Source organism: Daphnia carinata, chromosome 5 (assembly GCF_022539665.2).
Source record: "Daphnia carinata strain CSIRO-1 chromosome 5, CSIRO_AGI_Dcar_HiC_V3, whole genome shotgun sequence".
NCBI lineage: Eukaryota > Metazoa > Arthropoda > Branchiopoda > Diplostraca > Daphniidae > Daphnia > Daphnia carinata.
The window spans coordinates 6,675,746-6,746,837 of NC_081335.1; the positions used below are offsets into that span (position 1 = coordinate 6,675,746).

Genomic DNA, 71,092 nt, shown 5'->3' on the forward strand with positions numbered 1-71,092 from the left:
CAGTGCTACTTTTGTTTTTTTCAAAAATTCTTATAATATTAATTGTTCAATAGCTAGATACATAGAGTATCTTAAAAATATTAAGGGCATCAATTTTTACGTAACGGTGACGTCTAGCGGCTGAAATATCGCAATTTCAATTTATTTAGGCTTCTTTATGGGAAAATCCATGTCGCAATTTCCCCGATATTTTATTTCAATTGCCATCTTGGCAATGGAAAAACTTGAAGAGACCTTAGCTCTTTACAGTTGAAGTTCACTTAAATTTAGACAATTTTACTTTTAAAAATATCATTCAGTATCTAAGCTAAAACCCTTTATAATTTTTAGAATACATTTGATAGTTATATTTTAAGAGGAACGAAAATTCCGAAAGTGTATTAAAGCACCCCTTCCTGTTCCACGTAATCAGTGAAACAGAAAATAGGTAATTTTTCCTATCCTTTTTTGTTGCACTAGTTTGCAGCTTATTTCATAAAGTTTAATCGTGCGTTATTCGGATTTTTGGTAGACAAATCCTAAACAAAATCAACACTTCTGAACATTGTAAGAGTGGTCTGGAGTAAGATGTTGGGAAAAATATCCATTTTAGGCACAATGTCCTGAATTGAGTAAATACTTTTCACAAGGTAGGGTGAATGTTCCTTTAAGAGTATCAGGCAATATTTCGTGGAATAAGCATATTTTTAAAGAAAAGTAACTTGAATCACTGATATATGTGGAAAGTTACCTATTTTAGGTATCGGTATGGAATAGTACTATGTCATTAAACATTGCATTTGTCTTATTGAAATTGCATTATGCCTAAAATTGACAGTAATTTTGTACGTGATTAAGCAAAGTTTAAGAAGCTTGTTGGATATCCACAAGAATGTGGGTAAATAGAGGAGTTAACTTTACATAGATTGTTTTATAACTAAGCGTTGTGAGCCCGTCGCTCATCAAACGATATCTCCATCCGTCAAGTAACAAATCCCGTTCTGGATTTGATTTTTCTTTACGATGGTCAATCATCCTGTAACGTACAATGTTTTTGAAAGAAGGTAGATCGTCGGTTATCCGCGTTACTGTTAGATTATGGTGGAGAGAACGTCTGTACAAATCATCGTCCTCGCTCCCCCATCCCCAAAAGGAATTCGAGAAGCCGTTAATGAGCTGAAAATCGGTGACGGTAAATGCACTTACGCCTCCTAAATGCTCCTTGGGTGTTGGCCTATCAACATTTAAAAACATTTGATAACTGTTGCAGTTGTTGGCATTTTCGTTTACATTTTTAAATTCTGCTTGGCGCGCATGTCATTAAAACAACACACAGAAGCGACTAAACACTTGATTATTCATGTTTAAAAAAAAAACCGCGTACTAGCTTAATTCAGCTTTAGTCTGTTTTTACCTCAAAAAGCCGCCATGTGTATTTGAGGGTTTGGAATACATATAGGCAAACACAAACCAATACCACAAACCCATCACATGAACTATTATACTTAAAAACCTAGGTAACTCAAAACAATTTTAGCATGGTTAAAATAACCGTTATATAATTTAAAATATGTTTTGTGTTGTTTTCCTTTGACGACATCCTTAGTTAAGTATGGAGCCACTGCTGAGCAATAATATTGGGACAACCAATTAGTAAGAAAATGTTTCCAAAAAAATATCATTCGAGAATTTGGGATTGATATCTGGCTTGCAATATGACCTAATTAGGCAACCAATGTTCGGAGTTTATAGCAACCCAAACTTCTTTTGATATTGCATAAAAAACAGGATACCTGAAAGAAAGCTAACTTTCATAAACATGAAAAACTACGCATTAAAAATTTTACGGAATTTTGGTTTGAAACCCTTATAAATTTAAAAAACATCCTAGCCTTAAAAAAAAGGAAAAAGTTATAGTATAGTTATAGTATAGTTATAGCCTAGTAATATATTTTGAATTTCTGGAAACCTTGTATTACAAAAGCGTAATTTATATTTGAAAACATATATACAACTTTCCCCATGCCGGGAGTATGGATTGGCATTATGTATTTCTTCTAAGAAAATCCATGAATTGACAGGGCTAGAACAAAACCTAATAAAAAAATTATTTGAAATTTTTTATTGCTTCTGAGCTCAATGGTAAATGTAATAAAACAATAAAACTACAAGAAATTATAGTCGAATGTAAGTTAACAGGAACAATCAATAGACGTGTGGTGGATACTGGCTTGCGCATTTTCGCAATCATGCCTATCCCACCTGTTTATTTTTAAACTAGGGCCATAGGGTAAACTTTAATTTTAATTATTTAATACAGAAAATTTCCATATTTTGGCTTCACTGTTTAATTTTGTTCACTTTAAAGATTGAAATATTTCTAATTTTTTAGAAAAATGTCAAAATCCCTCTTTATTTCAATTGTCTTAGAACATTAGGGAAATGTTTAGGGGAGGTAGGGCGTGGTTGGAACAAAAAATTCATTTTTGTTCCCTACGATTACAAAAATCGCCAAACTAGACTAAAAAATATATAGATTTGTAGCCAGTTATCTCAGCTAGATAACAGTATTTTTTGGGTGGATCCGGCAAAGATGAACATTTGCTATGTGTAAAAAACTGGAGGTACCTCAAGATGTTTTAATTGCCAATTCTGCTCGGCAATTGAAACAGAGCGTCTGGGCAATTGAAACGTGGTTTTCCCATAAGAGAGCTCCCGGTCTTATGAAAAAACTAAAATGACGATATCTCAGAATCTGGGATACGTATTTTGATGAATTTTTTACAGTAATACAAAGAATTTTAATCTTTATTTTTTAAGATATTTTATAACTTTCTGTAGTAACTAAATATTATTTAAAGAATTTTGGTAGTTTTCTGAATTAGGTTCAGAACACCCGTTAGTAATCCAAAGAACGGTTAATAGCCTGGAGATCAAATTTTTATAATCGAATATGGCATGTCCAGCCTTATATCATAATTGTTGTTAATGTCGGTAATTTAATTTTTAAAATTTAATTTCTTTAATTAACGTTGTAAATAAAAACACAAACATTGTGGCAGACGATAAGTTTCAGCCACCCAGCAGACGATATGTGTTGATGTGCATTGTTTACTTTTAAGTAACTGGAATAGGAAAACAAGGTATCTAAATTTTTTTCAAAACAACTGGAGGAACTTTAACAGTAAACTCTTTGACATTGTTTTCGTCACCACATAAAATACACAACAACATTCAAAAACAAACTGAAAAAAGAGCTCTGCTAATACGCTGCGTGAGGCCATAACACCGTTGCCAGACTACAGTAAGGAAGACGCGCATACGGAAGGGTCGCAATTGGAATAGGGCTCGGCCCCGCGACGATCGGGCACGATTTTGGCCGACCCGCGCGGTTTTTTTTTTTAAAAAGGACAAACCGGTGCGATTCGGTTTGCCAGTTTTTCCAAACCGATTGAACCGCGGTTTGACAGTTTGTACCGTGGATTTCCAGTTTGCATAGGACAATACATCAGTAACAGAGTTTGTCGCTAGATAGAGGAAAGATCGACCAATTTTCGACCGCGATGCCTACAAGTCTGATCGGAAATTTGATTTATAACAAGTTGCTGACCGCCATTACGCTCACAACAATTAGTGATAATTACTTGATTTAGAATTTTAGCAAAATTTCAAAAAAAATTTTAATGGCGGTTCAAACCGGTTTGGCCCAGTTGCAAACCGAAAACCAAACCGCAGTCAAAAATGGCTAAACCGAACCGACGGTTTGGCGATTTTTAAATGAAAAACCGCGGTTTGCCCCGATCAAAGACGATCGGGGCCGAGCCCTAATTGGAACAAGGTGTTCCAATTGTCCCTAGCATGGGTCTTCACGGAGTTTTAAAGTTTATAGGGGATAAAATTTAGCTAGGAAAAAATTAATGTTATCAGCTTATAGCTTAATGAACGATGAATGATTCAAGACCTTTTTTTTATGATTTCCTCCATCGTTTTAGCTGTGAAAACGAAAAAATTGTCTGGGCAAAACTACAAATGGACAGTCACAAAACAACTTTCTGGGATAACTCGAAAACTTTTAAAGTCTAAAGCCTTCAATTTTTTCTAAAAATGCACAACCAAAATTCCCGTTAGGTCAAATTTTTTAAACTAAATCTATTACATACTTCAAGTGGTAGAATTTTTGTTTCAATTGCCTAGCGTTCCAATTGTGCCCTACCTCCCCTATCTTAGAAAGTTTCAGCTGGCATCTGACAACTACCTATTTACACCGATAAATAGTGATGTATTTTATTTCAGAAATTATTAGTTTACTAAATTCGGCCCACTAACTATTTAAAAATGATTTTCTACACAAAAAATTGACTGAAAAAGGTAATATATGCGTTTATATTATGCATAAAGACACAAACTAAATTTTTAAAAAATCTTTCATTAATTTTCTGATACAATTGGGGTAATGAGGAGTTTGAAATTTTAAAATCGAATATGAAGCCAAACTGTAACCACTTTCTAAGTTTCAAGGTTAAAAACAAGGTTTTTATCTACGGCTCAAACGCAAAGACAAACTCCAAATAGGATAGGCATGATTACAAGAATAGGTAACTCAGCATCTGCCATAGGTCTACACGTAAAAATGCTCTAGTATTAGATCGGTAGCACTGGAGACATTTTAGGCATTCTATATAAAAAGCACTTTGGATACATAAGATGTCAAGGTTTTAGTTATATTATTAAACCATTTTTCGCAATTATAAATCTATATGACATTTAACGAAATTTATTATGATGACAGGTACAATTTATCGCCTACAGACAATTTGTCCCTGTTACAATTCAACTTGCTATAAAATTAAAGTGTTTTAGAAATGTATCTTTTCAATTAATTAAAATTATGCGTTAAAATAACTAATTATACTGCTAAAAAGTGGAAAAATACTGAATATAAATTATATTTTTTGAAACGTTCGTAGGTCCCTAGTTTCAAAATAAAATTAAAAAGTAGGCAATACGATTTTAAGCCGCAAAATTGATTTTACTTTTCATTTACACCACTTGGACTTTAGGACCAATTTTTCTTTTAAAAGATGCGTTAGTTTAATATTTATATTTTCTTATTTTTGCGGCACTCTAATTCTATCGAATGTCTAACTTTACTATCAAAAACGAGATTTGCCACCATGCCCTAACCAGCTAAGTCCACCACGATTTTAACAGAATTCTCATTAAAACTGAATTACTAGTTTTATTTTTAAATCGCAATACCTGTAATCATAAATGTCTATTGAGTATGCCATTTGCCGGGGTTTTCCGTTTTTTGGACACGTATAAGGGTTACGGTCATCTTCAGGTAGAAGATCGACATCGTGAAAAATGAAGCATTGAAAAGATCCTTGTTTCATAGCTTCTTTAAATCCAATATTCAAAAGCATTCCGCGATTAAATGGTGAACCATCTATTATTTTTGTAATCAAATGTTATCGTTATTGTAGCATTAAATCGAAATTGTTGATTTACTGGATTGTTCAACTAAGAAGACGACGTATTGAAGTTGCTGTCGCTGAAGAAATGGATGCATGTGTCGCAAAAATATTTTTAGATGGAATCCTCTGTATCGGTAGGGTACGATAACGGCTACGTTGTTTCGTGAATGACAATTTCTTGGTTTATATTTTCCGCCTGGTTTTAATCCAGCGATTGACATCCTCGATGTAAAAGTACTTTCCTTTTCCTTGCGACTATCCGATGCAACCAATGATACATCAGTCCAGCCAACTATTTAAAATATTGGTTATTTTTCCAGCAAAATAAGTAGTATGGCAAATCGAAAGCTGAATGGGGATGATCTTTTACTTTTTGTCTTTTATGTAACTTAATAATCCTAATGACTACAATGAGTCACTGATTTTCGCTCTAGATCACATTTTAATTTGCCTTTTCAGATAACCTATCTAATGTTCAACCATTAGGAGAAGGTGTAGTCAATTGAAACGCTGGAACAGAAAAATAAAAATCTTTCTTGACGCGAGGTGGAGGTGAGAGGAATGGTATTAAAGTATTTCGAAAAATAGGTATAAGTAGTTATAAGGATAAGGAGGTATAAGGAGTTTTTGAAACTCTTTAGTTTAAAGACAAAAAGTTGCTGAGGTACAGGAAACAAAAAGCCATGTCGCTAAGCTGTTTTGCCACAATTGACCGTTGCATTTCAATCCTGAAAAACATAAAGAAGCTATCAAAACAAGTACGACATGATTCAGCTTCATTTCTCAACAATGCCTGACGTAGTTTTTTTCTCGAATAAAAATAAATAAAATACAATTAACCTAACGTAGTAGATTAACGTCTAGAGCAGCCCTCAAAATGTGTAAAACGTCCAAACCAAAACACAACAAAAAAAAGTCGTTATTTACTAAACACGGCAAGGAAAAATCGGTTCGATAACCGAGCCGGTTCCATAGCTAAGGGTTTCTAGAAGTGGACCGGCACTGTATCTAATATAATGACCAATCGTTGATGGGGCATCCTCTTTGTGGTAGAACCCTATTGTTGGTAAAATAATGCAGGAATGGTTGAGGTATTAAATTCTAATATGAGAACCCCTTCCCCCTATTCTGGGTAGTTGCATAGAGATCAGCACTACCCCTGTGCTATTCGCTTTTACATTCCCATACTGTCAAAATCTGTGTGATGAAAGAATCGACGATAGGTGGCTCTGAGATCGACTGCTCGGTTATAGAACCATTCAGTTATAGAACCGCGCACAGGCCGGTTCTATAACTGGACCGGCATTGTACGGCACTTGCATTTGAATAGCCTAGCAAGTTCTGTTTTAACTATATTTTAGATCCTTCTATTTTTTTATCTATCATTTCCCAAAATTATTAAGCTAAAACCTGAAATAATAGGATGGCCTTTTGTAAGCAGGAAAAATGAGATGGTCTGTTAGGCAGGTGGCAGTACATGAACGAACTGCAACACAGTCATTAGTCATAAATATGGCTGCCATAGAAGCGAGATTTTTTTCTCTTTTTTCTGTGCCTCGTGACTACCTAAAACAAGAGTAATCTGAAGTTTTGTAAAATTGTTGTTCGTGAAAACCTCCTGATACATCCTTAATATTTGTTAAAATGGGAGTTCACAGATGGATATCCAATTGCCAAAGTAATTTGTACTTTATCTTTATCCGGACTTTGCTAGTGCCTCTGTATTCTAGCTCACTTTCTATGCAATTATGCTAAACGAGGTAAGGGTTTTGTAATAATTGTCATAGAAAGTTGAATATTTATGGAACGTATGGTATAAAAAGACGTCGAACTTGTGAAATTTAACATAAATGTTTGGAAAAACCTAGACAATTAAATGCTTTTTTATTAATAAACGGATGACACCCTTAAAATTTCATACTGTTCTCTTAAAGTTGGAAGGAAAATAAGCATGAATGAATTCCTCTTACCTAACAGAGGCGAAGAAAAAGGACACAGTTTTTCAGCTTTTTCGTTGGAAATAACAATGGTTCCATCGAAAGTGGGGATCGAGGCGATTATTTCGTTAATTATATCCTCTCCAATATGAGCTTTGGAAGATATCCTTCCATTAAAAGATTTCACTGGTCTTGAGTACAGGTGGTTACGTTGGTGATGTGCTGTTTGGTTTGCATTCTCCCACCTCGAATTAATTCTGTGTAGCGAGATGTAGGTCAAATCCAAGAAGTGGGTCATTATTACGCTTAAAAGTGAAACGCAGAACATTGTTGGGATAAGTACACGCATGAGGACCCTCCAAACCATCAAACTGGATCGTTTGGTTGCCATGTCTCTACTGGCTACGTTAAACTTGGGGTTGTAAGTTGCAACAGATATTTTCCTTTACAAGTAAGGAATCGACGAGGGTGGACCCATTGAAACACCAAAATGGTTTGTGTATCTCTTAAGTAAACAAATAAAAAACTATGTCACAAAACACAAGGCGCGTTTTGGTGCCAACTTTTAGTTCACTTTTCCGTGAATTTGTATCTCTGTGTCAGCTGTCCGATAGATGGTTGAACTAGTAACCGTTTTGGCGGCAACTTCAATGGGAAGTTCAACTGAAAAAGTTGAACTTTTTGAATGGTGGTCCAGACCACCGTTGACCTTCAGTTGAATTTAAACTTTTTTTTTCAACTTTTTGGTTCAAGTATTGCTGAACAACCATTTTATCGTCAACTCTTACTAAAAGTTGAACTAAAAACGTTCAACAAAAGCTTGACGCCAAACTTCGTCTACATTATGCACAAACAAAAATTGTTGAAGTAATTTTTTACTTGGATTCTTTTTGCGACAGTTTAATATGATTATTATCATATTGCAATAAGATAAGTTGGATTTGGCTATATTAGCTTTGGTAAGGCTAGGCTAGGTTAGGTTAGGTCAGGTAACCTTAGGTAACGTTAGCCTAGGTAGGATCAAATTGTTTTTATATATAGTGAAAGTTAGGTTATACGACGTCCAAAGCAAAAATGGTGATGTTTCATCCCACCTAACAATGTGACACAAATGTTGTAATTTAAAGTATTTTTATTTCATTACTACAAACCTCGATTAAAACTGTTGAATGTGTCGCAAACCATATGAAGAAACCATTCTTTAAGGAAGGCATAAAAGGTGTCATATTGATTTGAGGTGTTGGAAATATTTCTCTCAAAGAAGAGATGTCCAGTAAAGGTAAACAATTATCTACTTTTATGTTGACAATCCTGTAAACTGAAAAAAATGTAGACTCAATGTCTCATGATGCAGCGGTGTAATTTTTTATGCCAATTCCCACGGCACCTAGGAAACTAATTCGGGAGGTAGGGCGTGGTTGGAACAAAAAATTCATTTTTATTCCCCACGATTACAAAAACCGTCCACCTAAGCTACAAAATATATAGATTTGTAGCCAATTATCTCTTTTTTTGAGGGGGTTTGGCACAGGTAAACATCTCTTATGGCAAAAAACTGGAGGTACCTCAAGATGTTCCAATTGCCAATCCTCTGGGCAATTGAAACACGGCGTCTGGGCAATTGAAATGTGGGTTTTCCCATAAGGAAGCTCCCATTTTTATGAAGAAACCAATATGACGATATCTCAGTATCTGGGATACGTATTTTGATGAAATTTTTACAGTAATACAAACAATTTTAATCTTTATTTTTTGAGATATTTTATAACTTTATGTAGTAACTAAAGATTATTTAATGAATTTCGGTAGTTTAGGCTAATACGCTGCATAGGGCTATAACACCGTTGCCAGACTACAGTAAGGGGGACTCGCATACGGAAATCGCATTGGAAAACGGTGTTCCAATTGCACCTAGCATGGGTCTTTACAGAGTTTTAATGTTTATTGGATATAAAAACGAGCTAGGAAAACAATAATGTAATCAGTTGATAGAAAAATGAATTAGGAATGATTTATGACCTTTTTTTATAATTTCGTCTATCGTTTAAGGGGTTAAATTGAAAAAAAGTTGTCTAGGCAAAAACTACAAATGTGCCGCAAAAAAAAGTTTTGGGAGATAACTCGAAAACTTTTAGAGTCTAAAGCTTCTAATTTTTTCTAAAAATAAACAATCCTAATTCAAATTATCTAAAATTTTTTGAACAAAATCCCTATCATACTTCGAGTGGTATAATTTTTGTTTTAATTGCCTAGCTTTCCAATTGTGGTCTACCTCCCCTACGCCCCCCGATTTTCTAACCCCGTTTGAAGATAAAAAACTTTTTCTTCAATTTTGCCTTCAAGGCCGTAAATAAGAAACTAAAAATGTTCTGAATATAATTCTGAAATTAAATTTCGTAATGTTTAAAGGTTTTATTTAAATAGCTTGATCTTCCACACATCAAAATGCTCGCATTTTTTTGTACGTTAACAGGATTTAAACCTGAGCCTTTAAGATTCGTATGCCTGTATCATACTACTGTGCCATTTTAGATGTGAATTGTTATTACTCAAGCGTTGACATAGGCTAATCCACGTTACATGATGTCTGAATATTTTAAGGGTGAATTTTAAAGGGTTTGAAATATTTTTTGATTTTATGTGTGCCAATTTAATAATTACAATGTCGCAAGCGTTATTTTAAATGAAATTTTTAAAATTCCAACTAGCAAAACTAAAAATTGAGATTCCTGACACGATTGAATTATACTTAAACTTGGTAATATTTGTGAGCTATTTGTTAAATATTTTCTTAAGCAGAGAAAACTAAAAGGACCTTATTAGTTTTCGATGCAACATAATTTATTTAGACATTTCAGGCAAATGTTTTTAAACACTGTACCAAAAGCCCAAAGACTAGATTAATTATCATTAATTGTGTTAATTTTCAATCAATAATTTGCTAAACCTAAGACCTAATTGCAGTAGCCTTAAAGGTCAAAGAAGAAGTAGGAAAAAACGGGGTATAATTCAAATATTTTTTTAAATTACCAGTTGCGTGATGAACGCGTCGAGGGTTTGCGAAGAAGTAAAACAAGGGGTAGGCGTTTTTTTTAGCGCGATAGAAGTGACCTTCGAAGAGAAAATCCAATTGAATGAACTTCAAACCTCTTCTCCTAAAATTTTTTTTGCAAGCTGCTGAAAGCTGCACTGTTAAAAATATGTACTTTTTCGGCAATTTACCTCCTCTAAAATCGATGATTTCACCTAAAAACGGTGATTTTCAGTTTTTGCGAAAAATATGGTGAATTTTCACCCGAAAAATACATTGTGGGTTTTACACACCAGATAACGGGGTTGACGCACCAGATAATGGTGTTAACGAACTTAAAAAAGAAGTTGTTCCGAAAAGTGGCGCTGTTAATTGTTCATGTTTTCATGAAACTTAAAACGGTCAGACATCGTAAAAGTAGTTCGTCTGTTGTGTTCTGACTTTTAACTCTCGTGAGTTCCAGATTTGCTGCATCATGGAACTTCAAGAGGAAAATATAGGTATGCCATATAAATAAATGAATTAAAATGTGTAGCACTGTTTGCCTCTGATTAGGATTACAGTTGCATATTCGTTGCTCTGCCTTTAGGAATCTAATGTGAAGTCGTGAATTGCACTGCTCGTACACGGACAAAAATAGAAATGCTGTCCCATTATAGGAAAGGTCATCGAGGTGATCGTACATTTGATGTACCTTGTTTGACTGGTTGTGACAGAAGATATCGAACAGAAGATGGACTAAGAAAACATTTGCAGTCTCACCACCCAACATTCTTTGAACGAAATATTGAAGCAGTAGACCTAGCACTGATGATTCAGAAGAAGTAGATGTAATGTTACGAGAAGAAATACAGGGTCTTAATTCACCCCTTGCTGCAGCATTTATCTTTTCAACAGAAGAACAAGTGCTTCAGAAGCCACATAACTAGTAAATAGCATTTATTTTGTCTTCCATATGCATGACCTTAAAAATTATTAATTTTGTTTACAGTGGCCCTGCATTATTTCTACTTCGTATGTCTGACGAAAGAAAATTTAATCAAGCAGATTTACAGACTGTTATGGAAGCAATAGCAGATTTTGTGAACAAAGAAATCATTTCCGTTTTGTCAAAAACAATCTCATCACTGAGAGATAGCAAGTGTACGCACATCAAGAGTATCCAACAAATGGAACAACTATATAGATCACTCTTTGTTCCTGCTCCATTTAAATGTCTACACACCCAGTACAAGCAACGACAATTTTACTCAAAATATTTGGGATGGTAAATCCAACCAAAATACGACTGCCGGCCGTACCAAGCGATTATAGGAGGTCTCGAACAAGAGAGCCACAGACGTTCAGGAAACAGGAATACGTCGTGGTGTCCTTGATTTCTCAACTTCACTCCCTGTTGCAGAAAGATGATGTCTACAATCAAGTGTTCTCTGATAAAATTCCCCTACCTGGATTCCTCTATCGCTTTGAAGATGGGACATCATTTTCAGAAAATCCTATTCATACAGCATCCACATGCTATTCAAATCCATCTCTACTTGGATGAGGTACAGCTATGTAACGCTCTTTGGAGCAAAGTTTTAATTACAAGCTGGTACTTGTTTATTTCACTATCGGAAACCTTGAGATGCAATACAGATCAGCACTCAGTCAAATTCAGTTATTGTAAATTTTCTTTAATCGTTAAGTTGAACAATATGGCATGAATGTTTTTTTAAAGCCTATGAACTTAAGAAACTAGAACAAGGAGTAAAAATTGTTATTAAAGGCGCAACACAATGTTTTTGGAACTCTTGCAATTTTAATTGCCGAAAATCTAGCAAGTCATGCCGTAGGGGGTTTCAAAATTGGCTTTTCCAAAGTTTTTCGAAAATGTAGATACTGCTTAGGTACAGACGTTGAAATTCAGAATAATTTTCCAGACCAAGAATTTGTTGAAAGAACTAAAAGTAGTCACAACTTGCATTGTGAAACTCTAGAGTCGGATAAGGCGGAGTATTTTGGAAAATCGTATGGTCTCACAAGTAAAAGCATTCTCAACAAACTTGAGTATTTTCATGTAAATGGGGGAAACGTTCGCGATGTCATATACGATTGGTTAGAGGGAGTTTTTCCGGTGGTGATTTGTAAATTATTGTGGAATTGCATCAGAGGTAAACGATATTTCACTTTAGATATGCTTAACCATGCATTTGGAATTTTAATTGTGGTCATAATGAAGGAAAAAACCAACCATCTCATATTCAATTAGGCCTACTTGTTTGCATATATTGTGGTAAGCTTCAAAACGAATATCAATATCGCTCCGGTTTACCCTGCTCTCTTATGGCGTCCGGATAATGAACTAAATGGTGGAATATATTAATTGAGTTAAAGTCGTGGAGCAATGCGTTAAAACAGAAAAGTATTTCATTAATCAAATCCTTAAGTATCATAGTTTCAAGGCGATACTTAGGAAAAAACGAAATCATTTATTCTGTACAACAATCTCTAAGTCCTCCAGGAAATAATGCATACAGTCAACAATAAAATCATTTACTAAATGGAAAATTAAAAAGTTCAGCTTTTTCAGTTGAACCTCACACTGACGTTACCATCAAAACGCTCACCTAGTTCAACCATGTACCGGACCGTTGACGCAAAAATACAAGTTTACTGAAAAGTTGAACTAATAGTAGACGCCAAAATGCGCCCTAAATCACGCGTATTTTACTTACTTGTTATTTCATCCCTACTTAAAAGGAAAAATCGGCAAAATGTCGTCACAGATGTTGATGAAAACCCAAACAATTCACGAATGTTCTATTTGTCGGTCAACATATAATAAAATCCCTTTGTCAGATTCAAGAATTTTAATTTTTTAAAAAAAAGTTCGTTGCAGATGGTGATAAAAACCCAAACAATTCATAAATTTCCTTTGCATTGCTGCAAACAGAAGAAATTGTACCGTGGACACGAAATTCTAATATGCTAACAACATGTAATAAATCCCCTAGTCAGATTCAAATATTTCCATTTTTTATGCAATACGTCAATGATAAATTTTAGTTCGCTATTCTTCGAATCTTTATTAAAGCAGACTGCAAACAGATGAAAATTTGCAAGACGCTAGTATTCTAATGGAGCCAAATTTTAAATTCAAAGCAAAACATATTCAACTTTTAGTTTTTTTTTATTTTACTGCCAAGCGGATTTGTTACTTCTATATCATAAAAAAAACTGAAAGTGAACTGCAAAGGGAAAACACACAAAAAAAAATATTTAAAAAAATGTGGTTTTCCTGGTGGCTTCTGATGAAACCATCCTCGATTGGTATTTCTCTAAAATATCTTGATCGGAATTGTTGCAGTGTGTTTGATTTTGGACTAAAATCAAATCCAAATCAAATTACTTGCGGATTTTAAATTTAATTTTAAAAACTTTTTACAGTGGTGATTTCCATTCCATTTGGAATATTACATAAAATACAAATCAAATGCAAATAAATTATAAAAAAATAAATTATGGTGCAAGTGAGATGAGTGATTCGCACATCTTAACCCTTTCTGGGGGTCATTGTTACAGACTTACACAGCAGCTACTGGATACTTAATTAAGGGTCTTTCAGTAGGGAAAAGCTACTGAAAAAATGAAGTATCTTAAAATGACACTTAATTTTGAAAAAAAATACTTAAAATTTGCCTTCCCCTACTGAAACCAAATTTCTAACCTTTCCTTCGTTTTTAAAGTATGGAAATTTTCTTTGACGTACTGTATACAGCTTTTAAAGTTACAAAAATTGGTTGAAGTGCTTAAAATATTTAAGTATCTTGCAAAGCAGATAATAAGATAACGACATCAGGAACAATATCATGTTACGATATTATAACAACAGTTAACACGTCATTCCCTATTATTGCCAAATGCTGTTAAACTTTTTATCTAAGATAAAGGCGTACAAATACAAGATGAAAAAAGAAAAAAACGAATCCTTGTATTTTTGTTGCGTGGCAACGCTTAAAAATTCTAGTGCTTGGGGAAAAATTTCAACGTTGAGTTAAAAGTGGTTGTCTATTTCAAAGACATCGCGACCAACAAAAAAAAGTGCTTAATAGTAACGAACATACAACTAGGTTAAAATCTTTATTTTTAAAAGTGATTTCTAATTAGATTTTGAATGTCAAGTTATAGAATACCTAATGGAAATCCCATAGCCAAGTTGAATAAGTTTTGACGCAGTACCACAGGGTAAAGTAGACAAAGATGTCTCTGTTATTAAAGTTTTAAACTATTAGACTAATAATTTATCTTTTCTAGGTTACTGTAGTGATGGCTGGGACTATTCTTCCAACAACTTTAATGTTCATACCCTTTCCATCATTGGTAACATTAGTGGTATATACACTGTTGGTTAGCATAACAATTTTTCTTCAAAAATTTTACCATAGGTTCAAGCAAGTATATCAGTAGCAATTCCATTCCTACTCTAGAACAATAACGCAGATACCAAAGAAATAGATCAAGGTAAGTTCTGTAAATGATATTGTTACGAATACCAATTCATACATTATTGTCATCTATCAGGAATGTCTGCCGTTACTGAGGACAACCATGGTGTAGTTGTTGCTCAAGAACAGGCAGGTGATATTGGTAAGTTCGGTGGAACTCATTTTGATAAATAATAATGTTGATTGTTTTTTAGTTCTCAGTTTCAGGTCTCAGCCTACTACATCGTCAACATGGAACATCCCGCTACGTACACCAAGTGCTGTTAATGTTATTGGAAAGTTTTATTTGACATTATTAGTTTTTGTTACCCATATTCTAATTGTTATCACATTTCTGAGTTGACAAACAATACAAATTTCAAAGGAATATATTATTTTATTTATTTTACCTATATATAATTCCGAAAGTGGATAACAATTTTAAGTATCCACCCGAAGATTAAGTAGCCTAGTGGCCTACTGAATTATTCAGTAGGCAGGGAGGTATAGTTAGAAATTAAGTATGCTATTTCAATTAAGTACGGTAAAAAAATCTAGTACGCTGGCCTTTTTTAAGTATTTAAAATTAAGTAGGCAGTCGCTGCTGTGTACTAATTAGTCAGCGGGGTCAATTGTGCGATTCGTCACAGATAGCCGTTACCTACTGACACATGCAACACAGAAAAGTTCTAAAGTGAGGTTATCATCTTATCGCCCCCAATTTAACATCCTAAAGTTACATAGAGTGTTTTAATCTGTAAGTTACTTGCTATGTTTGTTTGCACATAACTACTGGACTGATAAGTGTATTTTATTTCCAGTGTCGCCAACTTTTCTGTCGACAAGCTAACTTTCTACTTGGTTTTGCCTCTAGTACGTTCTATTCATAATCAAAGATAGTTATTGCCAGTTGACACATGCAAGACAGCAATGGTTCTCAAATTAAATTATCATCTTATGATCTGCTTTCTCACATCTCACAGATACAAGGGGGTTTGTATTTCTCATCTGTAGATGACTTTGTATTGTTTTTGTATAACTAAAGTCACCATATTTATTGAGTTCCACTTTTAAGTGCTTAAAAAATGATCCGTCCAAGTAGCGGTCCCAGGCGTGGTTCTTCAATAGAATCACAAGGTGGATCGCGATGTGGATCACAAGTTCGAGAACATAGTTGTGCTTGCATTACCAAAAGTATGCATGGCATGAATAGCTCGAAGATGAGACGTAAAGTTTTAAAATTTACCTTCGATAAAAGTTTGAAGAAATATTTAATGCATAAAAAACAAAAAAACGTCAATATTGGACACCGGAAAATGAAATAATATTTGAAAAATTGTGTTCTGAGTACAAATAAAAATTTTGGAGACTTAAAATGCAACTTTAGGTTTTCCAACAATATGTAGGCTATTACGTAGATTTTCTTAAATAAGGTTGCAGCAATGTTGAAATGAATTTCAAATGTAGCGCGATATTTACTTGCATTTTACGTATTTTAGCCAAACTACTTCAACCTGATCATTGAAAATGCAATAGGGAATAAACAAAAGACGAGGTTGAGCGCAATTGGAACGCTAGGCAATTTAAACAAAAATTTTATCAATTGAAGTGTAGAAGGGATTTAGTTTTAAAAATTTTAGCTAACAGGAATTAAGGTTGTTTATTTTTAAAATTAGATGCTCTAGACCTTAAAAGTTTTCAAGTTAGCCGAAAAAGCTTTTTTCTACAGTCCATTTCTAGTTTTTGACAACTTTTTCATTTTAACCCCTTTAACCATGGAAGAAATTACAAAAAAAGATCAAAGTTACAAGTTCATGTTTCTATAAACTGAAATCGACCGTGAACTGTTGGTAACTCTGAAGACCCATGCATACGGCGCATCTCCTTCCTGTAAACCTCCTAAAAGGCTCTTAGCCTCCCCAGCGCAACAATCATACCGTTGGGAAGTACTGAGGAAGGCCACAAGAGACTGGAAAGTTGTGGAGGAACATGCCAATATTTTCAAATCAAGAAATTGTTGGTGATAGGCTCAGGAGTGCTTTAGGAGATCCCTCCATGAAAGAAAGACTCGTGCGTTTTAAGGTATCACAAAAACATTTGGCTGTTTCAAAGAAATAGATAAAATCAATTAAAATTGTTAGACAATGTAAATTTTGGAGTTTACCATTGTTTATTCAATAAATTATTATGGCGGCTGTTTTTCACACGAATGATGAAGACAATGTGCGGCTTGCAAAAATTAATCGCTAACGTTAAAAAAACTAACAAAGGCAACCAAAAGAAATAATTGAAAACACAAACAACACAACTCTTTCAATAGGATAGAGGTCGAGCACTACAATAAGTGAAATAAGAGACCGATTTCAATCATATCACCTAAAAAATGCCTATGGACTAACGTATTGCACCTCCTCCGTAACTGGACATATAATTTCATGGTATTTAGTAAATAATTAATAAAATACTATAAGAGAAAAATCAGAATATGTAAGAGCTGTATATTATGTAACGATAGTAGTATGAAATAGTTAAACATTAGTGCAATTGGAAAAGTTTGTTATGACCATAATAACCATAAAAAGTGCAATATAAGCAATAAATATTTCTGATTTTGCTCTGATAGTATGTTGTTAAATAAACTCTATTAAATACAATATAAATCATGTTCTCCTGTAATTTTATTAAAATAGCATAAGAAAAAAGGTTTTGTGAACCATTTAAGTAATGAGATAACACCATCGGTATTTTAAAAAGGAAAATGGATGTAAGCTGACGCTTTTATGTAATTTATTGCCTACCGCCAACTTATTTTTCATCGGCTGTCAACGCCGATTGGATTCACGGCACGCCCGATCCAGTTACGCTGGGACTCACAAGTCCTAGACCCGCTACTTTACTCTGAGCCGGCAGTCTCCACCACTTGCAATTGCTGCCAAGGGGCATTTTCCAAACTTAACTACAATGTCTTAATACATTGTCATATATACAGTAAACACCAAACGATTAGTTACACCCCTCTTTTTCCAATGCATTCTTATGGCGCTACGTATCTCGAGAAAACTTAAATATCTCTTTAACAGTTAGAGCTAGATTTTTTTTTCTTTTTTCCTCTATCAAAAGAAAGGACGCTCTACAGGTTTTACTCACATGAAAAAATTGTAGGAGTTACACTTATGGGGGTAACGTATCGTTCACTTGATTAGGTACATCCTCTTTCGGAAACCGGCGTCTAAAGTCTAAATAAAATACTTCAAAGATAGGTAAAATTTAAATTTTGTGCCACAAGATGCGCCACTCAATATTGTTTTGGAAAATAATGTATGTTTTGTAATTTATCAAAGTAAAAATACCCTTCCTTATACCTCAAAGTTTGCACACTAACATTTTTTGGCGAAAAAATTATGTTTTGTGCTTGTGTCACTAGGGGCGCTGGGTATCAGTACTGACGCACTCTCGTATTTTTATTGAATATCTAAAAACATCATTCATATTCCGCATTAGAAAAATGGACTTGAACTATATTTGATGCAGAAATCTAGAACAAAAAATCCACCGGCTTTTTCAAATAAAATTTACATTGTAAGAAAAAACTGGGTAGGCATCTTGCAAACTTTACAATTTAATCAATCGTCTTCTGGGTAAAATATTGGACAAATATTAAAACAATTGTTCTAATTCTTTTAACATTGTTTTCCCCCATCGAAAATTTATTAGTTATCACTTGCATTCCACAACTCCAGTAAATTCGAGAGTACTTGAGTTTTCATACTCAGCGCCTCTGATGGCGCAAAAACAGGTCATGATTTTTTCACCAAAAAATTTCAGTGTGTTAACTTCTGGGGATAGGGAAAGATTTTTTTACATAGCCAGATAATTAAATATACTTATATTTCAATAGAATAAAAAATGACACGTCATTTGACTTCAAAAAAATAAATACTAGCTTGTTTTGAAGTATTTTAATTTGATTTTTAAAAACATCGATTCTAACATGGCGCTTATGGTGGGAAAGGGGATGTACCTTTGTTCCCGCTATTGGAACCGGAATCGACTGTGTTAAATACTTCGAGTTGAGCAACTGCTGTTGTAGGCAGCAGTGTGTATTTCTGAGTACAGGAAGATAACGCTTTGGTAGAAACCTTGGCTAAGTAAGATGGTGGACTGAGAACAGTCAGAAAAATGGGCAGCGAGACGGACGCGTGTTAAGTGTCGTATTCTCGTTGTCTAACTAACTTTCATACAGCCAAGAATGAGCAAAACTAGACAGCAAGGGGGGGGGGTTAAAGCCAGACAGTAGGAGGAAGACAATTTTAGACTAGACAGAGGTAGGATGGGAAGAATAGCACGGCGCGAGTTCGGGAGGCTTGGTTGTCATATCGGTGATACGATTCCGTCGGAACATGCTCCCCCGAATCCGGCTAGTCGATCGGGCCGCATTCCAAAGGCAGGGTTGGACTATCGCGATAATAAAAAGTATCGCGATACTACCGGTACCGGTACCACGATATTTCTTTTTTAAAAGTATCGGTACCGGTATCGGATCATAAATTTTGACTTGCGATCCCGATACTTTTAATATTTGGCGCCATCTAGGAGTAAAAAATATGACTACTTTTTCTGCCAACAGATGGTTCTACGATAACCTAAAATTTTCTTGTCATCACTGTGCGTCTTCTGCAGCAGCCGATTTCGAAGATTACATTAAAGAATACGTGACGATCAAGAGGCCACTAGCAGAAGCTTTAGATGTCCTTCAATCGGACTTAAAAGTGTCAATAGGATACCTGCTTCCGACGTAAAGTATTTGGAAAAAAAAATGATTGCTTTGAAAGAAAAGAGTGGCACCTTTCATTGCAAATAATTTTTTTCTGCGATTATGTCATCATTGGATACTCGTTTTTTTTCTTTTCTTCCAACACGACGATTTAGTTCTTTTGTGCACTATTGCATCCGAAATTCAAGTTGAATTGGTTAGACGAGATGGAAAAACTATCTGCTATAAAAAAATTGGAGGAGAACTATCAACAAACAATAAAGCAAATACAAAAAATATATACTATTATTGTACTTATATTTTGTTGGTCAACTGATAAGACAAAGCGTTAGTCCCAATAAAACTGCGATAGCTGAAATGTTGATAAACGCCATCTATCGAAAAACATTTTTAGTAATAAATTTCACTTCTAGATGGCGTATTTGACCCTCTTAAAATAAATGCCGAAAAAGTAGTTCTCTTCTCCCCAAGGCACATAGTGCCTATTTTTTAATTTACTGTTCCCCTCTAATTTTAATTTTTTATGGTTTTTTATTTTTTGTTAATAAAATTCTTTTCGGAGTTGAATATAACCGAGAAGCTTTCGTAAATAAAAATAACCATACTACATCAACAAAATGTTGAGAAGGTAAAAGTATCGGCATCGGTAACGCGTGCGATATTTGAAAATAGTTTCGCGATATATTTTTCGAAAATTGAAGTATCGGTACCGCGATACCGATACTTTTTCAAAGTATCGCTTCCAACCCTGTCCAAAGGGCATAGTTCGGTAATTCCGCGTCGGAAGATTCCGGAGGGTAGTTGAATGTCGACGGTGCGTACGCAGCCATCCGATCCCGGGAACACCTGCACGACGTGTCCGATGTTCCAGACTCCGCGACTAAGACTCTTGTCGATCTCGAGGATTACACCACCTATTTTGAAGTTCGGGCGTTCCGTCCTCCATTTCTTTCTGGCGGATAGCGATTGGAAGTAAACCGTTTTCCACAGATCCCAGAAAAGATTGAGGACGCGTTGCACATACCGATAGCGGTCTCGCGGTGGAGCGTCGTGAAAGGATCCGGGTGGCGGGTAGGCGGTGGGGGAACGATTTAGGAAATCATTCGGAGTTAATGGGCGGAAGTCGGCTGGATCGGAGCTCACATACGTGAGGGGACGGGTATTCAGCAATCCAGCGACTTCGTATAGCAAGGTCCGGAGAAGGTCTTCTGATGGATAGCGAAGGCTACTGTTTTCTTGTTCCAGTGCGCTATAAAGCGCTCTTTTGGTTGACTTCACCAACGATTCATGAGAGCCTCCGAAGTGTGGCGACCGAGGCGGCTGGAAGGTCCATATTGCCAAGTGTCACGCCGGTGGACGAAAACGAAACGAAATGAAGTTTTTTAACACGATGTATTTAGTAAACTGATTGCCTGTCAGCCTACGAACGAAAAGGTAAAGGAAGGGCGATAAATGGGTGCTTGTCCGTCAATCGATACTACATTTAAGGATAAACACAACACACGATTTCATCTGCCGACCCGTGAGAATCGAAATTTCCACGTAGTCGATGTCGGCAGATTTTCGAGATTCGAAAATGGTCGATGCTGCTACAAAAAAACGAAATGGAGACTTGACACGAGGTGAATAAGCGGAAGGGAGACGAACACACGAGACGTTCGTCTACCACAGCAGCAAAATTGCGAGTAACCCGTTGAGTCGAAAAATTCACCCGAGTATCAATTTTTTAGCCCTTCCTCTGTCTTCTCATTCTTTGTCTCCTCGGCGGGATGTCGTCTAATGGCTCGAGGAGGTGTCTGGCGAGAATGTCACCTGACGTCTGGGTCTTGGGGCCTTTCTCGAATTTAAATGATTAGCGCTACTTGTGCGGGTGTTGGGACTCCCGAACATCGCCGGCCCTGGGTCCGGTTTGACTGGACACATTTTTCGTATGCTGACGGACTCTAGAAGGCAGAGTTTGTGAGCTGGGCGATGTAATTTGGTGCCACGCACTTGGACCATGGCTGATCGGACAACTTTGTCAGGCCCAGCAAAGACTTCCGTGATTCTTCCAAGGGGCCAAGAACCGCGCGGAGTGGCTGCGTCGATTATGATGACGATATCACCGACCTCCAAATTGTTTTGGGTTTCGTACCATTTTTCCGCTCGGTAAGGCCTGGTACGATCTCGCGCATCCAGTGTCGCCAAAACTGGTCGGCAATGGCTTGAGAAATACGCCAGCGTTTTTTCGATGAGAGGTCTTGGTCAGAAAAAACGTCTGGAGGAACATTCGGCTTTGCTCGACCTAGCAAAAGATGGTTTGGCGTCAAACATTCTGGGTCGCTCGGGTCTTCGGTTAGCGGGGTCAACTTGCGGCTGTTGAGAATGTTCTCCACATGCGTTAACGCCGTGACGAGGATTTCATCAGTTAGACGTTGACGACCTAAAACGAATTGGAGCGCATGTTTTGCGGCGCGCACCATACGCTCCCATACTCCGCCAAAATGCGGAGAAGCTGGCGGGTTGAAGTGCCACGAAGTTGGTTGTCGGCTGAGATGACGGAGAATGGTCGACTGGCTTAAATTTTCTAGGCAGACGGCCAATTCACGATGAGCACCGACAAAGTTAGTACCGTTGTCGCTGTGGTATGATGCCGGAACACCACGGCGGTTCTGAAACCGATCAAGTGCAGCGATGAAAGAGCTGGTGTCGAGGGAGTAGGCCATCTCTAAGTGAACGCTGCGTGAGGAGAGGCAGGTGAATAAGCATCCCCAACGCTTGACCGTCCTTCGGAAAAGGGTGACATCCACGGGACCCCAATAATCTAACCCGGTGTGCGTGAAGGCTGGTAGGCCGGCCCGTAGTCGTACCGCGGGCAAGTCGGCCATTTTAGGCGTTGAACCTTTAGCTCTATACCTGCGGCAGATATAGCATAGGTTCCACACGCGGTGAGTTGTTATACGTCCCTTCGGTATCCAAAATTGTTTTCGGGCTTCGTGATGAAGCTGCTCGGCGGATAGATGGCCGCGTTCGCGATGAAGTTGGAACAAAATTAGCTCGGTCAGGCGTTCCTTAGGCGGAAGAATGATCGGATGGTGTGCGTCTTTAGGAAGCGGAGCCCTTTCGATACGGCCGCCTACGCGCAGTAGTCCGCGATGATCCAGGTGGGGTGCCAATTTCAATAACGTCGAGTTAGAGGGAATCTGACGGCCTGTTTGTAAGTGGACAATCTCCAACTGGTATGCATTCTTTTGAGCACGCCTCAACAAGAACTCTTTGGCTTGTCGAATCTCTTCAGCCATCAGCTCACCAAACGAACGATTACCGCTGGAGGATCGCGCGTTTTTTACCCAACGTTGCACGTAGGCCACTGCACGAATGATGATGTGGATGCGTGAAACGTTTGCGATTAGCGCGTCAATGCCATCCTCTTCTCTCTGTACTGCACCGATCCACGCAGATGGACGAATTTCGGGATCGCTGGGATCGATAGAGGGAAGAAAGGGGTGTTTGGGCCAGTTTTCAGGGTCCCGTAGGTAGGCTGGACCCATAAACCATCGATGTTGGCCAGTAAATTCCCCGGCATTCAAACCTCGGCTGGCGTCGTCGGCCGGGTTTAAGCTGCTCGGCACGTAATGCCACTGGTCTGGTAACGATGTTTCTAATATTTCGCCGACGCGGTTTCCAACATACACGTTGAAGCGGCAGGAAGTTGACTTGATCCAGCTCAATACCGTCGTCGAATCGGACCAGTAGAGCGCGCGGTCGAATTTGATGTCTAGCTCCTCCACCAGCAAGTTGGAAAGTCGGATGACCAAGACTGCAGCTGACAATTCCAGCCTAGGGATCGTCAGAAATTTGAGCGGCGCGATTCTCGATTTCGCGATGAGAAAAGAAACGTCCGCCTTTCCGTCGGCGTAAACGAAGCGTGCGTAGGCCACCGCTCCAAATCCAGCCTCAGATGCGTCTCCGAAGATATGGAGCTCAGTCGAAGTGACGTCTTGTCGATTTGGAGACACACAGCGGCTTAAAACTAGCCCGTCCAGTGATGGTAGGGTGTGGGTCCAGTATTTCCAACAGTCTTGTAGGTCGGAATCCAATTGGTCATCCCAATCAAATTGGCGACGCCAAACATCTTGCAGCAGGTGTTTGGCTTGGAAGACGATGGGCGAGAGGAAGCCTAGGGGGTCGAATATGCTGGACACCGCCCTTAACAAGGCTCGTTTCGTAGTACCAACTGGGGAGACGGGCGTTTTTAAAACGAAGGCATCGCGACGAAAGTCCCACACTAAACCGAGAGTACGCTCAATTGGTAAAGCGTCCAGGTCCATGTCTATAATGGGTTCTCGGTGTTGCATATCGGGGAGACCGGATCGCACGGCTGTATGTGACGTAGCCCATTGCGTCAAAGGGAAGCCTCCTGCCTTCAATGCTTCGGTAAGACGATGGGCCGTTGACAAAGCTTCCGAGATCGATTGGAACGAAACCAGCCAATTGTCAACGTAGAAATGGCGGGTAACTTGCGGTAGGAGAGTATCTGCATCACCACTGTCTCTGACTGCTTGTCGAAGGGCATTTGAGCAGACAGCTGGAGATGAAGCAGCTCCGAATAGGTGGACGTCCATTTGGTACACATCCGGTGGTTCTTTGCTGCCGGGTGTGCGCCATAAAAAACGAAAGGCCGGCCCGTCGGATGACCGGACCCGGACCTGATGAAACTTCTTCTCTACGTCTGCCACCAAGGGGACGTGGTACTGGCGAAAACGGAGGAGTACGCCGATGAGGCTCGTCAAGAGATCAGGTCCCTTCAATAGGAGGTCGTTCAGGCAGACACCTCGGCTCTTAGCTCTTAAGTCGAAGACCACTCGACACTTTCCAGGTTTATTTGGATTGAATACCGGGTGGTGGGCGTTGTACCAGATGCGGCCTAGAGGTCCCTCATCTATTTCGGTTCGCGATAGTTTTCGGGCGTGTTTTAAATTGACGTATCCTTCAATAACGCTGCGATAGGTCTCTGCCAAGCTGGGATCCTTTTCGAATCTCCTTTCCAGATTGAATAGCCGTCGTTCGGCAGTGAAAATGTTGTTGTGGAGATTTGGAGAATCGGTCTTCCACAACAGCCCACATTCATATCGTTCGCCGTTATGTTTAGTCGATTCTTGCAGAATTTTCCACGCTCGCTGCTCGTCTTGCGACATCGGCGACTTCACGTTCGGCTTCGTCCCAAACGTGTCTACCTCGATGAACTGACGAACCATGGACGTTATTTTATCTTCGCCGGAGCTGATATGGAAACAGCCTACTCCTTGTGAGCCTGAACGATGCGTGGGACCGGCGATATACCAGCCGAAGGCAGTTAAGTGGGCGCGAGGAGATCTTGGTTGCAGCGGGTCTTTCCGTGTTTCGAATATTTCCAGAGCCGCCGGATGATCCTGACCGATGAGAACCGCAACATCTTCGGCTTTAAATGAATGTATAGGCACGTGGGAGAGATGGGGCCACGTCTTCGTCAACTTAACCAAGTCGAACAGTCGTTTGGTAAGCTCAAATGACGGCATGACGTGCACATCTACTGCCTCGAAGTCGGATGTCCGATCGATGGAGGTGATTGTGAAGCAGACGACCTCAGTGTCGACAGCTTGACTTTCGCCATTCACAGTCTTCGTCGTAGTCCGCTCCAGTCTCCCTCTAATACCTAGATGATCAGCGGTTTGTCGTTTTAGGACCGAGATTTCGCTGCCCGAGTCTAGAAGAGCAAAGGTACGAGTCTCCATTCCATTTGCCTTCAGGATTACCGGCACTATTGGTAAAAGGGTTCGACGAGACGTTGAATTGGAGGCTGTGGATCCAGTGAAGGTTACTCCAACGGCGTCCGACTGTCTTGTTTCCGAACGTTTAGGCGGGTAGACTTTCGGGGCGCCATGCATCAAGGGGTGGTGAAATCCCTCACAATTTGCGGTTGAGCATCGCTCTCGCCGTTTACAGTCGTGGCTCAGGTGGTCGCGCTCCAAGCAGCGAAAACAGGCCTTAAAATCCTTGACGATGGCAGCTCTCTTTTCCACAGGAAGTTGCCTGAATTGTCGACATTGGCTCAGGGGATGTCGATTATGGCTGTCGCAAACGGGACACGTAGACGACGTCGAAATGTTGAAGACTTGACGGTTGGTCGTCTGTCGATTCTTTAAGTGGTCTGCTCCGTTTCCGCGTGAAGTAGTCGACGGGTTCATATCAATGAACGATGACCGAACGGAAAGTTCAGCCATGGCTATATTGTCCAGCCATTGGTTAAATTCTTCGATGGTGGGTAAATTCGGCTGCATAGACCAGCTATGTTCACCCCATTTGCTCCTCAAATTTGAAGGGAGCTTTGACACTAGTTGCGCCAATGTAGCATGACTTTGCAGCTCCATTCCGTAACCACCGAGGCGTAGGGTTGCGACGACTGAATGTAGGTCCGCGGAGAAATTTTTCAGTGCCTGGAAGTCTCCCTCTTTAAAGGCGCGGAGCTTTAGGAGGGAAGAAACGCAGGCTTGCGCTACGACTTGCGGGTTCCCATATCTCTTGTGGAGTTCCAAAAGAGCGTGTTGGTAGAGCCCAGGGTTCAGCAACGCCTCCCCGAGAGTTCTCCTTATCCCCGGTGCAAGTGCCTCACGAAGATGAGTCAGTCTTTCAGCATCGGACCCCACGGCGTCGTGAACGAGGATTTTGAATGTTTGGATAAACATTGGCCAGCTGCGTGGATCTCCATGGAAGGACGGTACCTGGAGTCTCGGCGGTTTTATTCCAGAGCGGGCGGTCGATGGGAATGATGGATTTAGCGCATGAATCCAAGCATCTGGCATATAGGCATCTGTCATTGATAGACGATGGCCGCCTTCCTGCGGTGACGTATGGTTTTGCGCCGATGGATTGAAGGTAGAGAAGACTGGGGCAGAAGCGTTGTTGGGAAAAGGTAAGGATCGATCGGTCGTGTTTTCAATAGCTGGTTGGTGTGGCGGTAGCGAAGCTGCACAAGAAGCCATGGGTGTAAAGGCAGCAGTAGTTTGAATCGCTGGAAGGGTTCTCGATAGTGGTGTAATACGCAGTGAAGCAGTTGTCGGTTGTACTTCCAATTTCACAGGTAACTGCTCAGAGGTGGGCACATTTCTACCAAGTATCTCGTCATCCAGTAAAACTTCAGCAAGCTGCTGACGCATGATTACTCCGTTGTGTCGTTGTCTTTCGGCTTCGTCGCGCAGTTCTCGTTGTCTCCTCTGAGAGTCGATCTGTCTTCGTTGGGAGTCGATCTTGCTCTGTTGGATCTGGGAGTCAATCCGCTGCTGTAAACACTCAACCTCTACTTTCATTAAACAGGCTTCCTCCTCTTCTCTGATCTTCGCCTCCTCCTGTTCTTGACGCAGTTTCAGCTCGGCCTCTTTCTGAAGTCGGTCAACTTCATGAATTTTTGTGAGCGTCGATGATGTACTGGAACTACGGGCAGATCGTTGAGAACGAGAAGATGCTGTAGACCTGGGAGGAAGGCTTGCTAGGTATTGGTCGACTTTGTTGGTGAACTCTTCGTGCTCGGAAGACACAAACTGTAACCAAAATTTCTCGGCTCCAGCTTGTTCAAGAGAGAGTCGTGCGTAGGTCAGGTATCGGTCATGGCGAGCTTCAAGTTCTTCATAATCACGGACGTAAACGGCTCGCAGAGTTCTTATAGTGTCTCTGTCGTCTCCTGTTCTGACCGATGCCATCATTCGTTTGCCAGACTTCGTGTGGGTAGCCTTAGCGACGGTACGAGCTCGTTTCAACTTCTCAGGGTCGATCACGCTTTCCCAAGTTTCGGGATCTTCATCCTGGTGGGCAGTCAGAAGATTGAAGGTGGGATCAGGGTTCGCTTCTGCCATAATGTCGGAGCGGGGAGTTACAGGAATAATGAGACGAGTAGTCACTGTTAGCAGAGAGATGGCAGTTGATCACACGAAGATATTACGTGTCGTTAGATGCAAGGGCGTCAGCTGGACCGATCACGAAAGACCAGGAGACAATGCCAAGCGCGGCGATTGTATGTCTCCAAACACGAAGTGAGAAGGTCGCTTTGAAATACGCGGTGAAGGTTCGATAGCGACACCAGGTTAGGGAAATTTCCTTAGGAGAATTACCTCCACAAACGCGAAGGTTTGAACGAACGAGTGCCTACGAGCGAGGACTGCCACGCGGGACTTTTGGAACGAGAGTTCCACGCAGCGTGCACGTTGGCCGGATCGAGAGGAAGTTTAATTCCCGGTCGATGCACCAAAATATTGCCAAGTGTCACGCCGGTGGACGAAAACGAAACGAAATGAACTTTTTTAACACGATGTATTTAGTAAACTGATTGCCTGTCAGCCTACGAACGAAAAGGTAAAGGAAGGGCGATAAATGGGTGCTTGTCCGTCAATCGATACTACATTTAAGGATAAACACAACACACGATTTCATCTGCCGACCCGTGAGAATCGAAATTTCCACGTAGTCGATGTCGGCAGATTTTCGAGATTCGAGAATGGTCGATGCTGCTACAAAAAAACGAAATGGAGACTTGACACGAGGTGAATAAGCGGAAGGGAGACGAACACACGAGACGTTCGTCTACCACAGCAGCAAAATTGCGAGTAACCCGTTGAGTCGAAAAATTCACCCGAGTATCAATTTTTTAGCCTTTCCTCTGTCTTCTCATTCTTTGTCTCCTCGGCGGGATGTCGTCTAATGGCTCGAGGAGGTGTCTGGCGAGAATGTCACCTGACGTCTGGGTCTTGGGGCCTTTCTCGAATTTAAATGATTAGCGCTACTTGTGCGGGTGTTGGGACTCCCGAACAGTCCACTCGATTCCAGATTCTTTTATGAATTCCGGAACTCCGTCGGAAGCGTGTAAAGCTTCAACTGCCGCACGTAGTTCTCGTTCGGCGCCCACGAAATTCGTCCCGTTATCGGAATGGATGACAGCGGGCTTCCGATACATCGCGATGAATTTTCGCATCGAGAGCTAGAAATCTGCTGTCGAAAGGGATGGCACTAATTCGAGGAATATGGCGCGAGTCACCATGCAGGTGTACAAAACTCCCCAGCGCTTGGCGGTTCGATTTCGATAAAGGCCCACGTCGAATGGACCGAATAAGTCGATCGCGGTTCTGGTAAAAGGGAGTGAGCCGGAATCGAGACGTGACTCTGGTAGATCGGCCATACATTGCTCTCCGGGCTTGGCTCGGTCGCGACGGCAGGTAATGCACGCACGGCGGACCTTTTCCACCGCCTCGCGTCCGCTGGTTATCCAGAAATGTTGCCGTAGTTAGGCAAGCAAGAAATCTGTTCCAACGTGTTTAAGGTGTTCGTGGAAAGCCCGGATGATCTTTTCCGAGAACGGGTGTTTTCCTGGGTGAAGAGGGGAGTGCAGCTGGTCGTAAGGTAGCTTCGCTCGACCGGCCCGACCTCCAAGTCGTAGTATTCCATCTGCGTCGAGTATCGGCGCCAACGCCAGCAAACTCGAGGTTGATGGCAGCGGCTTCCCTTTCTTGACGCGCTTCAACTCTTCAGTATAGACCTCATTTTGGCAACGCTTGACGAGGTCGAAAAACTTCGTACTCATTCTTGTTAGGGTCGCGACATCGCCGGGCTTGACTTCTACATCGCTCCAGTCGAATTTCACCTCTTGAACGGCAGTGTGATAGGCGCGGCTCGTTCTGATTTCTTCTGTAATAGCCGTCCAGGGTAGATCTACTGGCCAATCTTCTTCAGGACGACCGAGAAAGCTTGGTCCCGTCAGCCAAGTAGGAGGGAATACCTCCCCGTTCAAGGTGGAGCGGGTAGCGGCGTCGGCTGGGTTGAAGATGCCTGGGACGAATCGCCATTATTCTGGCTCCGTGATCGTCTGGATTTCGCCGACCCGATTGCCGACGAAATCTTGATAGTGAGCAGCGGCGGATGGAATCCAGTTTCGAACCGTGCTGCTGTCTGTCCAAAACCGCCGACGATGGATCTTAATCGTCAAAGCGGTTTGTAATGCTACTGTCAGTCGGGATCCTAACAGCGCAGCGTTAAGCTCCAGTTTCGGCACCGATATCACCTTCTTTGGTACGAGTTTGTTGGCCGCTCTCGCTTGTCGAACAATTATCTGCCCGTCGGAATCAGTGTTGTGGATGTAAATGACGGTGGCGTAGGCCTCCTCGGAAGCGTCACAAAAGGTGTGTAGTTCCGACGTCAGAATGTTGAGTCTTCTCGGGAATAAAGAACGCGGCATTTCCACTGCGTTCAGCTGACTAAGGGCTTCGAACCACCTGCTCCACCAGATATGATCGTCGTCGATCACCACGTCCATCCAATCCAGGCCCTTCAAGCCTAACTCTCGAAGCCGAATCTTGGCCTTCACGATGAGAGGAGAGGCGGTTCCCAGCGGGTCGAAGACGAAGGCGACATGGCTGACTAGAGCCACTCGAGTAAAATCGGTGTCGGGAGGGTCGGCTACCTTAAACCCAATCGTGTCCGAACGGGTGTTCCATACTACGCCGAGCACCTTTTCGTCTGCTCCCCCGATCAACGGGTGCGTTGACGGTTGATCCTCAGGGATGTCGGTGGATATTCCTAACATGAACTCGCGGGAGTTGGAGATCCATCGCTGCAAGTTGAGATCGACGTTGGCCAATGCGGTTTTGACGACGAGGGCTTCACCTAAGGCCGCTGGAACGGATGGAGCCGAACCCAAATAGTCGTCTACGTACATCTGATCTCGGGTTGCAGTGATTATCCTTTCTTCCACTCCGGCGTCACGCACGATTTGGCGAACCGTGTGGATGGCGACAAAGGGCGAGCAACTTGCTCCGAAGGGTAGTCGGTCCATCCTACAAACTACTGGTTCGTGAGTTTCCTTGTCTTGCCAAAGAAAACAGAAGTAGTTGGCGTCTTCGGCGGTTAGGCGGAAGCGACTAAACATCGCTTCGATGTCGGAGGTTTCATCTTGCCGAAATCGACTGAGGACTGTTGCTAATGCCGGCTGTAGGGCTGGCCCGCTGACAATAGCGTCATTCAGGGATTTCCTTATAAAGCGAGCGGCCGCGTCGAAGACGACTCTTAATTTTGGCCCTTGTACACTCCGTGGTGCGCAAGGAAATATTTGGCAGAAGCCAGGTCTAGAAGACGAGAGGCATAACCCTGGTCAAATGTTTTCTGCATCGCCCTACGGTAATCCTCTTCAAACTTGGAATTAAGCTCGAATCTCTTCAGCTAACTCTTAAGCCGATTTTCGGCCAACTGTCGATTGTTGATTAGGTTCGGCTCTTCTTCTTTCCAAATGATGGGCACCTCATAGCCGATGTCTAGCTTTCGGGTCTTCTCTTTCATGATCGCGAGGGCTCTGTTGTCTTCTGGGGAGAGGCAACCGGCTTGAAATTCGGTTCCGAAGGCCTCTGTGTCGCAGAATCGACGCATCTGAACCGTGAGACCGTCTAAGGGGATGCGGCACGATATCGTGCAAACTCGAACGGCCGTTACTGTCGTGTGTTTGGTGGTAACTCCCCGGAGAATCTAACCAAGTCTCGTTCGAGAGGCAGTCGGTTCATAATCTTTGCCTTCTCTCGTTTCTTTCACTCCTAACAGGTGGGTATGATCCGTGCCAATCAATATGTCCACCTTCCCACCTACTTCTTCGGTCGGTAAGTTTCTCAAGTGTGGCCATTTGTTCTTCATCTGATTCCAATCAGTAACGGGCGTAGGGCTAGCGAATATCTTCATCGTCGAACCTTCTAACGTGACGATTTCGCCAGACTCCGTGCGTAGCTGGAACTGGACACGCCTGGATCTGTGTCGGTTCACCACGCCTCCTGCGCCGTCGATCTCGAGAATTTGAGAGGTGCCTTTAATCTTCAGAGACGTAGCGAATGCGCTTCTCAAGAGTGTAGAATCACTCCCTTCGTCGATGAAGACGTTGGCCAGGCGCCAATCTCCATCAGCTGCTTGGATCTCCAGACCCATCATTCCTAAGGCTACTCGTTGTCGTCGACCCATGCGTGCAGTGGTAGAACGCGCTTCCTTAGTTGATACTTGTATAGGGTCGTGTAGCAGTGGATGGTGCGAATACCGGCAGTCTTGATATTTACACGGCCTCTTAGTGGTACAGTCTCTAACGGAATGCTTCGGCCCCAAACAGCTGAAACACAGGCGATGTTTCATGCAGAAGGTTACACGTTTTCCAACTGAGAGCGTCTTAAAGTCCCCGCAGTCGGACAGTTTATGCTCCTTTCCGCATTTGAAACAGTAGGCCCAGCTAGTTCTCTTGGGTAGTTCCTCCCCCGTTAGGTGCGATGAGCTCTTATGTGTTCTGGCTTTCCGGAAGCGGCCAACCGAACTTGGGGGCGCAGATTGTTCAGCAGCTATGCTATACGCGTTTTGGTAGGCGGCTGCACGATTGCAGAGCCAGGATCCGAAATCGTTCAGGCTTCGATGCTCCAATTGTCCCCGTCTCCCCTTATTCCATGCGAGACGATCATATAGGCTGAGTCTTAGGCAAACTCTTTCGATCAGGTCAGCTGTTCATATTTCCCCAATTCTGCTGAGGCCGAAAAAGTGAGATCGTACCCTTTCTGCAAACCGCTTGAGCGTGGCTGGATCCTGCCTTATCTCTAACTGGTCCAGGGCTTGAAGATGAGCGGCTCTCATGACGTCTCGTCGACCGCATGCCTGCTTCAGACGAGTGAGGGCTTCCATGTAGGCTGGTTCTCCGCCGCCGAGATCACGTCTAGACAATTACCGTGCAGATACCGTTTCAACATCGCCAACTTCGCACCTGACGAATTCGTCGTGTCGTGCACGAGTGCGCGAAATAAGTCAATCCACGAGAACCATTCTAGCGAATTCCCGTGGAATATTTCTAGGTCTACTAACACCGTCGAGCGAAAGCCACGTTGACCGATGTTCGGCGGCAATGTGCCGGAACAGTACTGGTCTATCCAGTCATCGGGTGCTTCTGAGACAATGGCCTGAGGTTGTCCGTTCGTTGAACGTCGTCGTAAGAGCCAGTCTGCGACGTGTGGTGCGACGGGCGGGTTGTAGTGGTCGACTGAACTGAAGGGTTCTTGGTCGTCAAGGCGTAGTCGCTGCAGATCTCTCTCCGCGTCTGCTGCCGCCGCACGTTTGAGAGATGCCCCTTGGCCGGGCGATTCTCAAATGCCGGAGTCTGCCGGCTCAGCGTAAAGTAGTGGTATTGGGTCCTCTGAAACCCAATGCAATAGCCGCGATACGTCTGGGCAGCCGGTTGGGGGACCGTGCTACTATGACTTGGCGGACTGGACCGCAATGACGCCCGACAACTGCTCTTAAGGCCAACGACCTAAAAAACGATGCCGAGACGGGGCGCGGCCAATATGACGGACACGAATAACAAAACGCTAGATTACTTGCGATCCTTGGCGTCGAGTGCCCCCGGGTCGAATGGATCTTCAAGTGAAGCGACGGCAAAAACAGGATCCAATCCGGATGAGAATTGCTTCAAAAGCAGCTTCGTTGTAGCCGTCGAGAAAAGGAGCCGGGCAGAACGAAGAGGGCTGACGGGCGGAAGTAGCTTATCACGGCCGGGCAGAAGTTGACGGCCAGTTGCGACGGGCAGCAACACAAGTGATAACAAGCGAAACTTGATAGTAATTACCAGCAGAAATGAAGAGCCGACTCCGGGGGCTTCGGTGAAACTCGTGTGTATTATATTCGGCCAAAACCGGCCTTTATATACTCAATTTACAAAACACCGTTGACTGATATATATAATAGCACGAACATAAATATCAACGCTGGAGTAGATGTCACCGTTGTTCCGTCACCCGTTTCAGCCTCAGGAACTGCCGCTGACCTCCAACCTCCAACTCTCCTTGGCCGACCCTCTGTCGGTTACTCCTCCGGCACCAACCTCTTCCCTCTGGGCTAAAACTGGCTCCAGTCACGATGGGTTTTAAATATTCATTTCCTCTGGGCTAAAACTGGCTCCAGATCGGGCGTCTTTAATATTCATTTCTGCCTTTGCTCGACAGAGACCGCCCTACATAGCTGTAAACTACGTACGGTTATTTCAATATTATAGTCAAGCGTCTCCACCTTCTATCGTCGGGACTTATAGCATCAAGTCCCGCTTACATTCCATCTATTACCGTCTACCGGTATTTCTCGTATCGTCACCGGGAACTTCTTGGTTAGTTCCCGCCTCATGATGGACTTACCCCGGCAACCGACTCTCTGGTTCCGAGTGCCCCGCATCTCCGCTTCTACTCGTCTATCTCTTCACCGTCCCCTTGGACAGTGTTGGACGTCGGATTTTCCGATAGCACGTGCGACGTCTGCTTGCATTCGGGCCTCTTCGACTCTCTGGTGAGCGCTTGCGAGCTCGCTTCTTCTAGCTCTCTCTTGTCTATCACTAACTGATTGTACGGCGGACGGTTGAGTTGTGTGAGCCCCCAGCACCCGTATTTCGGCGCATCTTCGGCTCTCGATTCCAGGTATTCCCGGGCTGCTTCCCGGGTTTCGCCTATTTGCTGAACGTAACGTAGGTGTATGGTATCTTGTCTCTCATTCTCCGCTTGGTCTGTCTCTGCGTTCAGCAGATCGGTTTGCAGATGGGTTGCCGTAGAGGCTAGCGTTCCAAGATGATCGATCAATCCTATGATGGCTCCTCGTGAGCCGTGGGAGTTGATTAGCGAAGCGATCTGACGGCAGGCTGTAGTCACCTGCGCGCGTATCGCTCGTCGCTGTCTTTTCCGTATTTCGATATCGATGTCAGCTGATAAGATGTTAGAACTTCCGATTCGCATGATCTCGTGGTCAACCAACGATCTCGTAGCTTCTGCCATACTGATGGTCAAAGAATGCGATGGCCTTTCGTCCGTGATCGTAAATGCTTCTGCTAGGGATCTTGCGCTGTGGGGCTAGTATTGGTGAACTGTTGCAGGAGGGCCTGGGTTGGTGGGCAGAGCTGTTGGTTGATCGCCTCGGTCGTTGATCTGTCGGAAGGACCTTGCTGGCGTACTAGCTATCGAAGAAGGGTGCAAAGAACGTGCACGAGGTGGTAGCTAGAACGATCGCCGGAATTCCAGTCGTAACGGCTGGGGTGAAACCGAGGAACAACGTGCTGCTCCGGTTCGAAGGACCAAATGTTCCCGCTATTGGAACCGCAATCGACTGTGTTAAATACTTCGAGTTTGAGCAACTGCTGTTGTAGGCAGCAGTTTGTATTTCTGAGTACAGGAAGATAACGCTTTGGTAGAAACCTTGGCTAAGTAAGATGGTGGACTGAGAACAGTCAGAAAAATGGGCAGCGAGACGGACGCGTGTTAAGTGTCGTATTGTCGTTGTCGAACTAACTTTCATACAGCCAAGAAAGAGCAAAACTAGACAGCAAGGGGGGGGGGGGGGTTAAAGCCAAGCAATTTAGACTAGACAGAGGTATGATGGGAACAATAGCACGGCGCGAGTTCGCGAGGCTTGGTTGTATATCGGTGATACGATTTCATCGGAACAACCTTATCAAGTGAACTATACTTTATCGCCGTAAATGTAACTCCTACAATTTTTTCGTGTTTGCAAAACTTTTGAGCGTCATTTCTCCTGATAGAGGAAAGAGATAAAAAAAATTAGCTCTAACTGTTAAAAAGATATTTAAGTTTTCCCGAGACACGTAGCGCCGAATGCATTGAAAACAGGGGGGTGTACCTAATCGTTTGGTGGGCACTGTATACAGTACCCGCCCTTATTATCCGAACACCAAGGGCTTATGGGGCTTTTTAACATGGTGTCTTATGGCGGTAGGGGTCCTTGCGCAAACGTAAAAAAGGGCTAGTAAAAATGACGACAAAAAATAAAATTATGTCCTGATGTTGATGAAATAATGCGCTATCCAGCAATTTTTTTTAAATTTTCTATCTATAGGACTTTTTGACTAGCGTGCTAGTCATCAAATATCCGAAAAGCGCGTATCTTATGGTATGCCTAATGGCACTACGTCATTTTTTGGAAATTTTTTTTGTTAGACAAGGTGTTTTCTAGACCACGCAATGACACTTATCGATAGGATATTTATTAATTTATATCCCTTTTTAGTGCTATAACTAAATATTAATTATATTAGGAAAGGGAATTTTTTTTAAGTGAAGACGGTGCTAGTTTTTCCCCGTCAAAAATAGTTAATCTAGCTACTACTTGAGGCGCTGAATTCGCAAGGTTTTTTGTCTGACAGCTACCAGTATATTGTAAAAGAAGACGAATTTAGTTTGTTGACAAGACAACTGTCAAGTTATTTAGAAGAATAAATGTACTGTGATATTCAAGGAAAATACAGGTATTTATGTAATCTATTACTGAATATTGGTGTTTCTTACAACGCTAAATTGTATAGATAATTGTTTATTTAGAATGGTCGAGATTATTTTATCTGAAGACGGTAGATCTGTAGTGGCAGATATAACATGGAATGTTTCTTACTTTGAAGAGATACTGTCAGGCATTTCATTGCAAACCGGCCCCTTCCAATACAACAACCTGCCTGTAACGAAGATGTTGTTAACTCCCAAAATGCTATTTCTACTACAGAATCCCAAAATGTGCTACTGCCCGTTGTCAACCCCACGTTGGGAGACGAATCCTCTCCAGTATTGGATAATAAACAAGCCTAGGTTAAAAACTTACTTTTTGAAGTGTTCGTCATTTCTTACTTTAGGCTTATAGATAATATGTTCAGGGTACATCCAGAACAAGCATATACTTCATCATGGCTATCGTGGCTGTCATTTAATCAGTTTAGGTGGTACGAAACATTAGAATAAGATTATTGTATTCTTATTATTATGAAAACAAATAACTGTAGGTTAGGCAGGTTATATTATTGTTTACAGGTAATAATCAAGTTGTACACAAATTACAATAGCATCGATAACAATAAAATTACCACTACTAGTATGGTGTATGGCCTCCATTTGCATCAATCACGGCCTGGCATCACCTACGCATATTATAAACGTATTTGCATAGTGTCTCACTTGCAATAGAATGCCACACACATTGCGTAACACATTGAACAAATTAGCCGCTGATGTTCGGGGAATTTTTTTTTAGTCATGGAATCTAGCAGTTCCCAGACCTATTCGATTGGATTTAAGATCTGGGCTTTGCGGTGGCCAGACCATACGTTGCAAAATACCTTAATGGGAAAAGTTTAAGCTAAAATTAATAATTACTTATACTATCCCAACATGGTTTAAGTATAAATCGTGTAGTTACAAAACGGAGAATTCACGTAACAACACCCGTGCAGTTTCATACCTTTAGCTTCTTTTCTCTGCAAATATCCTTTGCATAGTTTTGAATCGTGTTTCGGATCGTTGTCTTCGTGGAACACGAAACCTTTTCCTATTAATGAAAGCCCTGCTGGAATAGCCTGATGGATAAGGATATTATGGTAGGCCTTTTTGTCCATAATTCCGTCTACTTTTTTTTTAGGACTGATACGCCATTTGCGCACATACCGCCCCATACCAAAATAGAGCCCCCACGTGTTTGACGGTAGGTATAATACAATGCTTGCTGTATCGCTCTCCGGCCATCCGTCGAACATAAATCCGACTGTTGCTACCGAAAAGGCAGAATTTGCTTTCATCGGTAAATAAAACCTAATAGGAATTTTCATAAATTGGCGTTAGAACATATTCTGCGTGCTGTTAGTACCGTAGCCAAATCTGCTCTTCTCCACGAAAGATGCTGTTGAGCAAAACGCAAACGCTTAGTTATATTAGCCTTGCGAAGCAAAGGCCTTTTACACCCAACCCTTCCGTTCATCCAAAATTTTTGTAGCACTTTTCGAATGGCTGTTTTCGACACTAGGTTTTTCCTCACTGAATTGAATTCTTGCGTGATTTCAGTGGCAGTTTCTTTGAAGAAAGAGACACGATACATCTTTTGTCACGCTCACTTTAATCCACTGTATCTTCCACGCCCCGGTCGATTCAAATTGCAATTGGTTTCGGAAAAACGGCGGATTGTGTTATGTGCTGTACTGAAACTACAACAAATAACTCTCGCAATGGCTCTAAACGAAGAGCCATTACCACGCATAGTAACAATTTTTCCACTTTCATTAACTGATAATTCCGTCCTGCGCGTTGGCATTTTTGCACCTCTCGTTAGCGATACACATCTAAAACTAAATATTTTTTGCAAGAAGTCATCAAAATAAAAACTAAATAGAAGAAAAGAGGATTTTAATTTGTTTTAGTTTTGAAAACCATGCGAATGAGTTTCCCACCAAAAAAAAAACCTTGCGAATTCAGCGGCTCAAGTGGGAGTAAGGTTAACTGTTTTTGACGCGGAAAAACTAGCACCGTCTTCACTTTAAAAAATTCCCTTTCCTAATGTAATCAATATTAAGTTATAGCACTAAAAAGAGATAGAGTTCAATAAATATCCTATCGGTTACTGTAATTGCGGGGTCTAGAAAACACCTCCTTGTACAACAAAAAAATTTCCAAAAAATGACGTAGTGCCATTAGGCATCCCATAAGATACGCACTGTTCGGATATTTGATGACTAGCGTGCTAGTCAGAAAGTCCTATAGATAGAAAATTTTAAAAAATATTGCTGGATAGCGCATTATTTCATTAACATCAGGAAAAAATTATATTTCTTTTGTCGTCATTTTTACTAGCCCTTTTTTACGTTTGCGCAAGGACCCCTATCGCCATAAGACAACATGTTAAAAAGTCCCCAAAACCCTCGGTGTTCGGATAATAAGGGCGGGTACTGTATTATATAAAATAATTTATTTCATGGAGGCAGAAAAGAAAATTATTTTTACTTTTTTAAAGTTATATCATTTACAAACCATTTTTGTGAACGACATGATGTATAAAAGTAATCATCTATGTGAAGCCTTGAATACCGACCTCCCGTGTCGCAATCCAACACACACCGCTTACGCCCCATAACAACACAAATCGGCAGCATATAGCACAGCTTTTTTTCGCATACATCCTCCACATAGAATAACCGAAAGTATAAACAATTATAAGCAAGAGTAATAGTTTAATGACATAGGATAGAATTTGGATACGGATTGCAGTGGTTCAATCCCGATGTAAGGTGAAAATTTTTCTCCAGCGCTTTGAAGTTTATAATGACCTAAGCGCAGGGTTGGAAGCGATACTTTGAAAAAGTATCGTTATCACGATTATCGCGAAAGTAATTTACTTTCTAAACGCCATCTAGGAGTAAAAGTTATTACTAAGAACATTTTTCGATTGATGGCCTTAATCGAAAATTCAGACCCACACGGCACATCCCCTTCCTGGGAACCTCCTAAAAGGCTCTTAGCCTCCCCAGCGCATCAAACATACCGTTGAGATGTACTGAGGAGGGCCACAAGACGCTGGAAAGTTGTGGAGAAACATGCCAGTATTTTCAATTCAAGAAATTGTTGGTGATATGCTCAGGAGTGCTTTAGGAGGTCCCTCCATGAAAGTAAGACTCGTGAGTTTTAAAGTATCGCAAAAACATTTGGCTCAAGTAGAATTGTTAGATAATGTAAATTTTGGGGTTTACCATTTCAAATTAGAATTAAAAATTAGAAATTTAGAATTACGTAACGATAGTAGTATGAAATATTTATGAAATAAAGTAATGTGATAAAGTAGTAAAAAATTTATGAAATTCGAAAAGTTTGTTGTGACCACTATAAAGTGCAATATAAGTAATAAATATTTCTGATTTTGCTCTAATAGTATTTTGTGAAATGAACTCTATTAAATACAATATAGTTCATGTTCTCCTGTAATTTTAATTAAAATAGCATGGGAAAAAAAGGTTTTGTGAACCATTTAAGTAGTTAGTAAACACCACCGATGTTTTAAAAAGGAAAATGCATATAAACCGACGTTTTTTTTTTACGCAATATTCTGCCTACCGGATTGGAGGCTCATAGTTCCATTTGGAACAATTTTTGAAAAATACTCTTATCTCTAATTAGGAATAGGACTAATGCCTTGGTAAAATAGGGCTGACCTAAAATGTTTTAAGTCAGTCCTATTTCATCGCCAATTTCAATGGAAGATCAAGCTTTTGAATTAGAATCAGCTATTTCAAATAATATACTGTCCTTTAACATTCCTTTTTTATTTTATTTACATTAAAATGCTTGGTTCTATAATTGATTCTGTATTGGTTCTATTCTATATGCTAATACCTTGGGAGGTTATTAGTACTACCTGAGGATGATGCAAGAGGGACTGAGGAGCCTGTCAGGCAGCTACCAGGTAACCAAAAAGAAGCTTGTAAGAGGAATCGAGGACGGTTATGGGAAAGACTGGGGAGGATAGCAGGATGCTCTGAGGAGGTACCTAGGAGCCAGTTGTGCTGTGTGGGGATATCACAGTTTTATTGGGACTTCGTTTTATCGGCTTACCAACAATAAAATTACAGTAATATAAAATTTTTGCATTTATTTTATTTTATTTTTTCTTTTAAATTTTTTCTAAATTTGTATCGGAAAGACGATTCCTCATTGGGCGGAAAATGCTTCCTCTGACACTGAAAAGCCTTGCGACTTAGGTTGACGAAGGCAGTGGTGCGTTGTATTTAATAAGCATCGATTTTAATGAAGAGTATTTCGTCAATCTCGAAACACTACTTGATGGATGTCCAAAGAAAGACGACGCAACGACACGAAATAACCCGCAGCAGAAGACGCACTGTGAGGACTAGAGCATTCTAACTTTATACTAGAGCCCTCTGTTGACAGAAATTGTAGTAATATATTCAGCTTATAGATGGCGCATCTGTTAAATATATGGGGATCGCTAGCCTCAATTTATGCTTCCGATACCAGTATCAATACTTTTTGAAAAGAAATATTGCGGTGCCAGTACCGGTAGTATCGCGATACTTTTTTTTATGGCGATAGTCCAACCCTGCCTAAGCGGGAGAATTACAATGTGTTTATTCGATATTTTTCATCTTAGCCTGGGGCCTGGGGGTTGGGGGTTAAACAAAAAAAGGGTATACACTACTTTTTCCAGACATTTTTCATAACACCTAGGGCATTAGAAAAAGGTGTCTAGACTTAAATTACCCAACCCAACTTATAGGGGTTTTGCGCCAAAACAGCCCTACCCCTATTTAAAAAAGGTAAACAATTAATATATTTTACCCACAGATGGCATTTTGAAATTAAATCGATGTTCTCCTTTTTGTGCAGGATACTGTACATCCCGTCTGTATAAAAACATATTTTTTACAACGTTGCAACGCTATGTTGGTTAAACTACTTAATTAGTAAAATTCAATTATTTACATTAATAACAATTAGGATATATGTTCTAACATGCAATATATGCTATTACAAAAATTTCGTTTTCATATTAGCAACAGTTTCTTCATTTAGTGATTTATTATGAAGCTAATTTAGAAAATTACCAAAGTTTTATAAAATAAAAATTTGTTGCTACAGAAAGTTCTAAAATATCTTTGAAATGTAGAATGAAGTTTTTATATTGTAGTACAAATTTAATCGAAATACGTACGTTTGTTTCTTTATAAAAACGGGAGCTTCCTTTGACGTCCTGTTTCAATTGCCCAGAAGGATTGGCAATTGGACATCTTGAAGTACCTCCAGTTTTTTACCCGTAACAGATGTTCACCTGTACCGACCCCCCCCCCCCCCCAAAAAAAAAAAAAAAAAGAAAAAATATTATTTTATGTACAGTAGCTGAGATAACTGACTACAAATCAATATATTTTTTAGCCCAGATGGGAGATTTTTGTACTCATAGGGAATAAAAATTAGTTTTTTGTTCCAGCCACTTCCTCTCTCCTGTACATGTCACGACCAACGTCAAGCTTTTCCTAGTATAATGTTACCAACCGTCGTCCATTTTCTCGCTGGTATTTGAGATTTCATGTCTACCAGTTCTTTCCTAGCACTCTACCATATAGCATAAATCTGGTAGATACCTTATAAATTTTCTACTCGGCGAAAGCAGACAGTTTTGTCTATCATTCCTTATCTTTTCAGTGCTACAACACAGGGTAGGCGAAATGTTGGAAAAAGGTAAAAAGCAGAAACTGAGAGTGTGGTCCCACTGGTGACACTGAAGCATTCTTGATAAAGGCTCCATGAAAACGGAAGACGCTCAGTTTTTCGTTTGTGGTATCTAACCGTTTCACCCAGCTATCAATCTAAAGGATACTTACCGAGATTTGTAACGTTACCACAACGACAGCCAAAATTTATAGAGGCATAATGCCCCATTTTAACTATCCCATTGGCCAATCCATATGGTGGTGTTTCAAAATTTTTTAAAAGTAATTAATATTGTAGAAATTTAAAAAATCAATTGCAAGCATTCAAAGAGAAAAGAATGAAAAATATTAATGACATTTTTTTCATTTAAAATTTATTTGGGAAGCCCACAGTTGCAAAAAAAGTATGCAACACAATCTTAATAGGCCGCAAAACTTTCTTTTTTATTTAGTCACGCATCATTTTGTCTTTCGGGTAAACATTTCTTTTAAACGATTCGAAATTCTGACATGTGTCGTCACCAATTTTTATAAACGTTCAATTTTATTGTGTTCTCGAAAACGAAATTTGGTAATATGACACCGCGCCAACTATCCCATTTTCTCCTAAAAGAGTTAACGTTTGGGCTCAATTTAATTATTTTTTTACCCAGTAGGCTAAAAAAAATGTGTCCGTTGTTCACACTCACACAAATTTACATGTAGACCACTAAACTACTCCTTGGGCAGAAACGCACACTTAGCTCGGGACTTTCATTTGAATCTAATTTTCCATCGAGTGCGATTTTTTTTTACAGTTTTGTCCATTGCACAAATACCTTTCATAGTAAAATCAAAGATTATCATATTGTGTACTTATATTAGTTAATTAATATTCATTTATTAATTACTTCGTATATATTTATATTATTATATAATTGCTTCATATACAAAAACTAAATTTTTCCATCGGGGCTGTGGACGTCGTACAAGTATATCGGAAGGGTTGGCCATCCTTTACGTCGCAAGCTTTGCTGCACTTGGTGGATGGATTTCATTAATTTAATCCGATGTTTGGGTTCCAACAACATCCTGTAGAATTCACAATAAGTAGTTATTGTATTACGTTAAGTAACAGAAGGATAGGTCAGGTACTTAGGCAACTAAGGTGTCAATAATGTTCAAACACATCATTTTTTGGGACTCTATATCATGGGCTTCTGTCGCGATGCATTGATTTTTGAAGGAAGTGTGGAAGTATAGTTATAGGTCTATAAACTCATTATCGATATTTCATGTTACTTTATTCACTTAATAATGCGATTAAGAAAATTTCATTAAGTATTTTCAATAACGGAATTTTTAGCGTGGCAACTTTAAAAACCGAATGTTATTTTCCGTTTTTTTGTCAGATTATTTTTTCACGTGAAAAATAGTTTTTTCCTTTCTGCGATTTCTTTTCCAAAACGCAAAAGTTTTGCGTAGTGATTACAGCTAGGTCCCATTTTTACAATATTTTTGCATAGCCAGGGCTATTTATAACCGTGGTTGTCATCTATTTGAAAATTTTTAATTTTTTTTTCAACATTGATAGTAGATCCAATATTATAAACATATAGAAATGTAGCTAAATATTAAATCGTTTGGCTGTCGATGATAACAATGGAGATTCGAGTTGTCGTACATCGGGAATGAACCGCAAAGTCTGTACCTGAAGACAACAGTATACCGCTGAGCTAATAGCTCGTGAAAATACAATGCTATCGATATTTCATGGAGGAATATAAAATTTTGTTTTACCATTGATCAATCATCTCGCCTATTTAATTGGCTAAGGCATTATCTAGGACAATATTATCCAATAAATTTTACAATTTCGGTAACTCTAGAACGCGTGTCTCCCACGTTGCAGCCGGATGCACACTGCTTACGCCCCTAAAAACATTGAGTTTTATTATCATTGTATATTGCGTTAGGTGCACTGTGATTATAAAGACACTTTTCTGCTCAGCCTGGGCGTTGGGGGTCTAACAAAAAAAAGTACACGCTATTTATCCTAAACATTATTAATATCCCTTGCGACATTAGAAAACGTTGTCTAGACTTAAACTACCCAACCCAATTTAGGGGAGGTAGGCCACAATTGGAACGCTAGGCAATTGAAACAAAAATTATACCACTCGAAGTATGATAGGGATTTTGTTCAAAAAATTTTAGATAATAGGAATTAGGATTGCATATTTTTAGAAAAAATTTGAAGCTTTAGACTCTAAAAGTTTTCGAGTTATTCCCAAAATTTTTTTTTTTACTGTCCATTTGTAGTTTTTGCCTAGACAACTTCTTCTATTTAACCCTTTAAACGATAGACGAAATTATTAAAAAAGGTCTTAAATCATTCCTAATTCATTTTTCTATAAAATGATTACATTATTTTTTTCCTAGCTCGTTTTTATATCCTATAAACCTTAAAACTCCGTAAAGACCCACGCTAGGGGCAATTGGAACACCGTTTTCCAATTGCGATTTCCGTATGCGAGTCCCCCTTACTATAGTCTGGCAACGGTGTTATAGCCCTGTGCAGCGTATGAGCCGAAACTACCGAAATTCATTAAATAATCTTTAGTTACTACATAAAGTTATAAAATATCTCAAAAAATAAAGATTAAAATTGTTTGTATTACTGCAAAAATTTCACCAAAATACGTATCCCAGATGCTGAGATATCGTCATAATGGTTTCTTCATAAAAATGGGAGCTTCCTTATGGAAAAACCTACATTTCAATTGCCCAGACGCCGTGTTTCAATTGCCCAGAGGAATGGCAATTGGAACATCTTGAGTTACCTCAAGTTTTTTGCTCATAAGAGATGTTTACCTGTGCCAAACCCCCTCAAAAAAATTATTCTTATGTAGCTGAGATAATTGGCTACATATCTATATATTTTTTAGCTTAATTGGACGATTTTTGTAATCGTGGGGAAAAAAATGAGTTTTTTCTTCCAACCATGCCCTACCTCCCCTACGGTGGTTTAGCGCCAAACCCGATCTATACTTCAATTTAAAAAAGTAAACAATTAATATATTTTACCCATAGATGGTTTTTTAAGAATAAATCGGTGTTCTCTTTTTCTGTAAGATACTACACAGTATACAAAAAAAAGAACCACCCACGTAATAAAAATGCCCTTAATTGTCAAATATCACAATTGCATAGTATTTTAGGCGGAATTGACGCATATGGCAAAACTGGGAAAAGCCATTTTAGAAATTACTACGGACAGCAGATACCCATCAGTGGGCTCGTATCTTATATCACTGTGGGCTGGAACACCTCGCCGTTAGGTATTGGCAATGATTTCACAAAATACACAATTATTTTTCTACTGGTCTGCATGAGATGCACTAACGGATCGGAAGTCGCGTTTTTATAGTAACTAATTTGCTGAATAATGGCATGCGCGCCGCTTGTTCTGACCCTTATTTTGATTTTAGTTGCTGATTAACAGAGAGGGTTGGTTTACAAAAATTGGTCTTTACCATTAAAATGTTTAGCGAAATAAAAAATTAATTTTTATTTAAGGGGGTCCTGTGCTTTTGGTAGACCTAGGAGAAACTCAATAACAGAGGAGTGTGGGCACAATTTGGAACTCTAGGCAATTTAAAAAATAATTCTACCACTCGAACTATGGCAGAGATTTAGTTAAAAAAATTTAGATAACAGGAATTAGGGTTTTTTATTTTTAGAAAAAATTAGAGGCTTTAGATTGTAAAAGTTTTCAAGCTATCCCAAAAAAATTTTTTTAACGGTCCATTTCTAGTTTTTGCCCAGACAATTTTTTCATTTTAACCCCTTAAACGATGAAGACATTACGAAAAAAGGCCTTGAATCATTTCTTGCTTATTTTAATTATAATTTTTTTCCTAGCTTTTTTTACACCCTATAAACAATTAATTTCCGCGAAGACCCATGCTAGGGGCAAATGGAACATCTTGTTGCCAATCAATCAATCAATTGCCCCCTTTCCCAAGCGCGTCTTCTTTCCTGCAATCTGGTAACATTGTTCCAGCCATTGCAGATAAAGTGCCAATTACAGCCTTTAAAATTTTCTACTTTAATAAATATGCTATGCTAGTAGGGTTCTACATATCGTCTGCATTAAAAAAAAATCTTTTACTTTGTTGCCAACGTTACGTTTCTTATACTAATTAATTAGTAAAATTCAAGTAATTTCATTAATACCAATTAGGATATATGTTTTAACATGCAATTTATGCTATTATAAAAATTTAATCTTCATATTAGCAACCCTTTTCCTATTTTAGTGACTTATTATGAAGCTAATTTAGAAAATTACTAAAATTCATGAAATAATATTTAGTTGCTCCAGGAAGTTCTAAAATACTTTTTAAAAATTTAGAATAAAGTTTTTTAGATTTTCGTAAAAATTTCATCAAAATACGTATCCCAGATTCTGAGATATCGTCATTTTAGTTTCATTATAAAAACGGGAGCTTCCTTATGGGAAAACCCACTTTCCAATTGCCCAGACGCCCTGTTTCAAGTGCCCAGAAGGATTAGCAATTGAAATATCTTGAAGACCTACAGTTTTTTACACATTACAGATGTTCACGTGTGCTGAACACCCCCCCTCCCCCCGCCCTCAAAAAAAAAGTTATTTTTCTGTAGTTGAGATAACTGGTTACAAATCTATACATTGTTTAGCTTAGTTGGACGACTTTTGTACCCGTAGGGAACAAAAATAAGTTTTTTGTTCCAACTACCCTCCTCTCTCCTCTAATTTCTTTGATGAGATCAAATGGCTTTAGGGCGACGTTTAAAATCTTTTTTAAAAAATCGTTATTGTAAATTTTTCTGTTAAAGGAAATAAATTAAATAGGCGAACTTTTAAGTATTCTTTTTTGGGGTGGAGCAAGTCCATGTGAAACAAATGTCTGGTTACCATAGAAACGAGACTACCAATCCCTTAGTCTGTCTCTTGTACTCAGTAAAACAAGCATTTGTAATACTTAGTAAAATTTTCGGCTATGCCTCACGGCAACTTGTACCACCCTTTTGGGCGAATTTCTCATTTCCATTGCAATTTTTACTATACGCTATTTCCATATTTTACTAAATGCTTAAACTAGATCTAAAATCCTATGCAATTTTCCTGCTTGACGATAGGGCGTATTTCTATTTGAAAAGGGTGGTCGGATTTTTTGGAACGTACTGTGCAACTTAGAAAACCATGTTTCATTTCACTACCAAATGGTAGCAAAAAGACGGGACAAAGTAGCGAATAAAAATTGCGAATGTGGGTCAACGGGCAGTGACAGCGAGTAGGTTGACGGGCAGGGATAGCAATTGGGTCAATGGGCAGAGACAGAGACAGAGAACGAGTCAACGGCAGAACAAGCGAGCAGATCAACTGATAGCGACAGTGAGTAGATTTGAAGGGCACAGAAATAATTGAATCGATTGGCTAAAAAACAAGGAGGTGGACGAGTAGAGAAAGGAAACGGAATGGTGAGCAAAAGCCGCAAAGGAAATGACGGGTAGTGAGTGCTAGCAAGTGGGCCGTTGGGTGGGAATGGCAATTGGGTCTAAGGGCAAAAAAACGAGTGGGTCGACAGGTAGAGATGGTGAGACAATCGATGGATAATAACAGCCAGCAGTTCAATCATCAGGGAATGCAAGTGGTACGATAGGCAGAAAAGGAGAATGAAACATGGATTGTTACAACAATAATTAACCTGACTAGCTGAGACAGCGATCAGGCCGTTGGGCACAATAATGACGAAGGGATCAACGGGCACTTACACGAACATGTCACGAGGAAAACGGCGAGAGGCCTCCACGAGCAAAAACAGGGCATACCTTGGTTGGCAAAAGGACAGTGGGTCGGCAGGCAGAAACAGCGAGGGGTTTGATGGGCGAAAAGAGCAAATGAATAAACAGGCAAAAAAAAAAAATTGTGTGGTTCGGCAGATAGGCTCAACCCTTAGAAAAAAAACCGCCGTTATTAATTCGGTATCAACTTTCTCGTGGTTACCAAACGCGAAAAAATGGTTCCCGTACAACTTTTGAGAGAAAAAAACATTTTTCGTGTTTATTACTACTAATTGCTATTTTTTCAATAAACCCCAAAATTTTTGTAGGAACAAACCTAAACAAATGTGGAATAGGTCAAACTCAAATATCACTATCGCAACAAATACAATTTTCCAGGGTTGGCTAGTGTCAAAAGTAAAAATACACAAAATTTTCATAATTCAAAATTCATTCTTAATGAAAAATTTAGATTCGTCCAGTTGAAGGCTCATTCTTAATTTTCACAAGTTCGTCTACGAATTTATGGATTAGAGGAACCATCATGCTTAAAATTTGTCATAGTATATTCTTTTTCAGCAATTTATATGTCTAACATCCGTCATAATAAGTTAATTAAACTTTAAAAAATCAATGTAAATGCTGCTGTATATGATTTAGGAAAAGTTTAAAACAAAGCTTTAGCACGTTAAATTCAGAGTTACGAAATCTATCGGAAGTTCCTGAAAATGTTTCGATCACAACTCCAATCATATTTGTATATAAAAAAATTGATGATCGTAAATGTATCATATGAGGCATAGGAGTAGGCATTTAGCTTAGGACATTATTATTCTGAGGTTCGAATGGCGTGTAACCCAAGTCGTTTTTAGAAAAGTGGTTTTACCACTAAATTTTTGACTGAAGAACGAAAATTTCTTCAGGTCAAAACTACGAAAATTTTATTGTGCATATTAATACAACTTTTTCGGGGCTATAGTAGTATCTTTGACACTCATTGTTCTTTTACCTAGGATTATCTTCTACCTCTTGCTTATCGTCAATTTGCGCTCTCTTTATTGGCAAGGTTGATTAAGAATGATATCAGAAAAATCAGTTGACCAGCCTTTATTTAAGTTTGAACAACAAGGATAGATTTTTCGTTCTGTAGTTGACTCCTTCGAAAAATATTTAGAGAAACGTACATTTACAAGAATTTACAATTACACTAATTTACATTTCACTTATTTTGATCGACAAGAAACTATAATAGCCCTATAGTAGTATACTAGACCTCCACAACAGTTAACATTTTTTCCATTCTGCAATTAGTTCAGGTATTTAACCTGATCTTGTTTAATTTCAGATTTTATGACCAATAGAAGTCAAGAAATATACAAACAAATTACGAAAATTCATTTGTAAAATGGTAGACGCTGCGAAGTTTCAAAATGGTAAATGCTACAACGTAAATCACTTAACTTAACGACTGAATTAGGTGTGCAAACAATGTCTTAAAAATATTTATCCCTTCCTAAAAAATGTCAATTCGTATTATATTGTTCTTTATAAATACCTACTTGTTTTTTATATGCCGTTTATGGTCAGTTCGATTTCGATGAGACAAAGCACATTTCATTCTATCAGAATCGATAGGTTTGAAACCAATAATGTTCAGAAGTCGCCGAAGCTCGTTTTCTGCCGTTTTGCCTAACAGTCGTTCGTAAAACAATACAGTTCCTTGATCGATTTGCTCTATCCAGCGAATAGCATGATCAGCCCAGGCATAAGCCACGTAGTCTATGATTTCTTCCCATTCTGGTCCCTTAAAAGCATCAGGCGAAGCATTACCGGTCTTACCAGCAAGTTGCCAATTACGAAAAGAAAATATAACGTCCATTGGGTTTCTCAGCAATAGCACACCTCTTCTGTCATACTGCTGGTGCACAATTCCAGCATGACCCTGTGGAAATAATCATGATTAAATTGGGTGAATATTACCATCAATGGTATAAAAACAATTAATGGGATAAACACGCCGGTATAAATCTCTTTAAAAAGTGACGAAAAAAATGTACGGGCAATTTCGTCAAGCGCCTTTTCTTTGCATATTAAAAATAATTTGCGAACAATTTGTACAGAAAAAGAGGTGGTAGTTTACAGATCTTAATTATCTCTCCCAATATCCGTGCAGTTGGGTTCCGAGGGAAAAAAAGAAATGAAACAAAACATAACTCCTTCTGTTTCACTTTTTCGAAAATCCAAGACACCTTCATTATGCGACGGTTCTTTTTCATTAAAAACTCCTGTATTACACCAAATTTGTTTACTTCAATTTCATAACTTTCAAAGCCCTTGCAATTAGGGCTGAGGTTTATTTTATTATTCTGTTGACAGCAAACAGAATAAGGAAAAATTTACACAGGCTATGCCTACTGTATGTTTTGAAAAAATTCCTCTGAAATCTGCAAGTAAAGTATTTTGCACCCAAAGCTGATTTAGGGACCTTCACACTTAATTCTTACGTTCCCACTTAGACTAATAAAAATCTTAACCTAAAATAGATAAATACGACGAAATTAAGTATGATAAATTCGTTCGAGATAGCTAGCTTATAAGTAGCTATAGGTATTCTAGTTGGCGTAATAAGAATTTCTTTTTAGTTAAAACCACGTTTAGAAATATACCAAACATTGTATTTTTTTGACCATTTCTAACCTAAACATCCACATAGATACTTCATTTAAACTTTATTAGATCAAACGAGGAACTCCAATGTTCACCAAGTTAATCATTGCACAAAAAATTAAATGTCAAAATTTCTTTTAAAAAACTTCCGGAAATATTTTCATTGGATACCATGTATCGTCAATGTGGCAACAATGGAAGAATGATATCCTGCTTTCAGGGTGGAAAGGTGGTATGATAAAATGCTACGAATGTAAAAACTTCGGCCTACAACTAATTAAAGGTAAGAAGCATACAAACATACATAAGTGAAAGGGGAAATTTAAAATTAATGAGGGGATCGGGCAATGGAAGCGTCGAGCATTTGAGCATTTGAAACAAAATATCTAGCTGTAAATCTACAGTATAAAACGCAGAGCTTTGACAAAGTTTGGAGCAACAGAAATTCAAACTGTGAGTTTCAGAAAAATTCAAATCAGGGGCTATCATTTTTAAATTATTTTCAAAAAATGAAATGTTGACGCCACGTCTTTTTCCCGTTTTATTTTTTCACTTTTACCAACTAACTGCTAGAATAAATTACTGTGAATATTACTAAATGTATCTACGTTCATATTATTACACGTTCATTACAATATATTTTTTTTTTAGTTTTATTTATTTATAGAAGAGGATTCATTTAGGGGATACCCTCCTATTTGGCACAATTGAAACATACTTGTTTTAATCACCGTTTCTGCGAACGCGCTCAAAATCGCGCTTCATTCTCACCACCTTGCTGACTGCGTTGGGGAGCACGCTTATTGGGAGAGCCACGTTTCATTTACCCCCGACGATGTGTTTCAGTTGCCTCGAAATTTTTGCGTTTTCAAAATTTTAGGTGTTTTTAATTTTATAGAGTTTGTAGGCACTAATCTTTTTCTAACTTCGCATTAAAAAAATACTGTTATGAAGTTAAAATACTTTGCCGCTCAACTATATATTATTTGGTGGAATTTAATCAATATTTTACTTGGGGGGATCAAAAATACTCTAAGTGCTTCCCCAATATTCTTTCCGCTAGTAAAACTTTATTTAATTAATACTATTAAATGTTATGTTACAATTGTGGCTGCAAGTTTATTTACGTGTAGTTAAAAAATTTATCAGCGATAAATCTCTGGCAGAGATTGAAATACCTAAGTTGTTCGATGTTTTTATTTCTTACCCCCAACCACTCCGCAATGTTTACTAAACTTTTTGTCTTAACATTAATTAAAAATTTACCACGATGTGGCATACAGTTGCGTATTTTTTGTTATCATCAGTTGTAATGATGTTTGTTTGTCTGTCACACTGTGCTTTTGCTGTGATTGGACTACCTGAAAAATGGTTTAGACCGCCGCCGGCTGCAGTGATTCGGCGGGATGGGGATTTGAAAAACTAGAATGTGGCTGGAAATGTGGATTTAAGCTACTTTTCAGTTCTTTCCAGTATTGCGTATAACGGGTGGGCAACAGCACGTAAGCCTACGGGAACGGATAGTGGGTGCGTTAAATAGGAAATAAAGATTGGCGTGACGGGCAAAACTGTGGGATGTAAGACGGGCAGAGGTAAAGCCTGGGTGGACTGGCAACTAAAAGGAGCATTTTTGGCGCACAGTAAATGGGACGATGGGTATAGACTGTACAAGGTAAGACGGGTAGAGGCAAAGAGTAGATGGACGGGCAAATAAACGGTCATTTTGACGGGCTGAAATTGTGACAGAAGACGGGCAAATGCAAACAAAAGGTCGATGCGCCATACAGTATGCGTTTTAGCGGGTCGACGGTTAGAAAGTGGGCCGGCGGGCAGACAGGGGGTCGTCGGGCAACAACGGCGGGTTTCTTGGCAGACATAGTAGGTTGACGGGCAGAAGGAAAAAGTGAGTGGACGGACAACTATAGCGGGGGTTTTAACGGGCAGAGACTGTGACGAAAGGGAGGGCAAATGCAAAAAAAGGTACATGTGCCCCTACAGCAGGCATTTTTGCGGGCAGCGAGGGGGTCGACGTGCAAAGAGTGGTTTCATGGGCAAAGGTTGGCTTGACGGGCAGAGACGGGGTCGACGGGCAACTTCAGCTGTTTTATTGACAGGCAGTGAAAGTGAGGGGATGGAAGGGCAGAAACAGTGAGTGAGTTGGCGGGCAAGAAAGGGGAACTCTTGATTGTGAAAAAAATTAAAAGTAGACGGGCGAAAAAATGGAGTGGAACGATTTTTTTAGAAATAGCGTAAGGATACGCTAGCGCCACCTTTACCCCGGCCCTGGACGGACCCAACGTTACTAGTCACAAAACTATAACTTTAAAAAAATTTTAAACTTACAGATCCTATTGCTTAAAAGATTTCTTAGAATTCGTAAAAAAATAATTAGGTTCACTTATGTGTTTTTGTAGGGTAAATTAATTTTTTACGATGATTTCCTTCCAGCTCTCACACCTCCTTGGAAAATACACAGTAAATTATGTCAAAGAACGAACTTAAAATTCCGAATCTTTCTATATTTTTGCACAACTTTAGAGCGTGCAGAATAGATGTGACAGAGCTTTTTGCAGGGTCTTAAGCATTAGAGCCAGGCTTTGGCTCAGTATAACGATGCTAGGGCATAAACATAGGTATGCCCGGTCTCAGCAGTTGTCTATGGTTAAGCAAAAGCAGTCCCATTCTTTTTAATACACGCTGTAAAAAATTACTACCTATTTTAGGTAAGATTAAATTTCATTTTAGGAAAAAAACCTATATTTGGTAACATTTGCTTAGTTTGGGGTACAGTATCCTGTAAAAAAAGGGAACATTGATTTATTCTGAAAAAGCCATTCGGCGGGCAAAATAAATAAATAATTTATTTAAAAAAATAGAGATAGGGCAGGTTTGGCGCTAAACCACCATAAGTTGGTTTAGGTAGTTCAAGCGTAGATACATATTTCTAATGCCCCAGGGGATATGAAAAATGTTTGGGAAAAATAGCGTGGAGGAGGTAGGCTGCAATTGGAACGCTAGGCAATTAAAACAAAAGTTATACCACTCGAAGTATGATAGGGATTTTGTTCAAAAAATTTGAGATAATAGGAATTAGTATTGTTAATTTTTAGAAAAAATTAGAAGCTTTAGACTCAAAAAGTTTTCGAGTTATCCCAAAAAAATGTTTTTTTACGGCCCATTTCTAGTTTTTGCGTAGACAACTTTTTCATTTTAACCCCTTAAACGATAGACGAAATTATAAAAAAAGGTCTTAAATCATTCCTAATTCATTTATCTATAAACTGATTACATGATTTATTTCCTAGCTCGTTTCTATATCCTATAAACATTAAAACTCCGTAAAGACCCATGCTAGGGGCAATTGGAACACCGTTTTCCAATGCGATTTCTGTATGCGAGACCCCTTACTGTAGTCTGGTAACGGTGTTATAGCCCTATGCAGCGTATTAGCCGAAACTACCGAAATTCATTAAATAATCTTTAGTTACTACATAAAGTTATAAAATATCTCAAAAAATAAAGATTAAAATTGTTTGTATTACTGTAAAAATTTCACCAAAATACGTATCCCAGATGCTGAGATATCGTCATTTTGGTTTCTTCATAAAAATGGGAGCTTCCTTATGGGAAAATCCACGTTAAAATTGCCCAGACGCCCTGTTTCAATTGCCCAGAAGGATTGGCAATTGAAACATCTTGGGGTACCTCCAGTTTTTTACCCATTACAGATGTTCAACTGAGCCGAACCACACCAAAAAAAATTATTTTTATGTAGCTAAGATAATTGGCTACAAATCTATATACATTTTAGCTTAGTTAGACGATTTTTGTCATCGTGGGGAACAAAAAAGAGTTTTTTGTTCCAACCACGCCCTATACTGCATTTTTGTTAGACCTCCCCCCCTTCGCAGGATAAGAGGGAACATGTCTGTAATAATTTTTTAGCATACCTAAAAAGCATAAAGTAAAAAAACTCAAAGCCCTCGAAATATGCTACTGCAGTAAGCTAGGTAGACTTTCCTATTACGTGAGGGCCTCTAATGGAAGCTTTGTAAGCAAAATTTAAAACCAGCCAAGATCATTATCACCCACTGATTTTCGTACACAATAACCAAAAAAAAATCATCAACCAATCGATTTTCGATGGATTTTTACGAACAGTTAACCAAAGATTCCTTTACGAATATAGCAAACTCCGATCAATATTAGTTGCCCCTTAACCGACGAAAGCCGTCACCCAAAAGTAAAGTAAACTTTGCTTTTTTGAACTTTGAAAAGTCATTCATTATAAAAATAAAATTTACTTTACTTATTGTAATATTGTTTTATAGTGTTTTCAACATTAATGTTTGACAAGAATTCCCATTTGAAACACAAGGGGTATACATACCCCGCTACCACTACTACCAGTTTACTCCGTTAGTGGGGCTAGTTGAAACATTTTTTAATTTTTGGAACGTTTATTTTTATGTTAATTCCTGAACACAGATGAAATAGAAAATATTTTTAGAAAGCTAATTATATTTCCTTTCTTTTCATCTTACCGGGTGTCAAAATTTGATAAATTAAAGAAATTTGAGACAAAAAGGAAACGTGGCCAACTAGACCCACCCTCTCTTAACATAAATTTCTTAAAATTCTTAATTTCTTTTCAATGGTTTCAGGTAACCATTATCTAAAATTAAATTGGATAATTCATAACTATTTAATTGAAAGAATCAAATTTGGGTGGTTTTGACTACATATTTTTGACGCACTTTTTTTTTTACACTGTAGGTAACATTTGGAAAGGCGTAAAGGAATTTTACCTCTACATCGAAAGACATTTTGTTTATATTTTTCTAGACGCAATATTGCGGAGCGAATAGCTTTAGAAAAATATCTTGGTAAAAATGAACTATTGTCTACGCTTTCCACGCCTCTTTCCTAGAAAGAAGTTATGTTATGGAGGGAAACGTAACTGAACAAAAAAATACAACCAAGCGATGGAGTAACTCGAAGTAGGCATCCAGTCCTTGTTTTCCGACTTGCACAGTTGCTTCGTGATCCTTATCGAGAATGGTACAACCACAGAGTGGGTCATCTGTGTTATCCGTCACATTCCCTTAGTAACAAAGTTGTAAAATTTCTTGGCTTTTAATCATCGGACAATTAATTATCAATATTAATGCCAATTTAAACCAACCATCTCGATTAAGTGTTGGAGAGGGGTCTGAATAATAGACAGAACCGGTGTAAAATCCAGTAATGCCCTCAATCATCTGTCGAGTCCATGTTACTCCACTGCCAGGAAAGGACGTTAAGGGCCATTTTATTAGGCTGTCCTTCTCCGCCAACTACAGTTATCATAGAATCAGTTAATCAACATTTAGGTTTTTTAACGCTATTATACTATATCAAAGTAACGGCTTCGCAACCAAAAATAAGAATTAGCAAGCGAAAGTGTTGGGTCGTTTTTGCTACACAATTTTAAAATAAAGGTTTCTTGCAAAGCAGAAACTACATACTTAATTTAGGGTCGTCAATTGGGAAAAAATACTGAAAAAAGGAAGTAGGTTGTAGGTAACTTATTCTTCTACGATTTTGTTTATTTGCATACGTCCTAATATCCGAATAAATACGCAAATTTAACTTGATGACATCAACGTGTATGACCATGATTATTTTTTGCATAATTTTATTTCGTAAAATCATATATTTTTAATGTATCAAAAGTTTTCCAGAAAATATTACATAACCTCCGAATCTTGCTCCTAATTAATAAAAGTTTATTTTTGTTGCATTGTTGTAATTTTTTTCGTATCGTGCCATTTTCTTTTGAGCTCAGTGACAGTAAAGAACTCTAAAATAGAATGCAATTTCTTTGAAATTCTATTCTTACTCTATTCCTATCAGTACACTGTTAAAACGGTTACCAATCTTTGGGGTGTTTGACCCCGGAAATTTTGTAACCCATCAAATTAGTGGTGAGGGCTACGAAAATTTTGAAATAGATGTATTTATGATTTGTGATACAAATACTAATGCAGTACTAGATTTTAGGGGTTTACGCATCGGAATGGGCTCCGATAAAATAACCGGAAAAAATCTGTGGTTTTGAAAGGTTGCAAGAACGATGTTTGTAGCGCAATGTGTAAAACAATTTGTTTTTGTTGTGTCGTCTCTAACAATTATCCGAAATTATAAATTTAAATCATATTATAAACTTACCGATACTTGTTACGATAATAGGTAAACTTTTATGCAAAATTATGACACTTATAACTCCTAATGTTTGTTGCACTAAAATTTTTTTGTATTCCCGAAAAATGAGATTGCCAACACGCTCCCCTTTTGCTTAATTCATTTCGCATTTGTTTCATAATTAATGTGTCGTGGTAACTAAATCCTACTGCTTCAAGTGGCAGTATTCCTACGCAATTCTAACACCATAGAATAAACACCATAATCTTTTTAATTAGTCGTTTGAGGTAACTAAAAAGAAGGGAAAACGTCTAATAAATCACATCGGTATGAACATTTTTTTTTTGGGAATGCCTTCAAAAGGTAAAGAATAAAACTAAGAGTATCAAGTATATACATATAATTACAATACAGTAAAAATAAACATGATGGATAATTATTTTTTTCTAACCTGAACAGAAAAACGTTCACATTGCAGGTCTCCTTTCCAAGGATAAGTTGGTTGTCGATTAAATCTCGGCATCTCGGACATTTTTCCGTTCTTCAGTTTTTTTATTTGCATCCGTTGGACAAGAGAAATGGAAGACAATTCGTTTGAAAAAGTTTTACACGATAAAAAAATACCAGTTATCACCAAACACAGGAAAATTAAATTCTTCGCCACAGTAGTCCTGCATTGCTCCATTATGTGAAAAAACAATATTTTTTTAGCAAACCCTAAGATGTGCGTTAACTAGAGAAAGACTCAGACGAACACAGTCAGTAGAAAACTAACTAAGAAGAATGAAGCAGAGTCAAACCATCTGTCTTCTTCAAGGCACTATACCGTACATAAAAAGGCTGAAGGGAGAGGGGGTGGGGGAGCAACTGAAACACTAAACGTCCCGTGAAGCTTCCACAAGCCTTGAATTAGCTTGGATTGCTATCGTTCCAAATTCCTCCAAGCTAATAATTCCAAGCTTATTTTTTTACAAACTCATCTTGGATTACTAAGCTGAGTTACGCCCAAGCGGCATTGGCTACTCTCTAAGAAAATATGTCTTTAAAATGTAAAACATTATCTACTTTTATCTAGACATTTTTGTAAACTTATTAGCTCCGAGACATTGTGCGTCTAAAAAAACTATAGATATAAAATCTCATGATGTACTGGGTAAATTCCCTTACGTCATATCCCTTGTTACCTAGGCAACTATCCGCCCCCTATTTAATTTTCTAGCCATTATGAAAGGTAAAAACAAAGCGGCTTTTTGAATTTGGTTTTAGTCGTAATAAGCTAGGAATTTTATAAATGCAACACTAAAAGTAAATTCCATAGTGCTTAATAGTTTTAAAATTAAACAGGTTTATTTTGCATACTTCAAACTGTTTACCGTAACCAAATGTCAAATTGGAGTAAAATAGTAATTGATGTTACAGGAAAAATTCAGTAAATAGGGACGGAGGGATAAGGGGTTTAAAAAGGAAAAAAATCGATCAAATAAGGTATCAACCTCTACATGCCGTAGCTTCATGCCATCCGCAAATACATAGTAAAAACGTGGGTATATGAGCTACACGTAAAGAAATCAACAGCCACGACTGTATATTAAATATCTAAACTAAATACCTTTAAATTGTAGAAATGTCGTGCAAATGAAACTTCCTCACGGCGATCGCAACTACTGTTAAGACAGTTATAATTTTTATCAGTTAACTACGCCCAAAAATATTTAGTACACAGAATTTTCATATTTGCCCAGATTTGTGAGACTGTGAATAACATCTGTCCTTTCAATGTAGTGTAAAAGAGCGGATTCGGACATACATTGCAACAACCTTTGCTGATGAACTGCCAGTGCTGCTGTCACTGGTATCATTAAGTAGACCTTCTTCATCTATCATGCACTAGATGTGTAATTAAAGAAGATTAGTTGTGAATGTTTGTATATGAAAATATAATTACCTAAATGTTTTGATGAGCATATCACATTAACCTCTGGCAACGAACTGCCTACTGTGTTTTTGTCTCTTTGTACTCTTGGTAGACCTCCATTTCACTCATGTAATAAATATTAATATAATAAATATTAGTTTGGAAATGCATAAAGTTAATCACCACCATGGCTTGAACTGGTTGTTTCATTCATCGATGAGGCTGGAACATTAAAGAAACAATCAAAGCTTGGCCAAAAATATAATTGTTTTTACCTGAACACGGTGGTACATTGGTGTCAAATAATTTTTGGGTTTAAATGCACACTTTATGAGCACCCGATATTTCACTGAAGTACTCACTGAGCAGAACCGTGTACTATTTTTGGGTACAAAAAGCGCTAACGAAAATTAATAGTGAAATCAAGGGTGTGACGGATGCGGCATATACCGAACAATAAGAAGCTTCTTCTCACTTCTCTATCCCTGACCCAGACGGGGATTAATAGAAACATACGCACCCGATTCTAGACTAGTCTCTTCAATGTTCAAATACAGAATCGTTAAAGTTTACTGGCCCTCAAAAAATTTTATTTGTGAGCATCGATGAAACCCGAAGTGATCCTAGTCCCCTTAATGAGTGTCATCAAATTTTGATGGATCAACTAGGAAATTTTTCTTATCGTGCGCGTGAATTCCACTTGACCGCAGTTATTCATTTAACGGTTAACTCGGAAAAGTATTCTTAACTGTAGTAATCGTTGTAATTAATTCTGTTACAAAACGCTTAAAATCAGTTTTAAAAGTGCAGACTTAGTCGCACATTTTAACTTGAACGTGATTCTGTGTTCCTAAGCGTATCCGCCTAAATTTGTTGCATCCGTCATATTCGACGAATGTCCCTAGAAAAAATCAATCGTTAAACTCTATCGCGTGACAGTAAAATTAAGACGTTAACAGTGGAGTGGTAGTCAAAATTGACCTCGTAGTTTGCGCGTGAATCACTTTTCCCAACGTATCCGTCCGCCATAGATTTGAAATATTGGATCATCCCAAGGCAGACCACTTACAATGTTCTTGCCCGTGGCATATCTGAGGATATTTGGGTTAACAAAATGCGAGAAATAAGTGATGCCATATTTCAGATCTATGCCTTGTGTTAAAAACCCGTGAACAAATTTTTAATTAAAATTCAGAAAAATCAAGAGAACTTTTTTACATTTCTAATGAAGAAATTCAGATTTTTCTACGGGCATAATTTATAAGCGAAAAATGTTCTGGCGTGAGACACCGTGGGGCCTACATTCCACGGGTTAAAACCCCAAAATTCGAAGTGGATAATCCAATTCTTCTGGTGGGTGCTGTATCTGTAACATCCGTCAGTCCAGACGAGTACATTCAACTCAAGACAATCGTTTACACTTTCCACGTCACATTGCTATCAATTTTCAGTCATTTAAAGTGAAGGCATAGTAAAATAGAATCTTGGTTCGTGCGTGAATACCGCGTGTTTCGGCGTATCCACTATTATCTGCCCCATCCGCCAGTTCACACCGCCGTACAGTCGGTGGTCAACTGGGTCGAAACAACTCTTTCGTGAAACCATTCGAATCGGGATCGCTAACAAAACGGTACCGCTTGAGTGCACTTTGTTGTGTGGCAAAGCAACGCAGTGACTACAGTACTTGAAGATGACCTCGGTCAGTATAGCATGGATTTCGATTCTGATGACACTGTCTTCGTCACCGAAAGGACATTGTCCTTTCAGGTGAAAACTTCGTTCAAGATGCAGAATCCGAAGACGGCGGCGTCAACATTCAACAAACCATATTTTCTTGTAGAAATTCGAAGTACCGAATAAGATGTTGTACCAGCATTCTGAAAAACAAACCGTACATCGATGGAGCAAGGCGCGTGCGTTACCTCTATTCAATTCCACCGCGAACAAATAATGGACTTTTTCGAAGCGTACCTCAAAGCACACAAAGATTTCTTACTGCCTCGAATTACCTGCTCTCGAAGAACGATGACAACAGCACCTACATAGAGAAAACAGAAAAAGAATGCACATCAGTCGTCCAGAACATCGACCGATTCATCGTCGCAAGATTTTGACGCCATCAAGCCTAAGCTAATGCAAGGCAACTAGAATCACCGCGTGGTAGCATAATCAATGAACCGATGAGAACACAACAAGCGACGCCATTCAACTGTCAGTCGAACTAGAAAAACCTCCAGAAGGCATCAATAGAGCAAGTAGTGCTTCTTCTAGAACAGTGAAATGCTCTGGCCCACGCCTGAATCTGCAGATGCGGCTGTAGAAAAAGAGCTCGTAAGCTCGAAGAGGCGTTGCTCCGTGAGCAACAGAGGCACAACAATACCGCTTGGCAGCTATAAGAATCTAATATGAAATTGCAAAACCTAAGCCACGAATTAGAAGAAGATGGTCGCCTCCTTGACAATGCCAACATCATGCAACATCCTCAGCTAGAGCGTGAACAGAAAACCCTACACGGGGAACATGAAGCTATAATGGGCGCAATGAATGACCTGAAAAAGGATAGAAGAGCGCAATCTGACGCCAAAGAGAAAGCCGAGTGGAAGATTAGCTCAATGCCGTGGCAAAATGGACAAAACTACTGCACCTTGGTAATCCGTCCAATGCAGCCGCAAGTAACCAGTTAATTCATTGGCAACGTGTGGGGACAACCGGATGACCATACAAACAATAGCCTAGACGCTACGCCATGTAAACCTAAGGATCCATCAAGGACTTACACGAGCCTGTCGCTAAGTCCCTTGGCAGACAATGGCGTTGGCAACACCCGTACAACCATATTCCGTAAACCAGAAATGGGCTGTAAGCCTCAAAAAATCGAAATAGATTTAGATTTAGATTGCAGGAAGGAATGGGATGCAAGAGGTCCGGGAGAGGTCCTTGCTTTGAATGATTTCCCCCAAAGCATGTGATCAGACATCATGTATCGTAGGTTACCGAAACATTTGAGTAATAATATTTCACAATTAAAGTGGCACAAAGGTACTGTATGATATAAGGTCCACGAATCTGACGTCTTCAGATCTAGACTGAGATCCAAAAATATTCCAATACATGGAATAAGTCTTCATTAATTTTGATCCCTTCTTTTGTATCCGAAGTCATTCTTTTGCCTGCACCCCACACCGCAGTGTTCTGTCGAATAAAACTTTCGAATAAAATTTCGAATAGAATAACGCAAAAAATCGAATATTTTATTCGTTATTCGTCGAATAAAAATGTCCTTATTCGTATTCGTTATTCTTATTCGTTGTAAATTCGTATTTTATCATTTCGAATACAATTTCGAATAAGTAATTTTCTTGTAGGACAGGCAGTCTTGTTTTGATTGCTGTCCTGTTTTTTTTCTGAAGGTAGGCTAAATGCCATTTTTATTCCATATTTGATTCGAAAATTTATTCGTTATTCGTTATTCGAAAATTATTCGTATTCGCGAATAAAACGTCCATTTTATTCGTTATTCGTTATTCGTATTCGTTTACTTGGCTTATTCGTATTCGTTTACAAACGAATCAAGTTTTTTCTTATTCGACAGAACACTGCCACACCGTTCCCCAATACAAAGAATTGGGAGTTTTCCACAACTATAGTGAGGAAAACATTTAGGGGAGAGAGATGTGTGTTTGGACAATTTTTGTTTTTGGGCCAAAACTCCCACAAAAATTAATCGATTTTTTTATTGTGTCTATTTTTCCTGCTCTTTCTTTTACCTTCACGTTTTTTCTTATTTTTGAAAAAATTTGATGCATTGTACAGATTTTTTAAGTTTTCACAATTTGATGAGGATCCTGGGCGTTAGGTAAATTGAACACCAGTGTAGGTGAGGTGGCACAGTCTCAGTTTATAATTGTAACATACAGTTACAAATGCTTTAATAAATTAGAAAGATTTTACTATAAAACTCTTTAAAAACAACACTTCGTTGGCTTTACCGCTTTATTTGAGCTTCACGATCAACCCGATCCCCTGCTGCCCCATTTCAAGCAGATCAACTGCCCCAACCAACTCCAAACAACGGCATTTGGTAAAAATTCCATTTCGTCCCAAATAAAATGGTCTTAAAATAATTTTTTTGCTAATGAAAAAGAAATGCCCACACGGCACGACTGTCTCCTAAGTACCTCCGCAGAACATCCTACTGACCTCCCCAGTCTTCCCCATAACCGCCCTCTATTCCTCTTAGAACCTTCTTTTTGGTTACCTGGCAGCTGCCTGACAGGCTCTTCAGTCCCTCTTGCATCATCATCAGGTAGTACCAATAACCTCCCATGGTATTAGCATATAGAATAGAACTAATGCAGAACCAATTATAGAACCAAGCATTTAAATGTAATTAAAATAAAAAATCAATATTAAAGGACAATAGAATATTTGAAATGGGTTATTCACATTCAAAAGCTTGATCTTTTATTGGAATTGACGATGAAATAGGACTGACTTTTAAAACATTTTAGGTAAGTCCTATTTTACCAAGGCATTAGTCCTATTTCTATTTAGAGATAGGACTGTTTTCAAAAATTGTTCCAATTAGAACGGTGAGCCTCCACTCCGGTATGCAATATATTGCGTAAAAAACGTCAGCTTATTTGCATTTTCCTTTTTAAAATACCGGTGGTGTTTACTCATTACTTCTTATGCTATTTTAATTAAAATTACAGGGAACATGAACTATATTGTAATTAATAGAGTTCATTTAACAAAATACTATTAGAGCAAAATCAGAAATATTTATTACTTATATTGCACTTTATAGTGGTCATAACAAACTTTTCCAATTTCATAAATTTTTTACTATTTCATACTACTATCGTTACCTAATTCTAAATTTCTAATTTTTAATTCTAATTTGAAATGGTAAACCCATGAAAATGTTGGCATGTTTCTCCACAATTTTCCAGCCTCTTGTGGCCCTCCTCGGTACATCTCAACGGTATGATTGATGCGCTGGAGAGGCTAAGAGCCTTTTAGGAGGTTCCCAGGAAGGAGATGTGCCGTGTGGGTGGCTGAACAAAATGTCTGTATTTATAAATTTTAATTAGGGGAGAGTGGAGACAAACTGGACAAAAAAAGTGTTTTGCCTTTATATCGGGAAACTAGGGGAGGTAGGGCGTGGTTGGAACAGAAAACTCATTTTTTTTTCGCTACGGTTAGAAAAATCGTCCAACTAGACTAAAAAAATATAGATTTTTAGCCAGTTATCTCAGCTACATAATAATTTTCTTTTTGGGTGGGTTCGGCAAAGATAAACATCTGCTATGTGTAAAAAACTGGAGGTACCCCAAGATGTTTCAATTGCCAATTCTGCTCGGCAATTGCAACAGAGCGTCTGGGCAATTGAAACGTGGGTTTCCCCTTAAGAGAGCTCCCGGTTTTATGAAGAAACTAAAATGACGATATCTCAGAATCTGGGATACGTATTGCGATGAATTTTTTACAGTAATACAAAGAATTTTAATCTTTATTTTTTAAGATATTTGATAACTTTCTGTAATAACTAAATATTATTTAATGAATTTTGGTAGTTTTCTGAATTCCGTTCAGAAAACGGTTAGTAATCCAAAAAACGGTTAGTAGTATGGAGATCAAATTTTTATAATCGAATATGGCATGTCCAGCCTTACATCATAATTGTTGTTAATGTCGGTAATTTAATTTTTAAAATTTAATTTCTTTAAACAACGTTGTAAATAAAAACACAAACATTGTGGCAGACGATAATTGTCAGCCACCCAGCAGACGAAATAAAACACAAAATAAACTACAACATTCAAAAACAAATTGAAAAAAGAGCTCTGTTAAAACGCTGCATAGGGAACACCGTTGCCAGACTACAGTAAGGGAGGCGTGCATACGGAAGGGTCGCAATTGGAACAAGGTGTTCCAATTGCTCCTAGCATGGGTCTTCACGGATGTTACAAACTAAACAAGTCTGTATCGTATAAACGAAGTGACGAAAGTGAAAACGAAAACGAATGGCGAACTAGTCACAAAAATGACTGTATTAAACTTAGCAAAAAATGAGACAGCGTGGGAAAAATGGCGACCCGACAAGTAGCACGGTCGAAAAAGAACTGAGCGTCCTTACACGTCATTAATTATAGCGTGTATCCGAAAAACAAATGAATTATGAATTGCGACACAATAGGCCGCTAAATTAAAGAAAGGGAAGGGTAAAGGGTTGGCGCGCGAAGCCCGATCTTGGTTGCCATGGCAACTCGAGAACAGGACGGGAAAATTGCGGACGCGCGAAGCCCGATCCGGGTTGCCATAGCAACTCGGTAACACAGCCGGCCCTGCTGCGGCAAATCTTAAGCAGCATTGAAGGCTTCGACGCGGCACAGCATCGTGACCGGGCGAATGTAGGTTTTGCCGAACTTCAGATGATAAGAAAATAAGTAATAAGATGATAAGGAATAACTTCAGCGCTGATCGGGACATGTTTGAGGCGGCCACTGACACGAATAATTCCGCCACTGTCCTGGTAAACGGCAAGCTTCGGTAATCGGGATTCAAGATGGGTCGTTTTCCCCTTCTTCAGCCGATGTAAGCCTTCGGAAAAGGGAACGCGTTGCGAGATGCGGCTCAACAAGAGACGATCGGACTTAAATTCGTCCGGACTTTGCTGCCGGCCCGTTTTCAGCTGCCCGATCGGTTTGGATGGAGGGTCTGCACGGCTGCCGTCTGGATTTATCTCTCGCTCGGCCTGTCTTCGATTAACGAGGATACACCGGTTGGCGATAAATATCCCAATCCAGGCGACAAAAATGTTGTAGCGGCGATGATTGGCGTGGATCCAGCGAAGTATAATCATTCCTTTAAGGCGGGCAGCGGCGTCGTCGATAAGTCGGACCTTGTTGGGCTTACTGGGATGCTGAACCGGGGGAAACGGGAGGTACCAAATCTTGGAATCGGGACCGATGGAGATAACTTTTGTAGCGTGGCCGTTGCGGAAGACTTCCTGTATTTGTTCTAAGACTGCCTGGCGCAGATCGCTGTTCGAACGCAGTCTTCTCTCCGAAGCGAAAAACTTCCGTCGGGCAAACTCCTTGTTGTCTGGCAGCTTAGGGCAGTCGGGGCGAACGGGTAAACCGACTTCGTAACGAACTCCAGTATGGCGAGTGGTCGATTCCAGTTGGTCCATGGCGCAGTGGTCAAGCGCGGACATAAAGGTTTCGGGGTCCTCACGAACGGGCAGCGATTGGGTCCTTCTAAATCGCTCAACGGACTCCTCCAGCAGCTCGATCGAATCCAATTTGACGTAATTTACGCTCGCTGCTTCAGCAGCGGGCGCCGAAAAGGTTTTACCTACGATGCACCAACCGAACGGGGTGCGAACTGCATTAGGTCCTTGGACTCCAGCTGGCGGGCGACGGACTTCGATATTCCGGTGGGCGTCCTGGACGTCCATGCCAATCAGGACTTTAACTTCTGTGGCATCATGAGCGGGAAAAGCAAGGCCTTGGAGATACTCGAACGAAGCAGCCGCGTTTTCCATTCTTCGATGCCCAACGTTAAGATGGGGTAGAACGAAGGCGTCGGAAACCGGACAGCTTTCTTCTCCATCCAGCGATGAGACTGAAAAATCCACTAAACGAGTGTCGACGATTGGATCTTTCCCGTGGAAAGTCCCAAAACGAATTTTGCGCGGCCGGCCCGTTAGACCGAGTGCCTGAGCCGCGTCTTCACGCAATAAAGTAGCTTGGCTACCGGTGTCCAGTAGAGCGAAGACGTCGAGGGTTCTATCACCAGCACGAAGACGGACTGGAACAACGGCCAAACGGACGTTTGAAGCTGAACGGGTGGCAATGGCGAAAGTCTGCGGACCTGGAATGACGCTCGAATCTTCGTTCGGAGGTGGAAAACGGTGGTGTCCACTCCTCTCAGGGAAAACTCTTTCCGCACCATGCAGCAACGAGTGATGGCGAGCACGGCATCCGGACGATTCACAGGCCGGCTTCGAACGACAGTCGGCACTTCGATGTTTTCCTCCGAGGCAGTTGAAACATACACCTTTTTCCTTCGCCAACAACGCTCGATCGTTCGGCGACTTCCGTCGAAATTCCGCACAGCTGCTTAAGCGATGAGCCTCACCGCAGCTCGGACACTCGATGTCAGTTTCTCTAGTTGCCTGGGTAGACAAAACGGTCGGAGATGGACGGACGGGTGGTGGCTTTGGAAATGAAAGCTTGGGAGAAGGGTATCTCTCGAGGTTAGGATGGTCAAAGTTGGCACGCTTTCCACGGATCTCGATCCTGGGCGCTAGTTCGACAGACGCAAAGGCGATCCTCTCTTCTTCGACAACCTCCTCCAGAAACCGATCGAGATCGCCAAGATCTACAACTCTTGGCAAACGTTTTCGCACATAGCGGGCCCAGCGATGGCGAAAAAGAGGTGGCAGCTTTTGAACTGCTTGTTCTAAGTTGGCAGCACTCTTTAAATCATGCTTCAGCCCTCCCTGCTCCAATATTACGACTGCTCCATGTAGCTGATCGGAAAACAGCTCCAGCGCCTGACGATCACCTGGTTTGACGATAGGGAGGCTCAAAAGATCGTGAATTTGGCAGCGGGCGATCTGCTCACTCGAACCGTAGTGTTTCTTCAGGTAGGAAAGAACAGCCGGGTAACCTCGAGGCGCTCTCAAAAGCGGAGAGATGCGGCGCAGAACATTAGGGCCTACCCACTCGGTTAGAATGGCTAAGCGCTGGGCGTCATTTGGAATGACATCATGGACGAGAGCCTGGAAGCGCGAGGAAAAGAGAAGCCAGTCACGCGGATCTCCGTCGAAAGGGGTTTTACACATAAACGGAGCCGATCCTCCAAACATCCATGGAACAATGGTGTTTGCTGGTACAGCCGCTGGTTCCTTCTCCAGGTTATCGATCCAGCTGTCCACTTTTAAGACGGCCGACCGCGATTCAGGGACGTTCTTGGAGCGAGTCTTTAGCTTCGACGACGGCATAGGGCAAAATTCCTCGTCGGATTCGCTGAGGGAGCTCAAAGAGATCGGCGAAGACGAACGAATGGATCTTTTCGACAACTCCTCACTCATACGAAGCCGGGCAATTTCTTCCTCGATTTTTCGTTCCTGTCGTCTGGCTGAGACGAGCTCTTTCTCCTCCTGAAGTTTGCGAGCCAGCTCGCTGAGGCGTCGATCTTCGCCCTTCTCCTCTTCTCTCCTCTTCCGGATCAACTCGAGCTCGAGTTCGGCGGCACGCCGTTCTCGCGTCAGGGTCGAAAGAGGGGAATTCCCTGACAAATAAGATGAAATGCTACCAGCAAGGGAAGGTCTTGAGTTTACCGAGGGCGATCGATTACCCTCGGCTTGACGGCGAGTAGGATGTTCTTGGACGAAAAGTTCCCCGGGCCGGGAAATAGTTTCTTCACGAGGCTTCAGCAAGGATCCGGAAGGGACATCCATCGGAGTAGATTGAGGTGGACGTGTCGGATCAGTCATATCACGGCGGACATGGACTCTCGAGCGTGTTTTTGCTGCATGCGATGACGGTCCATCAGGTTGCCCAGTACGACGTAGTACTTCGAACTCCTCATGTGCAGCTAGAAAATCATGGCGTAGATTTTCCAGCCAGGCATCGTCAGTGATACCCAATTTGGCGCAGTAGCGATGATGATAATACATGGACTGTTCGTAGTGGGTGTCAGCCTTCTTGATGAGATCAGCGGTGTAACTGCTGGCTCCAGTCTCCCCAATCACCTTCTTCACCAGATTCAAGTTGCGAGTGAAGTTTCTTCGATGATGGGAACGTTTGTTGACCAAAGCGGAGGGATCCAAACGACCGGTAGAATTAGAGGCACACGAACGAGTCGGCGAGGTAGCACGAACAGCCTCTTCTGGGACGCCGGCAATGAGGTCAGCTTCCCCATCAATGCCCTTTCTAGTCGCCATGTTGTCTCCAACACGTGGTGGGAAGCTTCGAGAAACTCGACGAAGATTTCAAAAAAAGAAAAACGGGGGACACGATTGCACGCAATGAAACCTTTTCTCAAATCCGGGAACTCCGACCGTTACCCCTCCTGGGCTGGCGGTTGATTCAGAGTCGGGATGTCTAGAGACAAAAGCACATGCGAGCACAAAACGAAAAAGCGACGAAACGAATGCTACTAAAGGTTACCAGGGTCGATTATTCCCGGGTTTCGGCACCACTTTGTTACAAACTAAACAAGTCTGTATCGTATAAACGAAGTGACGAAAGTGAAAACGAAAACGAATGGCGAACTAGTCACAAAAATGACTGTATTAAACTTAGCAAAAAATGAGACAGCGTGGGAAAAATGGCGACCCGACAAGTAGCACGGTCGAAAAAGAACTGAGCGTCCTTACACGTCATTAATTATAGCGTGTATCCGAAAAACAAATGAATTATGAATTGCGACACAATAGGCCGCTAAATTAAAGAAAGGGAAGAGTAAAGGGTTGGCGCGCGAAGCCCGATCTTGGTTGCCATGGCAACTCGAGAACAGGACGGGAAAATTGCGGACGCGCGAAGCCCGATCCGGGTTGCCATAGCAACTCGGTAACAACGGAGTTTTAATGTTTATAGGGGATAAAATTTAGCTAGGAAAAAATCAATGTTATCAATTTATAGCTTAATGAACGATGAATGATTCAAGACCTTTTTTAATGATTTCCTCCATCGTTTTAGGTGTGAAAACGAAAAAAATTGTGTGGGCAAAAACTACAAATTGACAGTCAAAAAACAACTTTCTGGGATAATTCGAAAACTTTTAGAGTCTAAAGCCTCCAATTTTTTCTAAAAATGTACAATCTTAATTCACGTTAGCTCAAATTTTTTAAACTAAATCTCTTACATACTTAAAGTGGTAGAATTTTTGTTTCAATTGCTGCGCGTTCCAATTGCGCCCTACCTCCTCTAATGAAACTTAGTGCTTCGAAAGGTATGACATTGTAAAGTGTACCTAAATACATGTTCATTATTTTATGTTTTAAATTGTTCGGGTAGTTTAGTCGTAAACACATTTCCAGAAAGTGGAAAAATTAAAATAAAAAAAATTACGGGGGGAAAACTGTATATCCGGTGTACCACATTAGACATGATCTTTAAAACTTGATATATTGAAGATATATGCTTCGAAAAAATAGTATGAAGTTCGGATTTCATTAAGCTATTGCTGTGTGTATTAAAAATATCGTAAACGAAATTTAATTTATTGAAATTCGTCAATGGTTGACTGGAGGCTCATCACACGGATTACTGACACCTCCTCCTTTGCCTCCATTACCTCTCTGCTCCAAGCTCGATTTCCATCGTCGATACAGTAAGGCTCCACAAAATGGGACAAGTCGTGCGGGGGGTGACCCTTTCCGTATTGCAGATTTTCCCATTTTACGGGTTGCCATAAGGCTATCATTGGTGGGGTTCGCCAACCTTTTTATTCCTGCTTTTTTATCGCGACAAGCCATACGATAAAAATTAAGGTTTCAGAAGCCGATAGGGAGCTGCAAACAAAACCATGTTTTCTTCTATACCATCGCACCAAAATGAGCACTGTATCGTTAAAATTCTGTGTGGCATTATGACAGTGACTAGTTAAATAATTATCACAGGAATCAAAGGGTAACATTAAATTGGGTTTCAATATTGCTTCTCAATTTAAGATACATGTTGCGCGTCAAATCAATTATCGTGGAATTCCATGACTCCTGTGCGTTTTTTAACATTGTACGAGCTGAATCCATTACCAAGATGCTAGGCTTTGTTAAACTTAACAAGCATATTTTTAAAGCATGAAAATGTTGCGGTGCGTCTCCGCACATTAAGAAGTATAAAATGAAACAAATGTAAACTGCAGTCAGTATATTGTAAGCCTACACAATCATTCACACTGCAGTGCACTACCAGGAATGTAAATCTCCCGCCAACAGATCCGAGAAAATGCCCTAAGGCGAAAATTTGGTGCGAGCAGCCCCTCTTCCGTTTTTGCGAGATTTCCCCTTTTGCACACGTCCGGTTTTGTGGAGCCTTACTGTCAGCCTCAGATCAGCTCTTCCTGTAAACCTTAATGGGTTGGCTGTAAGTTCACTGATTGAACTTTCTGCTTTCCTTCTTGTAAACCCTGACCGACGACACCATCCGCTCTCTACCTGGACGAGCACAGCAACTCAATTTCACCGTTCCATGTCCGGGGAAGTTTATTGGTACTTTCGCCCACACAAACATCATTGAGCACCTCTACCAACTGAATATTCAATTAACTCAATGCTTCGTACTTGTCGACTGCATCTCGGCGAGAACTCGTCTTCACACATCTTAATTAGGTCATCTGAGACAGAAAAATCATCCTCTGTGGTATCTTCCACTTCCGTCCCCGAATTTTGCCTTCTTCTTTTTCTGTTTTAACTCCATACACTTCCTACACACTTTGATAATCCCCAATATGTTTCCCAATTTTTCTAATAATTACATGGGATTGATATATCTGCTATTGATGGCAAAATTTGGCTTATCCTAAAGCCAGATTTTTTGGTTCCATAGGCATTTCCCCAGAAAAACTATTATAATATGTAGAGACGTGAGCGTTATTTAAAGAGTTTTCGATTTTTCATGTAAGCTCCTCATTTAAGAACAAACATTGACATCGTTGAAAAGCATAATCGAAGTTACTGTTTGTATTATGAGTTAGCAGCTCCGACAACTTAAAAGAATTAACATAAAGTTTAGCTCGCCCAAAGCTCGTTTGAAAAATGTTTTACGGTGTGGGGACAATGCTGAGATAGAAGAAGAGAAT

General features: G+C 39.9%; 6 protein-coding genes and 1 long non-coding RNA gene across 7 annotated transcripts in view; 1 reads left to right on the forward strand and 6 right to left on the reverse strand.

Annotated features, from left to right (window-relative positions):
* Positions 1–691: 691 nt before the first annotated feature.
* LOC130703021 (beta-1,4-galactosyltransferase 4-like) lies at positions 692–7,764 on the reverse strand. Its single transcript, XM_057524646.2, has 4 exons — positions 7,427–7,764; positions 5,491–5,748; positions 5,239–5,428; positions 692–1,213 (listed from the first exon to the last, which is right to left on the reverse strand). Exons 1-4 carry the CDS (start codon positions 7,758–7,760, stop codon positions 844–846), a joined length of 1,152 nt encoding a protein of 383 aa, XP_057380629.1. The 5' UTR covers positions 7,761–7,764; the 3' UTR covers positions 692–843.
* A 6,653-nt stretch (positions 7,765–14,417) lies between these two features.
* LOC130703109 (uncharacterized) lies at positions 14,418–15,266 on the forward strand. Its single transcript, XR_009004548.1, has 6 exons — positions 14,418–14,536; positions 14,589–14,651; positions 14,721–14,786; positions 14,852–14,927; positions 14,988–15,053; positions 15,106–15,266. It is a non-coding gene; the product is annotated as an uncharacterized LOC130703109 (long non-coding RNA).
* A 6,485-nt stretch (positions 15,267–21,751) lies between these two features.
* Positions 21,752–27,532, reverse strand: LOC130703052 (uncharacterized). The gene has a single exon (XM_057524673.1). It carries the CDS (start codon positions 27,530–27,532, stop codon positions 21,752–21,754), a length of 5,781 nt encoding a protein of 1,926 aa, XP_057380656.1.
* A 1,421-nt stretch (positions 27,533–28,953) lies between these two features.
* LOC130703053 (uncharacterized) lies at positions 28,954–31,085 on the reverse strand. Its single transcript, XM_057524674.1, has 3 exons — positions 30,887–31,085; positions 29,556–30,809; positions 28,954–29,495 (listed from the first exon to the last, which is right to left on the reverse strand). The coding sequence occupies exons 1-3, from the start codon at positions 31,083–31,085 to the stop codon at positions 28,954–28,956; spliced, it is 1,995 nt and encodes a 664-aa protein (XP_057380657.1).
* Positions 31,086–31,181: 96 nt separating this feature from the next.
* On the reverse strand, positions 31,182–32,360 carry LOC130703054 (uncharacterized). Its single transcript, XM_057524676.1, has 2 exons — positions 32,232–32,360; positions 31,182–32,120 (listed from the first exon to the last, which is right to left on the reverse strand). The coding sequence occupies exons 1-2, from the start codon at positions 32,358–32,360 to the stop codon at positions 31,182–31,184; spliced, it is 1,068 nt and encodes a 355-aa protein (XP_057380659.1).
* Positions 32,361–42,632: 10,272 nt separating this feature from the next.
* LOC130703010 (sialate:O-sulfotransferase 1-like) lies at positions 42,633–57,143 on the reverse strand. The gene is made up of 5 exons (XM_057524631.1): positions 56,807–57,143; positions 55,358–55,508; positions 55,152–55,276; positions 49,065–49,447; positions 42,633–42,768 (listed from the first exon to the last, which is right to left on the reverse strand). The coding sequence occupies exons 1-5, from the start codon at positions 57,038–57,040 to the stop codon at positions 42,633–42,635; spliced, it is 1,029 nt and encodes a 342-aa protein (XP_057380614.1). The 5' UTR covers positions 57,041–57,143.
* Positions 57,144–70,998: 13,855 nt separating this feature from the next.
* The window catches only part of LOC130703012 (uncharacterized), a 10,663-nt gene continuing 10,569 nt past the window's right edge, over positions 70,999–71,092 (reverse strand). Inside the window, exon 2 of the mRNA XM_057524637.2 lies at positions 70,999–71,092. This exon is cut by the window's right edge and continues 1,108 nt beyond it. Coding sequence (XP_057380620.1) covers positions 71,022–71,092 — 71 coding nt within the window. The 3' untranslated portion in view covers positions 70,999–71,021.

Excerpts from the sequence above, each read along its gene's own strand:
- LOC130703021 (XM_057524646.2), bottom strand. The coding sequence starts at position 7,760 with ATGGTTTGGAGGGTCCTCATGCGTGTACTTATCCCAACAATGTTCTGC. Across the intron at positions 5,429-5,490 it reads CTTCTTAGTTGAACAATCCA|ATGGTTCACCATTTAATCGC; the intron begins GTAAATCAACAA and ends CAAAAATAATAG. Across the intron at positions 1,214-5,238 it reads ATAGACATTTATGATTACAG|GCCAACACCCAAGGAGCATT; the intron begins GTATTGCGATTT and ends AAATGTTGATAG.
- LOC130703010 (XM_057524631.1), bottom strand. The coding sequence starts at position 57,040 with ATGGAGCAATGCAGGACTACTGTGGCGAAGAATTTAATTTTCCTGTGT. Across the intron at positions 55,509-56,806 it reads GTGAACGTTTTTCTGTTCAG|TTGGCGGAGAAGGACAGCCT; the intron begins GTTAGAAAAAAA and ends TGATAACTGTAG. Across the intron at positions 49,448-55,151 it reads TCGAGTTACTCCATCGCTTG|GGTCATGCTGGAATTGTGCA; the intron begins GTTGTATTTTTT and ends TTATTTCCACAG.
- LOC130703052 (XM_057524673.1), bottom strand. The coding sequence starts at position 27,532 with ATGGCAGAAGCGAACCCTGATCCCACCTTCAATCTTCTGACTGCCCAC.
- LOC130703053 (XM_057524674.1), bottom strand. The coding sequence starts at position 31,085 with ATGCGTCGATTCTGCGACACAGAGGCCTTCGGAACCGAATTTCAAGCC. Across the intron at positions 30,810-30,886 it reads GGCCGAAAATCGGCTTAAGA|GGTTATGCCTCTCGTCTTCT; the intron begins GTTAGCTGAAGA and ends ACATTTGACCAG. Across the intron at positions 29,496-29,555 it reads TCACTATCAAGATTTCGTCG|GCATCTTCAACCCAGCCGAC; the intron begins GCAATCGGGTCG and ends GATTCGTCCCAG.
- LOC130703054 (XM_057524676.1), bottom strand. The coding sequence starts at position 32,360 with ATGGAAGCCCTCACTCGTCTGAAGCAGGCATGCGGTCGACGAGACGTC. Across the intron at positions 32,121-32,231 it reads TCAAGCGGTTTGCAGAAAGG|GGGAGACGGGGACAATTGGA; the intron begins GTACGATCTCAC and ends GCATGGAATAAG.